A 68,124-nucleotide genomic window follows, 5' to 3' on the forward strand; every position below is an offset into this window, starting at 1 on the left:
CAGATACTACCAGCGACTGACGGAGTCATGCTTTTGGGGGCTCCGTTAGTGCCTGGGTTTGGATGACCGGCCAAACCCCAGCGGGATCAAGCTTTTACGCACAAGCAGCTCATTATCCCATCACAGCAATCTGACAGTCTCCGAAAGCTGTTTGTGCAAGCAGAGGGCATCATGAGTGAACCAGCAGGAACCGGGGCAGCTGGAGCTGGAGCAGATCCAAGCCTGGAAGAAAGGTACAGGGCGTTGGAGGTCCAGCTCGCACTGCAAACGGCGAGGCTGGAGGAGAGGAGGGCTCAAGATGCAGATAAGGGGAAAACCACCCCACTTGCCAGAAGGGTGCCTGGATTGGTGCAGAAATTTGGGGGGAATCCCAGGAACTATCAAGCCTTTAGAACAGAGATGCAATATGCTCTCAATCTACTGTTTGATGACTTCCCCGATGAGAACTCTAGAGTGGCGTACGTGATTGGCCATCTAGAGGGAGGGGCGAGGGACTGGGTTCGCCCCCTGATGGCAGCCAATAATGAAATCTTAAAGGACACAATGAAGTTTTTTCGCGCCATGGACTTGATGTTTTCCAGCGAGATTGAGCAGGGGATGGTGCGCAGGGAGTTGATGGCTTGTAAACAGGGGAGCCGATCTGTACGTGAGTACTGGACTGAGTTCACCATGCTGATTCATAGACTGGGGTGGAACCTTGCTAGTGAACCTATTCAAATGCTATTTGAAGAAGGTCTCTCTCCGGCAGTGAAAGATGAACTTTCCCGGGCGCCTAGGGCAGAGTCTATGGACCAGCTGACTAAATCAGCGCTGTGCATAGGAGCACGCCAGGAGGCTAGAGCTTTGGAAAAGCGGGAAGGAAAGGGGGAACGTTGGAAGGACTTCCGCATTCCAGAGATTCCAGAGCAGCCTTTCCCGCCAGCAGAGCCGATGGAACTTGGAGCAGCGCGCGCGCGCACAGTTTCAAACACCAGTGAAGGGCGGAAGAAGGAGGGAAAGAGCGGCAAGAGATGCTATCTCTGCCAACAGCCAGGTCACTTTGCCAGAGTCTGTCCGCAAAGGAAGGAATGGCAAGGGATGGCAGGAACTGTTGGGGGGAAGGAGGAGGATGAAATGAAGGAGCAAGTAAAAGCCAACGCCTGGTTGCCAACATCAGGGCACAGCAGCCAGGCCAGGGAGTAGTGAACGTGCCCACGCCGGAACCCCCAAGACCAGCACTTGTGATAGAGGTGTTGCTGGAACTGGCAAACGGACACCCACTAAAGATAAGAGCGCTATTGGACTCAGGTAGCTCATGTAATTTCATGAGTAAGGAGTTTGCAGCTGAGCACCAGATACAGACTATCCCATTAAGTAAGCCTTTGCAGGTTACCACGATTGATGGGAGGGAGCTGTTGGGAGGAGAAGTGAGCCAACAGACTGTACCAATGATAATGAGGGTGGCACGGCACACAGAACTGATAGCGTTTAACGTAGCCACCCTGGGAGGAGCCCCTATTATCTTGGGAATGAGCTGGCTGGCACTACATGATCCGCTAGTAGGCTGGCATCAGCGCGTGGTTTCCTTTGGATCAGCACATTGCCTAGAACACTGCAAGGAGGGAGAGGCCCAGGCAGGCAGCAGGGCCACTCTAGCAGGGGTGGAAGTGATGGACAAGGGGAAGGTGCCACCACAATACGCTGACTTGATTGACGTATTCAGCGAAAAGGAAGCGGATAAATTGCCCCCGCACAGACCCTTTGACTGTCAAATTACCTTACTCCCAGGAGCACAATTGCCAGTGGGGAAGCTGTATGCAATGTCAGACAGTGAGATGCAGGAGTTAAGGGAGTTCATTGACAAGAATCTCAAGAGAGGTTTCATCAGAGAGTCACGAGCGGTGGGGGGCAGTCCAGTGTTCTTTGTGGACAAAAAAAACACGGGCAAGCCCAGACTTGTGTGTGATTTCAGGTCCCTGAATGCAGTGTCAGAACCAGTGACTTTCCCTATGCCTAGAATTGATGACATTCTGACACAGGTGAGAAAAGGGAAGATTTTTACCAAGCTGGACCTTAGGGGGGCATATAACTTGATACGTGTGAGGAAGGGGGATGAGTGGAAGACCACTATGTTCACCCCCTTGGGGGCGTTTGAGTACCTCGTTATGCCTTTCGGATTACAAGGAGGCTCCGCCTGTTTTCAATCATTCATGAATCACGTCCTGGGGCCATTGCTCTACAAGAACTGCGTAGCGTTCTTAGATGACGTCCTGGTGTACTCAGAGAATGAGGAGCAGCATGTGCGAGATGTAAGAGAGGTACTGAGCAAACTGCGAGAAAACCGGCTGTGGGTGAAACTGGAGAAGTGTCAGTTTCATACTAGGGAGGTGGAATTCCTGGGGTACCGGTTGTCTGACAAGGGATTGGCCATGGATCCCAGCAAGGTTCAAGCGGTACTGGAATGGAAAACACCAAAGACCAAGAAGGACGTGCAAAGGTTCCTGGGGTTCGGAAACTTCTATAGGAAGTTCATCAAAAACTTTGCCCATTTGACCGCGCCCATCACAGATTGTCTTAGTAGCAAAAAGAAATTTGTTTGGACGGAAGAAGCGCAGCGGGCGTTCGAACGCCTAAAGCAGGCGTTTGCGTCGGAAGAACAGCTTCTGCACGTGGATCTACAACAACCAATGAGAGTGGAGACTGACGCGTCAGACCGAGCAGTGGGGGCCGTGCTTCTCCAGCCGGGAAAGGATACGTCGGAATGGAGACCGTGTGCATTCTTTTCGCGGAAATTGAACAAATCCGAGAGGAACTACACAGTGTACGACAGAGAACTGCTCGCCATTCATGAAGCATTCCGGAAATGGCGGCACTTGCTGATTGGGGCGCAACACAAGGTTCAAGTCCGAACTGACCACAAAAATCTGGAATATTGGAGAACAGCCCGTGTCCTGAACCAGAGACAAGTGCGATGGGCCCAGGAGTTCTCCAAATTCCACTTTGAGATTCGTTACGTGCCAGGTTCAGAGAACGTGAGAGCGGATGCCCTTTCCAGGAAACCTGAGTACTTAGAGGGGGAGGGAGCGCCTGAGGCAAGGCATGTAATCTCCGAAGACCGCTGGGTGTGTGGGGCGGCATTGGTGGGGCAAAGGGAACTGATGGAAGGTACGGAGAACGATGAATACGCCCAAGAGAAACTCAGAGAACTCAGGAGGACAGAAGAGAACACAGGGGGATTTGAAGAAAAGAACGGGGCGTTGTATTACAAAGGGGCACTGTACATACCAGATGGGGAACTGAGGGGCAGAGTACTCAAGCAGTTGCATGACAGCCCCACAGCGGGACATTTGGACAGCACAAAACCATGTGGTTGGTTACCAGGGAGTTTTGGTGGCCCAAGGTGAGGGAGGACGTGCGGGAATATGTTAGGGGTTGCGACAGGTGTCAGCGAGCAAAAGGAGAGAGGGTGGCGCCAGCGGGGCTATTACAACCCTTACCCACGCCAGAAAGGCCTTGGGAGGCAGTATCCATAGATTTTATGACGGACCTGCCAAAATCCAAAGGCAAAACAGCTGTCATGGTGGTGGTAGATCTATTAACCAAAATGTGTCATTTTATAGCCTGTTCACATGCGGTTACAGCGGAGGAGACCGCCAAGTTGTTTGTAGAGCATATTTTCAGGTTGCATGGCGCCCCCTTGAGGGTGGTCAGTGACAGAGGCAAACAATTTACTTCCAGGTTCTGGAGGAAACTTATGAGCTTACTGCAAGTAGAACTCAATTTCTCCACTGCCCGACACCCAGAAACTAATGGGCAAGCGGAAAGGGCAAACGGCATTTTGCAACAATACCTGAGGTGTTATGTAAAGGACAGAGAAAATGATTGGGTAGATAAGCTACCGCTGGCCGAATTTGCCTACAACAACGCGGAGAATGTGTCCACAGGGATGAGTCCTTTCCTGGCAAACTATGGGTGCCATCCCCGGGCATTCCCAGGAGAGGGGGGGGGAGAGGTGGAGCGTGCCGGCAGCGGAACATTTTTTTGAAGAGATGGAAGCGATCCACCGTCAGCTTCAACTTAACTTAGAGAGAGCCAAGGAAGAATATAAGAAGCAAGCAGACAGAAATAGGAGGGAAGGTGAAATCATAAGGGTGGGAGACCGAGTGTGGTTGTCCACCCAAGGACTACCGTTCAAGGGTGGGAGTAAGAAATTGAGACCCAAGAAATTGGGACCCTTTGAGGTCATACAGCAGGTCAACCCAGTAGCATTCAAACTCAGACTGCCCAGTCACATGAAATTACACCCAGTATTTCACAGGTCATTACTGTCGCCGTACCGAGAGGGACGTGAGTGGGGGGAGCGTGAGAGAGAGGCCACCCAAACGCTCGTGATAGAAGAGAGAGAGCGCGACATGAACGTGGCAGGAATCATTGATTCCAGGTGGAAGGGGAATCAGGTGGAATATCTGGTAGAATGGGAGGGGGAAGTAGAGTCGGAAAACACTTGGGTGCCAGCAGAGGTAGTGAATGACGAGATCTTAATAGAAACATTTCATCAGCGTTTCCCAAGAAAACCGCAACCCGTGGCACGATTTAGAAGGGAACACTTTGGGACCACCGATGAGGAGGGAGAGTTTGAAGGGTTCCCAGAGTCAGGGGTGGGTGAGGAAGCTGCCTCCGACGAAGAAGAAGAAGACGGGGAGAGAGACGGGACGCCGTGGCTAGAAGTGTTTGAATCCTCTGATGACGAGGATTGCTCTTTCAGGGGCTTTCCGCCCTCACCGCCAGTGGGAGAGGAGGCGGGAGGGGGTGAAGGGGGGCCTGGGGGGGAGGTGGATGTCAGGGAACTGCCATCGGAGTTAGAGGTGCTGGACAGGCTCCAGCAGAGTAGGAGAGACTCTGCAGCAGAAGCAGGAACCAGCAGGGGGAGTGCAGGAGTTACAGCGGAGGGGAGGCTCTCAGACGCTTCTAGTGAGAATAGTGAAGAGGTAACTAGACCCCCTTTAGGAATTCCCTCCCTTCGCCGGAAACTGTCACGCAGAGAGTCACGAAAGCGCATGTCCGTCAAACAGCTTTTATGTTGGCGTAAGTTCCGTAGACGCCCACTGTCAGATACTACCAGCGACTGACGGAGTCATGCTTTTGGGGGCTCCGTTAGTGCCTGGGTTTGGATGACCGGCCAAACCCCAGCGGGATCAAGCTTTTACGCACAAGCAGCTCATTATCCCATCACACAAACATATCAACTTTCTCTCCTCCTAAACCTGCCCTAAGGTATGTCCCTGTCTAGGAATCCACCGTTCAGTAATAATTTACTCAGACACTTCTACCTGTAAATCATTACTGACAGGGATAATTTAGTGATATACAGCAATCTATGGAGGTTTGAATAGAGAAGCTTTCGGTCAGTGTGTGAATGCTTCAGGTTCTGTGTTACGTCCAAGAGCTGCCTAAGCAGCTTAATATCCCTAGGCTAGGACTGATCCTATGCTATGGTTGTTCTTGTATCCTTTTGTTGCCATTCAGCGAATATGTCTTACTTACTCTTCAGTCCTGCTCCCAAGATATGCCTGGGCCCTAAATGCCATTTATGGTCCTGACTTCTAGCTTGCTCCCCAGCCTTGACTCCTGGTTTTCCCTTAGGTTCCATTAACACCCAAGGCTTCAACATAACGCCGGTCCTAAAAGATGTACATTGGCTCCCAGGATGTTTCTGAGCACAATTCAAAGTATTGCTGTTGACCTTTGGAGCCCTAAAAGGCTATCATCCTGTATATCTGAAGGAGCATCTCCATCATCATCATCCAGCCTGGAAACTGAGGTCCACTTCCGAGGGCCTTCTGGTAGTTCCCTCACTGCAAGAAGTGAAATTACAATGAACCAGGCAGAAGGCCCTTTTGGGCGTTGAACCCAAACTGTGGAGCACCCTCCTGGCAGATGTTAAAGATTTAAAGAACTATATAGCTTTTTGTAGACATCTGAAGGTAGCCCTCTTTCGGGAAGCTTTTAATGCTCAATGTGTTTTTCCTTTTCCTTTTCCTCTGTATTTTTGTTGGAAGCCATTCAGTTGGGGCAACCTAGTGATATGTGGAGATGATGATATTATTATTATTATTATTATTATTATTATTATTATTATTACTGCTACTATTACTTCCCCGTCTACTATGGCTGACCTCACATGCCTGCCCATGATGCAGCCCCAACAGCATCTCACAAGTGCAAGTTCAAAATATCAGAAGTTGGGAGGTTACTTATGTTGAAACAGAATTACCAAGAGTTCAAGCACTGTTAAATTTAAACCCACAACAAAAACCCTACCCCAAACTGGTTGGTCACTGAAGTCTCAGTACCTGAACAACATGTCACCTGGTTCTCTCATTAGTAACTGAACTCTACTGAGATTTGCATTTTTTCCACATCATGATTTCATCATTTTAAAAAGCCCAAGTCTCCAGAGTTTCCACTGCTGGACATCCAAAAGAGACTAGGAGAATTACCTGCTGATACTTCTTCCACTGAGGCATTTTTGGCAGAAATTAACAACAATGGGCATAACTACTCCACTTACTATCATTTTCCAGACCATTTTAGCAATTGAGTCTGCTGCAGCCTTTTTAGCAAATGGATTTATCATAGTTGTGAATGGGCACCGATGGCTCCAAAACTGGAAGATGGCCCCTTGCGACTTCCTCTTGACCAGTTTGAGCACCTCCAGAATTATGCTGCAGCTGACCATCCTGACAATTAACATTCTGTTCTACAACTCTGAAGAAAGTGATATGCGTACATATGGACATGATATTGGCACATTTTTCTGGTTATTTTTCAGCAGTGTTAGCCTCTGGTGTGCCACATGGCTCAATGTCTTCTACTGTGTGAAGGTCACCAACTTCCCCCACCACCTGTTCCTCTGGCTGAAGCTAAGGATCGATGTACTTGCACCCAGACTGCTCGGAATGGTGATAATAGCTCTCATGCTCTTCTCTGTTCATCCAACCATTCTTTATTTTGAAAACAAGAAGCTCTGCAACCTCTCAGGAACTCTGTCACAGAATGCCAGTCTCAGCAAGGTTTGCCACAACCCATTCTTTGTTTTTAGAATTCTACAGTTCTTTTCTATATGCATGAGTTTCATCCTCAGCGTAATGGCATCCATTGTTTTGCTCATCTCTCTTTGGAGGCACAGAAAGAATATGAAAAAGAGTGGCTCTGTCATTAAGGACCTCAGCACTCAGGTCTATCTCAATGTCATGAAGTCTTTGTTGTTCTCTCTGCTCGTTGACATGGCGTACTTTGCTACTTTAATCATTCCTGTAAGCGGTTATTTCAGGTATGTAGCACATGACAATTTCAGTTTGGTGATAGTGCTGTCTGCAATCCCTTCAGCACACACAATGATCTTAATCTTGTCCAATCCCAAACTGAAAGAAATCTTATTGCGCATACTAAACATCAGAAATGTGGCTTCATAAAGTGAAGAGGGCTGTGAACACGCATTTCTTGTATCCAAGAAAAACCTCCCCCCCCACCCTTTAATACTTGTCTGTTCCTCCTAAACCTGCCCTGAGTTTTATTCCTGCCTACAAATCCAACCTTTGATCATTATTTACACAGATCCTTCCACTCATTACTAACAGCAATATTGGTAATGAGTAAGGGGGAAATAAAATATTTATTCATTCTTCCATTTTTAATTATAAATTCATTCATTTAGTATAGATCTTCAGAAGATTTCCTTAGAGCAGTTTAAGTCAATGCCTGGAGTCAGCACTTGCCCTGAATATATATTCATTTGCTGGTGAGGAACATCAACAAACAGGGAAAAACCTACTTATAGATCAGAAGTTGGTTGACGATTTCTATGATACATGATCGGTCATCGTTTGGGATTGTCATGATGACTTACATGACTTAGTAAGCTATTATCTCTACATTCTAATTCAGATCTAGATATATGTATGTTTATTCATTTGCTCTTATGCAAATAAGGGGACCATGCACAGCTGCCCTCTTTCACCCTTATTATTTATCATGGTACTTGAACGCCTAGTGATTGTAATAAGAAAAGACACAAAGATAAAAGGCGTAACAGTTGAGAAAAAAGTCACATAAAATAAAAGCCTTCACAGATGAACTGATATTAACAACCGAAAACCCAGAAGAAAGTGTGCCACAAATAATAGAAAAAAATCTTGAATTCGGGAAGAAGAAGAAGAAGAAGAAGAAGGAGGAGGAGGAGGAGGAGGAGGAGGAGGAGGAGAGTTTGGATTTGATATCCCACCTTTCACTCCCCTTCAGGAGTCTCAAAGTGGCTAACATTCTCCTTTCCCTTCCTCCTCCACAACAAACACTCTGTGAGGTGAGTGGGGCTGAGAGACTTCAGAGAAGTGTGACTGGCCCAAGGTCACCCAGCAGCTGCATGTGGAGGAGTGGAGACGCGAACCCGGATCCCCAGATTACGAGACTACCGCTCTTAACCACTACACCACACTGGGAAAGTAGCAGGACTCAAGTTAAACAAAAACAAGACCAATATGTTAGCAAAAAATATGACTATGCAGGAAAAAGAAGAATTACAAAGATATCAGGATTGGCAATAGTAAACAAAACTGGGAATCTGGCTGACATACCAAAATAGTACAGTGGACCTCAGGTTACAAACACCTCAGGTTACAGACACTTTGGGTTACAGACTCCGCTAACCTGGAAGAAGTACCTCAGGTTAAGAACTTTGCCCCAGGATGAGAACAGAAATCACGCGGCAGCGGTGCAGCAGCAGCAGCGGGAGGCCCCATTAGCTGAAGTGGTACCTCAGGTTAAGAACGGTTTCAGGTTAAGAACGGACCTCCGGAACAAATTACATTCTTAACCCGAGGTACCACTGTAACCTATTTAAAGACAACTATACAAAAATTTGGAAAGAAGTCCCAAGAGATTTAGAAATCGGGAATAAGTTAAGACTTTCACTTTGTGGCAGTAGGACAAATGAATGTGTTGCCTAAAACGATGTTTTTATTTCAAATGATACTAATCATTGGAGGGGAAGGCTGTTTCAAATTATGGCAAATAGACCAATCAAAATTTATTTGGCAGCAAGAATTAAATATAAACTTTTAATAGATATAATATACAGAGGTAGATTGGCATTATCTGACCTAAAGTTGTATTACGATTCGGTTTGTTTAAATTGGTTAAAAGTGGATATTGTTACAGGATGGAGATTTACTGGACCTAGAAGGCTTTAATAACCGCTATGCGTGGCATGCGTATTTAGGATACAAAAAGGTGAAAGTTCACAGGGGATCATATCATAAGAAAATTGATATGGGTAAATACAAAGAACTACTAGATTATGGGTAAATACAAAGAACTACTAGAACCAAAGACACCCTGGTGGATTTCGCACTTTGAAGCAATAATGGTAAAAAAGAAAAATATGGAACTAAATTGGTCTACAAATAAGGATTTATTAAAATAAAAAAAAAAAAAGCTGATATTAAAAGACTATGAGGAAATAAGACATCATCTAAAAGGGTGGATTCAGTATCACCAACTAAATGAAGTGTTCAAGGCAGACAAGAAAAGAGGCTTTAGAGAGTCTCATTACTAGATAAAGAGTTATTACAAAATAACGCCCAGATAATTTCTAAAATTTATGAAACATTGCTGGAGTGGGAGGTGAACAGGTAAAAGAGGTGATGATTAGATGGGATATAGATATAGGTAAAACTATTGAATTATAATCATGGAAGGAATTATGGAAAGAGAGTTGAAAATTTACAGCTTGTGAAGCGATAAGGGAAAATTTAATAAAGATGTTTTACAGACGGTATTTAACACCAACCAAAATATGTAAAATGTATAAAACAAAATCAAATCTGTGTTGCAGGTAGGGGACACTCATACATATGTGGTGGAGATGTGATAAAATCAAAGGCTTCTGGGATATAGTGTATGAAGGGTTAAAGAAAATGTTTAAACAAAACTTTGTTATGAAAACAGAAGCTTTTTTATTGGGGATACTAGACACAGATATTGCCAGAGTAAATAAGAATATATTGCTGTAAGCCGCAGGAGCGGCAAGAACACTAATTGCCAAAATTTTTAAAAAAGAAATAATCCCAACAACAACAACAACAACAACAACAACAAAAGAATGGCAAGACAAATTATTTGATCATATTGAATTGGCTAGAATGACAGAGGCAATTAGGGGTCAAACCAAGCAAAAATTCCAAAAAGAATGGGTAAAATATAGAGAATATCTTAAAAAGCAGTGTTCTCAAATTAATACTTGGACTTGTTTCGATTAACCTCTGCAGAATAATTTATGGTACTTAAGTTAAAAACAGAAAGAAAAAGGGGCAATAATAAACTAAAAAGGAGACAATTTACCAAAAATAAGTCAATTAGAAGAAAAGAAAAACTGAAATATGGTGTGTGTCTATATATACAAAACAAATAATATAAAGTTGTCATACTTTATCATGTTTTATTTGTATTTTTGGTTTTGTGTTTTGTTGTTGTTTTTCTTTTGATTCTGTACTATTATTTTCATGTTTAGTTTGACAAGTGTGTGTTGTAAATAAACAAACAAAACAAATCATTTGCTCTTATGTAGCTGTATTATTTATTGTATGACAAAAATATTGATAGCTCAGTTGGTAGAGCAAGAAACTCTTAATCTCACGATTGTGGGTTCAAGCCCAACTTTGGGCAAAAAGATTCCTGAATTGCAGGGGTTGGACTAGATAACCCTCGTGGTCCCTTCCAACTCTGGTTCTATGAGATATTGCAAGTCCATGGGGAGTGCAGGGATGATTGTGCCCTCCCTGGATCTCTAACCCACACCCCAGCTTATGCACCCCAGGGGGTCACTTCGGTGCTGCTAACATAGCGTTTTGACTTCACCTCGCCCCCCACATTCTCTCTCTCAAGACAGACAGATGCCAGCCACAATCTTTTTATGAACAATCTTCTCTATTTTAGGTGGTTTGCCTTGGAATGGAAAAAAAAAACCTGCACATACCCTCTACTGGAATGCCCAATCCAGATTCATGCCTTTAATAGGATGCCCTGCTTTGTCAGTGACAGCCTAGATGCTGGAAAGTGATGTGAGGCACTAGCAGGGGAACCTGCAAGGGAACCCCAAAGGGAAGACAGCTCCCCTCCCCTCTGGTCTCCCAGAACCCAGGGAGGTATGAAGAGCGTGGAGCAGAGAAGAACAAGGCAGAGGATTCTGAGGTTCTTTGGGAAAGACTATGGGAAGGAGGAGATTGGAGAGCTGAGGGAAGGCAGGGACCCCCCCCCCCACAACTGCTTCATTTGGGCATTGGGGAAGAGTTGCTGGGCTCACTAGGCCTGAGCTGTTCTGTTTTCTTGAATAAAGAGTTAACTTCACTGGCACCGGCTGTTTTATTTCTGACTTCCCCCTGGCTCCTGCCTTCACATGCTGCTACCACCACTTCAGACAGTGGCTATGGCAATCCCACCACATAAAGCAGCAGTGGGGCAACAGCTCCCTCCTCCTCTTCCTCATCTGTGCCATTTCTCTCAGGTGCCACCCAAAGCAGCTGCTTCATCCCATGTCATTCTTGGGCAGGTTCTTTTTTCCCTAATGGATGAGGCCAACCCAAGGAGCTGTCTTGAGAATTGTGAGACTGTGATGGCCTGGGAATCCGATTCAGAGGCTGAACCGGAGGAATCCCAGCCTGCACAGGAGTCCCTGCCTCCAGGGCCAGCTGAACTGGGGCAGGGCCTTGATTCTGAAGCGCCTGCACCTGTGCCGGATCCTCAGGAGCAGGCACCAGATGATTCCACTCTGGCTCCAGAGGTGGTTGAGGACTCAGTGCCTACAGGTGAGTCTCCCCCTGGGCCCAGTAACCCTTCAGCCTCTCCTGAACTGCAGAGGCTCAGGGCAGAGAGGCGAAGGGAACTGGTTTCTCCCAGGAGGAGGGCTCACCTTAAGGCCAGGAGAGGCGGGTCTCCTGGGGGCCGGGACCGCCCCTGGCCTCAGAGAAGATAAAGGCCAGTCAGCCCGGTCCCAGGTTGCGGGAGCAACGTCGTTGATGAGCTGTTTCGGCCAGCATCCAGTCCTGTTTCTCCCAGAGTTCCTGTCCTTGCCCGGCTTCCTGCTGTGGACCCCGCTTCGCCCAAGGAGGACTGTCTGCCGACCCTCAACTCAGGTCCTGGACCTCGCCCCACGGTAACATCCCCCCTGGACCAGCACAGAGACAGTACATATACAGAATATGTATATATTCATATATTCACTCAGTGGGACACGGGTGGTGCTGTGGGTAAAACCTCAGTGCCTAGGACTTGCCGATCACATGGTCGGCGGTTCGAATCCCCGCGGCGGGGTGCGCTCCCATCGTTCGGTGCCAGCGCCTGCCAACCTAGTAGTTCGAAAGCACCTCCAGGTGCAAGTAGATAAATAGGGACCGCTAACCAGCGGGAAGGTAAACGGCGTTCCGTGTGCTGCGCTGGCCCGCTAGATGCAGCTTTTCATACTGGCCATGTGACCCGGAAGTGTCTGCGGACAGCGCTGGCTCCCGGCCTATAGAGTGAGATGAGCGCACAACCCTAGAGTCTGTCAAGATTGGCCCGTACGGGCAGGGGTACCTTTACCTTTACATATACAGAAACCTATGGAGGTTTGAACAGAGAAGCTTTGGGTAGGTGTGTGAATGCTCCAGGTTCTGTGTTAGTTCCAAGAGCTGCCTAAGAAGCTTAATATCCCCAGGCCTGGGACTGACCTGTGAACCTGACATTCCTGTATTCTTTTGTTGCCGTTCAGCCCTGACATCTGGCTTACTCTTCAGTCCTGCTTCCTAGATATCCCTTGGCTCTAAATGGCTTTTTTTTTTTTTTTTTTTTTTTGGTCCTAACTTCTTACTTGCTCTCAGTCCTGGTTCCCCCTTTGGTTCCCTTGACTCCCAAGGCTTCAATCCATGGCTCACCTCAGATTTGTCCCCATGACGCAGCCCCAAAGCATCTCACCAATAACTCATTGATTTAGTTGCTCTTCTACTGTAGTTCAGTAGATTATCCTATCCATGAGGTTTAACATTTCACATTATCACAAGTTGGGAGGTGACTTATGGTGAAACAGAATTACCTAGAGTCCAAGCATTGAAAAATTGATACCCCTGCAAAAAAAAAATGTATACCCACCCAAACTGACAGAGATTGGTTGATCATTGAAATCTCAGCATATGTCGAAATCCAATTACATGTGAATAACATGATACCTGGTTCTTTCATTAGTAACAGAATCCTTCTGAGATTTGCATTTCTTTCCACACCATGATCTCATCATTTTAAAAGCCCAAGTCTCCAGAGTTTCCACTGCTGGACATTCAAAAGAAACCAAGAGAATTACACTCTGATACTTCTTCCATTCAGGCTTTTCTCGGGGAGAATAACAACAATGGGCATAACTACTCCAATTGCTATCATTTTCCAGACCATTTTAGCAATTGAGTCTGCTGTAGCCTTTTTAGGAAATGGATTTATCATAGCTGTGAAAGGACAGAAATGGATCCAAAACAGGAAGATGGCCCCTTGCGATGTCCTCTTGACCAGTTTGAGCACCTCCAGAATTATGCTGCAGCTGACCGTCATGATAACTAATATTCTGTACAACAGCCTTCCAGAGAACTATACGCGTACTTTTACAAGAGAGATTGGCGGATTTTTCTGGTTTTTTCTCAGTAATGTTAGCCTCTGGAGTGCCACATGGCTCGATATTTTCTACTGTGTGAAGGTCACCAACTTCCCCCATCACCTGTTCCTCTGGCTGAAGCTAAGGATCGATGTACTTGCACCCAGACTGCTTGGAATGGTGATAATAGCTCTCATGCTCTTCTCTGTTCCTCCAACCATTCTTTATTTTGAAAATAAGAAGCTCTGTAATCTCTCAGGAACTCTGACACAGAATGCCAGCCTCAGCAAGGGTTGCAAAGACCCATTATTTGCTTTTAGAATTCTACAGTACTGTTCTATGTGCATGAGTTTCATCCTGAGCGTAACGGCATCCGTGCTTTTCTTCATCTCTCTTTGGAGGCACATGAGGAATCTAAGAAAGAGTGGCTCTGCCATTAAGGACCTCAGCACTCAGGTCTATCTCAACGTCATGAAGTCTTTGTTGCTCTCTCTGTTTTTTGGCATTACGTATTTTGCTGCTTTACTCATTCGTATGGCTAATTTCTACATGTCTGCCACAAATATGGTATTAGTTTTTGATTTAGTGCTGTCTGCACTCCTTTCAGCACACTCCGTAATCTTGATATTGTCCAATGCAAAACTCAAAGTAATCTTAGTGCACATTCTGAAGCTCAGATAAAGAAAAGAGGGCTTGTGACGTGCATCCCTTGTGCAAAAGAAAATCCCCAAAGATTTTCCCAGCAGCCATTCTCCCTCTCGCTCTATCTCTGTGTGTGTGTGTGTGTGTGTGTGTGTGATACTTGCCTCAGGTGTATTGGCTTGTATTTCTCCCTTCCCATCCCAAACGGACAAAATCCTACCATTTATCAAGTTCTGGGGTTTAGGAGGGTTCCCATAACAAATCTCTAACACCATCAAGAAACTACTTCATTTTAGCTTCAAATGTGGTTTGCCTTTAAATGGAGAAGACTACACATACCCCTCTGCCGGACTGCTCAATCCAGATTCATGCCTTTAATAGGATATTTTTATTCACAGTTTGCACGAACAGATGCGGATGTTGTGGTGTGGGGAGTGAATCCTTGGGATGCAGAGCTGTGTGGCCCAGAATCTGCTCTTCATCCCCCAACCTAGACTGCTACTCTCAGATAGGCTGAAAGGGGCACCCACTGTTAGAGTAAGGGTATTTTCACATTGTCACCTTAGTGTGCAATATTCTCTATTCCCTTCAACTAAACTCAGGTGTAAATTATGTTGACCATTATGGCAAATAACAACATGTAATCTACTCCTTGCCAAAGAATTGATGCTTTTGGATTCTGGTGCTGGAGGAGACTCTTGAGAGTCCCATGGACTGCAAGAAGATCAAACCTATCCATTCTTAAGGAAATCAGCCCTAAGTGCTCACTGGAAGGACAGATCCTGAAGCTGAGACTCCGAAACTTTGGCCACCTCATGAGAAGAGAATACTCCCTGGAAAAGACCCTGATGCTGGGAAAGAAGGAGGGCACAGGGAGAAGGGGACAACAGAGGATGAGATGGTTGGGGAGTGTTCTCGAAGGTACAAACATGAGTCTGACCAAACTGCGGGAGGCAGTGGAAGACAGGAGTGCCTGGTGTGCTCTGGTCCATGGGGTCATGAAGAGTCGGACACGACCAAAGGACTAAACGACAACAATCTACTCCTTGCCCTGAGATTTCAAACTCTTCCTTTACAATATTGTAAAGTTCATTCATTTACGACTTCTATAAATCTCTTTCCTTCTTAAAATCATTGTTAATTTAACTGGCCCATAATCTCTACTGTTTCTAGATGGTGATGATATTGACTTTTTTTTGGTTTTAATGTTATTCTATTTTTGGTATTTTAACTGCTGTAAACTGCTCTGGTAAACCTTGGGATGAAAGACAGTATAGAAATGATTTTATCAATAAAGTAGTAATGCAATGGTATTTTTTGCTTGGTTTCAGTGATTTTCCATATTTCATGGCAAGAGGTACAGCCAGACTCTTCCTCAGTCTGCCTCCATCCCATCTCAACAGGCTTTATCCCTAACCTGCTCTCACTTTGCTGCCTAGGTAGGCCTGACCTTCCTACAGGGAGTGAGCTATTGATACAGTGCATGGAAATTCATCAATCTGTTTACAGCGACCATAGAGCATGCCAGGTATCCAAAGTCAATTATGCAAAGGGAAAATGGAAATGCTGTAAAAGAATCTCTCAGGACTTTGCATTTCCATTTGTCTGAAATCAGAGGAAAGCAACCCGCAGTTTGGTCCCACTTCCCCCATGATATATAGTTTAAAACATAGGTGGCACTGGCAGATTGTATCTGAGCACTGTTAGGAGTTTCCTGGAGTTTCTTCTGTCTCTTCCTGGCTGGACCTTGCATGTCGTGGTGTCAGAAGTCAAGTTTAAAACACAAGGATCCCCAGGGAGGGAGGGCGGTTTGGGCTAGCAGCATCCCAAAACCTTAAAACTCCCAAAGCCAGAAGAACCCAGTCTGTGTCTATGGCCCCCTACAAACATATCCATTGGAGGAGTTTTGTTCTGTTTTGACTTATTAAGTCCTTTGGAAGAGATTTCTGCATAGGTCAAATAGATTGCCTTGTGTTTCAGCCCGCTAACCACAACACACTCTGCCCATCTCCTGCACCCATATTAATCAAGTTGCTCTCTCTGTGTGTAGTCGATTTTCATTCTGCCCCAAGTAATTGCTGTATGACCAACTTGCAAATTATGCACATTTAATTTACGCAAATTCAGCTTTAGGTGTTTGGCCACAAAGGAGGAGGTGGATCTTGCAAAAGAAAAAAACTTCCCACTTGCCATTGCACCCACCTTGGGAGAGCGTTCGAAGTTGCAGGGTGAGAGTGTTTTGACTATTTTGGCTTTATGTTCCTATTTTGGCTTTATGTTCAGTTCCTGGAATGTAACCCTCACATAAACAGAGTCAACTGTAGCCTGTCAGGTCGTAAACCTCTCTGCACCAAGGGAAAACCATTTAATCCCCAGGCAATTATTTCCCTCACAGAGAAAGTATACAACCTACTCACCCTATAACCTCATATGAACACGATCAAACTATTAATCTATTTGCCAATCTGTTGAATGACCTCACGTCATTCTTTACTGTCCCAACCCACCAGGTAAATCGGGCCCACTCCAAGACAGGTGCACTGTGGTTTAACCGTAATTGCAAACAAGCCAAACAACATCTTTGTGCTATTTATAATGATTACAAATCCTCAGGGGCGACTATGCTTCCCAAGGAGTACTATCAGGCAAAATCAGCTTACAAATATGTGCAAAAAAAGGCCAAACAGGAATGGCAACTGAACCGCTGGCATGCACTTATAGCTGCCTCAAATACCCGTAATTCCCGAAAATTCTGGCTGTTGGTTAACAGAAAATCTAAAAGTTACCCACTAACCGTTATTCCTGCCCCAGTTTGGGAATCATTTCTAAGGAACTATTTTGCCTTACCAGACCTTAATATTAATAAAATCGATGGATTCTATGAGCAGCTCCCTCTTTGGCCACCCACTGACCCGGAAGAAATCCACGGACTCATTTCCAATCTCAAAGTTGGAAAAGCCCCCGGTCCTGACCTAGTCCCGGCGGAAGCTATAAAACTTCATGCACACTGGTGGGCGAAAATCCTGGCCGTTACTTTTGATGCCATAAACAACAGTGGGAAGGTTCCAAGAATATGGAAGGATGCGATTATTATTCCAATTCATAAAAAGGGCTCGACAGATGACCCGGGAAATTACAGGAATATCAGTTTATTGTCAATAATTGGGAAAATATATGCACGGTTCTTGTTAACTAAGCTTACTAAGTGGGCCGAAGAGAACAACCTGATTGGGCCTGAACAGGCTGGTTTTAGACCGAATCAGTCAGCGGTTGATCATGTCTTAGTTTTATACCACCTTGCCCGGAAATATTCCGCCCCAAATAGAGGCCAACTTTGTGCAGCCTTTATTGATTTAAAGGCCGCTTTTGACAGCATCCCCAGGGGATTACTTTGGGGAAAATTAGCACGATGGGGAATAGACAAAAGACTTTTGTGGCTAATAACTAAATTGCATGACGGATCAGCCGCAAGGGTGAGAATCACTCCGGCCGGCGACCTCTCAAATTCAGTAACCATCAATAGAGGTGTCCGTCAAGGATGTATCCTTGCTCCGACCCTTTTTAATCTATTTAGAAGTGATATGAGGGCGCCTCTGATAGATTCTCAAGAAACGATCCATGCCCCCCGCCTTGCCCAATATCGTTGTCCCCTTCTACTCTACGCAGACGACGCAGTGATCCTATCTTTCTCAAGAGTAGGCCTTAGGAGGGCACTGAAAATCTTTTATGCTTACTGCAAATCAAATTTTCTTACAATTAATCATGCCAAGTCCAAAGTTCTAATTTTCACCAAGAGTCGAAAAACCTATAATTGGAGAATAGACGGAAAAGCCATTGACCAAGTCTTTAAATTTCAATACTTGGGAGTCCTTCTCCAACACAGCATGGGCTGGAAGGTCCATCTGGCATATGTATTAAATAGAGCTAAAGCCCTTTCCTTTGCGCTACTGCGTTTTTTCTTTTCAGATGGGGCTTTCCATATTCCATCAGTGTTAAAAGTTTTCAAGGCAAAGGTGATTGCAACAATAGCATATGCAATCCCAGTATGGGGGTCCTTTGTTAATCTAACCCAATTGGAGGTAATCCAAAACCAGCTGCTAAGAAGGTTGCTAAAATTACCCAGGTGTGTAGGCAATACTGCTATACGTCTCGAACTAAATGTTACATCTCTAGAAACCACATTATGGAAATGCATCCTCTGTTACTGGTTGGCACTATGGCATAAACTTCCAAATCTCCACTTGATACAGTGTCTCTGGAGAGACGACTTCCCTAGCCCTTGGGCAAAAATAATACATGGGAAACTTGTGTCCTTAGGACTATCTCCATCTGAACTACTAAAATTGGATTTAATTTCTGCCAAGAGAATTATAACTCACAAATTAGAGGAGATGGATTTACAATTTAATATTGCGACAGGTGGTGGCACCTGTTCGCCGATAAACCTTGGCTTAACACCACCAACAAAGCTTCCATCTTATTTAACTACCTTATCTGTGGTGATGCACAGGTACGCCTTCATAAAGGCTAGATTCAATGTTTTCCCATCAAATGTGTTGGGTAACAGACTCTCCAACGGACAGATCTCACTCCTCTGTGACTGTAAAAGTGGATCTACAGAATCGTTATATCATATAATCTTCTGTTGTCCTATACATTCGGCTTCACGGTCCAAGTTTCTGGCCCCATATTTATCAAGAATAGCTGACAGACCTCAGGAAGCCCAAATAATATACTTATTAAACGACGAAGACTCAAGTAGATCCCTTGCAGTCGCTAGATACCTGATTAATGTCTTATTTCATAAGAGGAGAAATGGATCACTGTATGACTCCGACAGCTTAGCCAAACTTAAGAACCATCAATAAGTGCCAGAACTAAGACGCATATCCCCCAAAATCTGAGGGATTTGAATTGCGGTTGACATAGAGGGAGCTTATTGTGTATAGTTTACTTAATTGAAGTAAAATTGGTTTTATAGGGGTGTTTTAACTTGGAACTGTTTAAATTGTATTGTTTATGGATAAATTTTGATGTATTGTTTTTAGATATGGGCCAATGGCCGTAATAAACCAATCAATCAAAAACCTACTCACCCAAACTGACAGAAATTGGTTGATCATTGAAGTCTCAGTATATGTCGAAATCCAAGTATATGTGAATAACACGATACCTGGTTCTGTCATTAGTAACAGAATCCTTAGAGATTTGCATTTCTTTCCACACCATGATCTCATCATTTTAAAAGCCCAAGTCTCCAGAGTTTCCACTGCTGGACATCCAAAAGAGACCAGGAGAATTACACATTGATACTTCTTCCATTCAGGCTTTTCTCGTGGAGAGTAACAACAATGGGCATAACTACTCCATTTGGTATCTTTTTCCGGACCTTTTTAGCAATTGAGTCTGCTGTAGCCTTTTTAGGAAATGGATTTATCCTACTTGTGTATGGGCACCGATGGCTCCAAAACAGGAAGATGGCCCCTTGCGACGTCCTCTTGACCGGTTTGAGCACCTCCAGAATTATGCTGCAGCTGACCGTCATGATAAATAATATTCTGTACAACAGCCTTCCAGAGAACTATACGCGTACTTTTACAAGAGAGATTGGCACATATTTTTGGTTGTTTATAAGCAGTGTTAGCCTCTGGTGTGCCACATGGCTTGACATTTTCTACTGTGCGAAGGTCACCAACTTCCCCCATCACCTGTTCCTCTGGCTGAAGCGAAGGATCGATCTACTTGCACCCAGACTGCTTGGAATGGTGATAATAGCTCTCATGCTCTTCTCTGTTCCTCCAACCATTCTTTATTTTGAAAATAAGAAGCTCTGTAATCTCTCAGGAACTCTGACACGGAATGCCAGCCTCAGCAAGGGTTGCAAAGACCCATTATTTGCTTTTAGAATTCTACAGTTCTGTTCTATGTGCATGAGTTTCATCCTGAGCGTAACGGCATCCGTGCTTTTCCTCATCTCTCTTTGGAGGCACATAAGCAATCTAAGAAAGAGTGGCTCTGCCATTAAGGACCTCAGCACTCAGGTCTATCTCAACGTCATGAAGTCTTTGTTGCTCTCTCTGTTTTTTGGCATTACGTATTTTGCTGCTTTACTCATTCGTATGGCTAATTTCTACATGTCTGCCACAAATATGGTATTAGTTTTTGATTTAGTGCTGTCTGCCCTCCTTTCAGCACACTCCGTAATCTTGATATTGTCCAATGCAAAACTCAAAGTAATCTTAGTGCACATTCTGAAGCTCAGATAAAGAAAAGAGGGCTTGTGACGTGCATCCCTTGTGCAAAAGAAAATCCCCAAAGATTTTCCCAGCAGCCATTCTCCCTCTCGCTCTATCTGTGTGTGTGTGTGTGTGTGTGTGTGTGTGTGTGTGTGTGATACTTGCCTCAGGTGTATTGGCTTGTATTTCTCCCTTCCCATCCCAAATGGACAAAATCCTACCATTTATTAAGTTCTGGGGTTTAGGAGGTGTGATGGGATAATGAGCTGCTTGTGCGTAAAAGCTTGATCCCTCTGGGGTTTGGCTGGTCACCCAAACCTAGGCATTAACGGAGCCCCCAAAGCATGACTCCGTCAGTCGCTGGTAGAATCCGACAGTGGGCGTCTACGGAACTTACTCCAACATAAAAGTTGTTTGACGGACATGCGCCTCCTGGACTCTCTGCGTGACAGCTTCCGGCGAGGGGTGGGGGTTGCTAAAGGGGGTCTTGTTACCTCCTCACTGTTCTCACTAGAAGTATCCCAGAGCCTCTCCCCCGATTCCCTTTCCGCTGGAACTCCTGCTCTCCCCCTACTGGTTCCTTCTTCTGCTGTAGAGTCTCTCCTATTCTCCTGGAGCCTCTCCACCACCTGTCCCTCCGATGGCAGTTCCCTGACAGGAGGGTTCCCATAACAAATCTCTAACACCATCAAGAAACTACTTCATTTTAGCTTCAAATGTGGTTTGCCTTTAAATGGAGAAGACTACACATACCCCTCTGCTGGACTGCTCAATCCAGATTCATGCCTTTAATAGGATATTTTTATTCACAGTTTGCACGAACAGATGCGGATGTTGTGGTGTGGGGAGTGAATCCTTGGGATGCAGAGCTGTGTGGCCCAGAATCTCCCCTTTATCCCCAAACCTAGACTGCTACCCTCAGATAGGCTGAAAGGGGCACCCACTGTTAGAGTAAGGGTATTTTCACATTGCCACCTTAGTGTGCAATATTCTGTATTCCCTTCAACTAACCTCAGGTGTAAATATGTGTAAATACTGGAAATACTTGTCCTAATCATTTAGTTCATTGGAACTTTTTCTAATCAGTTGGCCATTATGACAAATAACAACATGTAATCTACTCCTTGCCCTGAGATTTCAAACTCTTCCTTTACAATATTGTAAAGTTCATTCATTTACGACTTCTATAAATCTCTTTCCTTCTTAAAAGCATTGTTATTTTAACTGGCCCATAATCTCTAGTGTTTCTAGATGGTGATGATATTGACTTTTTTGGTTTTAATGTTATCCTATTTTTAGTATTTTAACTGCTGTAAACTGCTGTGGTAAACCTTGAAATGAAAGACAGTATAGAAATGATTTTATCAATAAAGTAGTAATACAATGGTATTTTTTGCTTGGTTTCAGTGATTTTCCTTATTTCATGGCAAGAGGTACAGCCAGACTCTTCCTCAGACTGCCTCCATCCCATCTCAACAGGCTTTATCCCTAACCTGCTCTCACTTTGCTGCCTAGGTAGGCCTGACCTTCCTACAGGGAGTGAGCTATTGATACAGTGCATGGAAATTCAGCAATCTGTTTACAGCGAGCATAGAGCATGCCGGGTATCCAAAGTCAATTATGCAAAGGAAAAATGGAGATGCTGTAAAAGAATCTCTCGGGACTTTGCATTTCCATTTGTCTGAAATCAGAGGAAAGTATCCCGCAGTTTGGTCCCACTTCCCCCATGATATATAGTTTAAAACATAGGTGGCACTGGCAGATTGTATCTGAGCACTGTTAGGAGTTTCCTGGAGTTTCTTCTGTCTCTTCCTGGCTGGACCTTGCATGTCATGGTGTCAGAAGTCAAGTTTAAAACACAAAGATCCCCAGGGAGGGAGGGCAGTTTGGGCTAGCAAGCATCCCAAAACCTTAAAACTCCCAAAGCCAGAAGAACCCAGTCTCTGTCTCTGGTCCCCTACAAACATATCCATTGGAGGTGTTTTGTTTTGTTTCTGGGGTTTTCACATTGCATGGCCCATGTATTGTTTTTTCTTCACCCTACTAAGATTTTTGCACGTCCTGTGCTTCCTAAGCTGTGGACAAAGTTTGCTTGAAATACATGGCACATTCATTCATTCATGCTAAGGCACCTGAGCTGTTTTACAATTCTAAAATACTAGAATAAATTGATGTTTATGTCAGAAGCTAATGGTATATGTGCTCCCTGGTCTGGGCTCCCTCACTCCTGTCTTCCCTCGGGGAAGGTTGGGGAAGAGCTGCCCCATCATCTTTCTCAGGTCATTGATGCTTCTGTCCAACAAACTCACCTCAAGAAATTAAGCTAAGCGGTGCTGTTTTTCTAGAAAAAGAGGTGCCGGAACTCACCATGGATGCTTCCCTTGTTCTCTTACAATTGCAATGGCGCCGACCTGAGAGGTGCCGGAACTGAGCCCTGAAGCTAAGGAATGTAACATGCCGCAATGCTTCTAAAAGAGGGAAATGTAAAACATCACAGATACGCATCACCAACATGGAAGTGGGCCCTTATGATGTTGTGGCAATGTGCTCAGGGAAGCCATTTTGAGAGTTAAAATGTTAAGCAAGGAAGCCATTTTTGTTGCTCTAAGGCCAGGCCCCCATATGCAGTAAATACACTCAGACACCCACTACCCTGAGAAACACAGAGATAGGCTGATAAGGATTACCAAATAGGGACACGGAAGGGTAATGTCCAACTCCTCATGCCCTGTCTCTAGGAAGAACCTAATGTATCTGTCTGGAACACAATCTCCAGGAAAAACAGTTCTTGTCTCTAAGCAGAATCTATTGCATCTGTCAGAGTATGTGTAATGCTGTAACTTTTGATTGGATAAAGACCTGATTCAAGAATGTCTAAAGGGAAGCCTCCCTTGTTGGGAGGGTTCTGGACTTTGGAACTTATTCCTCCATGCCATTGCTTGCTGCCAGCAAACAATTAAAACTTTCTTGCTTTATTTCTCTGTTGCTCCGTGGTCATTTGACTGGCCTGACCAATTGCTACAGTGTCTTTATTGCTAAAGAAAGCAGGTTCTTGGTCACTTTCCCCGTGACTAAAACATTGCTTGTTCACTGCTGTGACTGCTTTGCAGATTGAAAGGGAGATATCATATATACTCATCCTATTAAAAACTACTACTTTCTGTGGTTCTTCTATATATAATAAACACCAGAGAGAAAAAGAATGTCTGTAAAATAATACGTCTGTAAAATAAATCTGACATTCTTTTGAAAGCTCAGCATTAAATCTGTCTTCAGGACTGTTAACAGCACAAGATAAAAAGGTAAAGGTACCCCTGCCCGTACGGGCCAGTCTTGACAGACTCTGGGGTTGTGCGCCCATCTCACTTAAGAGGCCAGGGGCCAGCGCTGTCCGGAGACACTTCCGGGTCACGTGGCCAGCGTGACAAAGCTGCATCTGGCGAGCCAGAGCCGCACACGGATACTGAGAGGTAAAAAATTAACCACTCCAACAAATCAAAGTATAGTAGCAGTTGTTGCTGTTACTAAATTTCTGCAATATAACAACTACAGCATTCTGTGTGTAAGAAGGAAGCGGGAGAGCATTTATTGACAAAACCCTGTGGCAGGGCAGTCTCACCCAGCAGGCAAGGTGAGGTCAGGGAAACTGCCTCAGGTGGAGGTGGCAGGATCCACAGGGGCAGCAGGTCCCAATGTAGAAATTAATTCCACCCTCCCTTAATTAATTCCACCCTTTTTTCCCTGATGGGGAAGGTGAGGATACGGCATTTGGATTTACAAGGATGAGATCCAGAATTGCTGGCTGGTTGTTAAAGTATAGGTAAAAGTAAAGGGACCCCAGACCATTTAGGTCCAGTCATGGCCGACTCTGGGGTTGCGGCGCTCATCTTGCTTTATTGGCCGAGGGAGCCGGTGTACAGCTTCCGGGTCATGTGGCCGGCATGACTAAGCCACTTCTGACGAACCAGAGCAGCGCACGGAAACACCGTTTACCTTCCCGCCGGAGCATTACCTATTTATCTTTGACGTGCTTTCGAACTGCTAGGTTGGCAGGAGCAGGGACTGAGCAACAAGAGTTCACCCCGTTTTGGGGATTGGAACCGCCGACCTTCTGATCCTGTAGCCAAATCAGAAGCCATGCTTTGGTTTTTGAATGTTTTGGAAGTTGAACAGACTTGCAGAACGGATTCCATTCGACTTCCAAGGTATGACTGTACTGATTTACATACCTATATTGTAAATAGTGTGGGAAATTTTAGCAGTCAAGCCTAACAAAGACTCTCCTCCCTGAAAGAGAGGGGAGTGGTTGTGGGCGGGAGCCCGAGCACCGCCCAGCAGGGGGCATTGCCCCCTGCCTCCAGCTCACCTGGCTGGCACTCACACCCCCCCGGTGGCCACCCAACCAGGTGCCATGGTGGGGGCGTGTTCAGCAGCCTTTTGCTGCAGTGCCAGCCTTTCCCTGGCCTCATTCCTCATCGTTGTCCCGTCACGAGTCACCCACCCTCCACTCCCTTTTAGTTAGGGCTTAGGTCATTGGCCTTGCTATGGACCTTAGGTTGGTCACCCTGGTTGCCCGGGGGGCCTGGTAGGAGTTTTTCCATTTGGCAATAGGCTTTTTGGTTTTTCGCCTACCTCATAGCAATCGTCACAACTTTTGTGGTATTGGTGGGTAGGTTAGGCATTGGAATAATGTGTTGTGGTGTGTCGAAGTGCTAGGTGTGGCCATCGCCTATGCCTTCAATTTTTAGGGGTATTCCGTTAAAGGAATCTGGCGGTCGTGTATTCTGTCTGATGCCTGCTTGGCGGGAGGCCATGGCATGACCCTCGGTGACATCAGGGGTGAGCCTATAGTTGGATTAGCATCAACAGGTGATGAACCCCTGGTGAATAAACCCACTTGTTTCGATCCAATGCCTAAGCCAATACCTTTTCATTGCTGTAATCAATAAAGTTGTGGCCTTTTCTAGCCCATTAACCTTATATCACGTGTCCTTGTGTCTTCATTTCACTTCGCGGGGGTCGGGCCCTTGAACCACAATACATATTTGCAATGCTACTTTTCTAGAAAAAGAGGTGCCAGAACTCACCGTCAGCACCACCCTTGTTCTCTTAAAATGGCAATGAGGTGCCAGAACTCACCATGGATGCTTCCCTTGTTCTCTCACAATGGCAATGGTGCCAGAACTGAGGTGCCAGAACTGAGTTCTGGTGATTTCCAGCTGAATAAAAACCCTGCATGTTTGCTAGTTTGTATATGAAAGGGTTAAGGAACAAAGAGTTCCAATTACTAGAGTAGGCTCAGTGAGGTTATGCCCCCTCTTCTCTTGAGAGGGAGGAAGTAAAGCCTGTTTCCTGTCCCCATCCCCCCCCCATTTCTCTTTCTCCCTCTCCATGATGCAGTCATGGAAGCAGGATGTGTCTCTCAAGACCTCCCTGCTTCAGACAACAGCCTGAAGCTAACTGCTGAATTTCAACCCGGAGTATTTCACTTGCATTATTCCATTGCAACTACATAAGAAAAATGCATGTCTGAGATCTAGAAATTGTAAATAAAACATTTTAAACTTACTTTGTGGTCTTTGGTCTGTTCCATTGGAAAAAGTGGAAAAAGGGAGTCACCGGCTTCACACAGAATAAATAAGGTTTCATAGCCTTTTCCTGTTCATTAACTTCCTAACTATGGGACTTAGAACTCCTCTGCTGGGGCTCTCTGCGTGCTAGCCTCATGTTTTAAAATCATCCAGCTGTTTTGTTAACTTGCACATGTGGGTCTCTAGAGGATTAAATATAATGCATATATCTTCTTACCAATTCCCATCAGATACATAGATATTCATACACACACACAATGTTCTAGGGGATGACTCTCAGAATATTTGATGGCATTTCTTTTTAGCTATACAGTGGTACCTCGGGTTAAATACTTAATTCGTTCTGGAGGTCCATTCTTAACCTGAAACTGTTCTTAACTTCAAGCACCACTTTAGCTAATGGGGTCTCCCGCTGCCACCATGCCGGTGGAGCACAATTTCTGTTCTCATCCTGAAGCAAAGTTCTTAACCCGAGGTACTATTTCTGGGTTAGCGGAGTCTGTAACCTGAAGTGTATGTAACCTGAAGCGTATGTAACCCAAGGTACCACTGTATATGTTTTCACTGTACACATAAAAACAAAGTGTAACACACATATTATATAACATATATTATACAGGTGCAGTCATCGGGCAGCCAGGATGTCTGTGACTCTTGGTCTACTGCTGGTTGTGTTAAATCCAGGCTAGGTGTTGCATGATCCCTGAAACAGACCTTTGTTGACTTAAATTATGCAACACGTTGGAGACGGGGGAACGCTTTCCCCATTGCAGGTTGCCATCGTTCCTACGGGAATAAAAAACAGCCATTATTAGGGTCAGCTGCTTTAGGAGGACCATTTTTAAAAGCTGTGTGGCTATGAAGCACAACCTACTTACTGTATTTTTTGCTCTATAAGACTCACTTTTTCCCTCCTAAAAAGTAAGAGGAAATGTGTGTGTGTCTTATGGAGCGAATGCAGGCTGCACAGCTATCCCAGAAGCCAGAACAGCAAGAGGGATCGCTGCTTTCACTGCACAGCAATCCCTATTGTTGTTCTGGATTCTGAGATTCAGAATATTTTTTTTCTTGTTTTCCTCTTCGAAAAACTAGGTGCGTCTCATGGTCTTGTGCGTCTTATAGAGCGAAAAATACGGTAATTTCTGCATAGCTGTCAACCTTCCCCCTTTTTTTTTGCAGGAAATTCCCTTATTCCAGCGCCGTTTCCCGCTGCTTCCCACTGCTATCCCGGATTGTTAGATATCCCATAGACTGTCCCCGGGACAGGTGAGGCTGCTGATCCCTTATTTTCAAATCTGAAAGTTGACAGCTATGATAAGAGATTGCTTTGAGATTGCAGGAGCAGGGGCAGGAAAGGGGCAGCTCTTGCTGAGTGGGGGATATCTTTGGCAGGTGGGTTTTGATGTTGAACAAAATATTTTGTTGCCCAGTGAAGTATATTAGGTGTATGAAACTGGGGCATATGAAAATCAATTCAGGACTGAAGAGGGCTGGGAGTGAACTAGTAGTTCATGTTTAACACCTAAACAAAATTATGCTCTTGCTCTGTTGCTATGCTAATTAAGCTGCCTCAGGTAGGATGCCTTGATATCCACATATCCACCAAGTGTCCCAGAAAAAAGGGACACCCCGTTTTTTCCACGTGAGATTGCAGCACGGGTTGTATGACTCGCCTGGGAGAGCGTCTTGTTTTTTCCCCCTAAAAAAAGTTGGGTGGTATGTATCTAGTTACTTAGTTTTATCCAGCATCCAGTAATAAGCACACAAGAATTTTAGATGGGGTTTGTATAAAACAGGAGCTGGAAAGAAATGGAGGAAATTAGCCTTTTCAGATACATTTTAAATGGAATTTGTTTTCTAACCTCTACTGGCAGCCATTTTCTCTTCTTCTTTCTTTTGTTTTTCCTCTAAAGCTTTCATTTTCTCGTCATACTCATCTGCCAGGGCTTTCCACTCTTTTCTGTTGTTCAGTAGTCTGTCATACATTGGCTGAATTTCTGAATGGAACCGTGTAAATTCCTGATGCAAACAAAAAAAGTCAGTAGCAGCAGAAACCCAAAACATTTCCAGTTTTCTGGCTGTCTTGTCTCTTTAAACCAATCACTAAAAATGTATGTGATGTTTAAATATTTATTGTTGCACTTTTGTTTCTTCTTGCAGATTAAAAATGAATTACCCATAATAATAAGATCTGTAATACATCCATTTTCTAAAACGTTTCTCAGTTTCAGTGGTAAGTCTGTAGCTAAGAAATGTCTGAGGGAAAGATCATATTTAACATTTCAAATACAATTCACAACATTTGTCAGGGAACTGCCATCGGAGAAGCAGGAGGTGGAGGGGCTCTCAGAAGTTAGGAGAGACTCAGCAGCAAAGGAAGGCACCAGCAGGGGGAGTGTGGGAGAACAGAAAGAGAGAGAGACGAAAGAGTGGCTCAGGGAGTCTTCCAGCGATAACAGCGGAGAAGTCTCAGGTCCTCCCATAGCTACTCCCACTCCTCGCCGGAAACTGTTGCGCCGAGAGTCCAGACGACGCGTTTCCGTCAAGGAGCTTCTATGCTGGAGTAGATTCCGTAAACGCCCACTGTCGGATTCTGCCAGCGACTGAGGGAGCCATGCTTAAGGGCTCCGCTAAAGACAGAGCGTTGCTAAGTTGAGCAAACTCTGAGGGACTATTCTTTTACGCACAAGCAGCTCATCATCCCATCACAGCAATCCGACAGTCTCTGAAAGCAGCTTGTGCAAGGAGAGGCATCATGAGCAACCCAGCAGGAGCTGGAGAAGCAGGAGGAGCTGGAGGAGTTCCAAGCCTGGAAGAAAGGTACAGGATGTTGGAGGTCCAGCTAGCGCTGCAAACGGCTAGGCTCGAGGAGAGGAGGGCTCAGGATGCAGAAAAGGGGAAAGCCACCCCACTCACGAAGAAGGTGCCAGGATTGGTGCAGAAGTTTGGGGGGGATCCCAGGAACTATCAAGCCTTTAGAACAGAGATGCAATATGCCCTCAATCTACAGTTTGATGACTTTCCCGATGAGGAATTGAGGGTAGCGTTTGTGATTGGCCATCTCGAAGGGGGGGCGAAGGACTGGGTGAGGCCCCTGATGGCAGCTAATAATGACGCCCTAAAGGACTCGAGGAAGTTTTTGCGCCATGGACCTGATGTTTTCCAGCGAGATTGAACAGGGAGTGGTGCGCAGACAGTTAATGGGGTGTAAACAGGGGAGCCGATCTGTCCGTGAGTACTGGACTGAGTTCATCATGTTGATCCATAAATTGGGGTGGGATCTGTCGGCGGACCCCATTCAAATGCTCTTTGAAGAAGGGCTATCATCGGCGGTGAAGGACGAACTTTCCCGGGCACCCAGGGCGGAGTCTATGGACCAGCTGACTAAATCAGCGCTGGCCATAGGAGCACGCCAGGAGGCGAGAGCCTTGGAGAAGCGGGAAGGGAAGGGGGAACGTTGGAGGGATTTCCGCATTCCAGAGATTCCCGAGCAGCATTTACCGCCAGTAGAGCCGATGGAAATTGGAACTGCGCACGCGCGGGCAGTTTCAAACCCCAGTGAAGGGCGGAAAAAGGAGGGAAAGAGCTCCAAGAAATGTTTTCTCTGCCAACAGCCAGGTCACTTTGCCAGAGTCTGTCCACAAAGAAAGGAATGGCAAGGGATGGCGGGAGCTGTTGGGGGGGAGGAGGAAGGAGTTACGGCTCAGGTAAAAGCCAACGCCTGGCTGCCACCATTGGGGCACAGCGGCCAGGCCAAAGAGCAGTGAATGTGCCCACGCCGGAACCACCAAGACCAGCGCTTGTAATAGAGGTGTTGCTAGAGCTGCCAAACGGACACCCACTAAAGATAAAGGCGCTATTGGACTCAGGCAGCTCCTGTAATTTTATGAGTAAGGAGTTTGCAGCCGAACACCAGATACAGACTATCCCTTTAAGTAACCCTTTGCAGGTGACCACGATTGATGGGAGGGCGCTGTTGGGAGGAGAAGTTAACCAGCAGACTGTCCCAATGATAATGAGGGTGGCAAGACACACAGAACTGATAGCGTTTAATGTGGCCACCTTGGGAGGAGCGCCCATTATTTTGGGAATGAGCTGGCTAGCGCTGCATGACCCGCTAGTGGGATGGCACCAGAGAATAGTCTCCTTTGGGTCAGCGCATTGCCTGGCACACTGCAAGGAAGGGGAAGCCCAAGTAAGAACCCAGGCCACGCTAGCAGGGATGGAAGTAACAGATAAAGGGAAGGTACCACGACAATACGCCGACCTGATTGACGTCTTCAGCGAAAGAGAAGCAGATAAACTGCCCCCGCACAGACCTTTTGACTGTCAAATTAACTTACTCCCAGGAGCACAATTGCCAGTGGGCAAGCTGTACGCAATGTCAGACAGTGAGATGCAGGACAAGAATCTCAAGCGAGGTTTCATCAGAGAGTCACGAGCGGTGGGGGGCAGCCCAGTGTTCTTTGTGGACAAAAAAAATACTAATAAACCCAGATTGGTCGTGGACTTTCGGGCCCTAAATGCAGTATCAGAACCAGTGACTTTCCCCATGCCCAGAATCGATGACATTTTGACCCGGGTGAGGAAAGGGAAAATTTTGACCAAGCTGGACCTAAGGGGGGCCTATAATCTGATACGTATGAGAAAGGGAGATGAGTGGAAAACCACTATGTTCACCCCCTTGGGGGCCTTTGAGTACCTCGTTATGCCCTTCGGTCTACAGGCAGGCTCGGCCTGTTTTCAATCGTTCATGAATCACGTACTGGGACCATTGCTTTACAAGAACTGTGTAGCGTTCTTAGATGACGTCCTGGTGTACTCAGAGAATGAGGAGCAGCATGTGCGAGATGTAAGGGAGGTACTGAGCAGACTGCAAGAAAACCAGCTGTGGGTGAAACTGGAGAAGTGTCAGTTTCATACCAGGGAGGTGGAATTCCTGGGGTACTGGTTGTCAGACAAGGGATTGGCCATGGATCCCAGCAAGGTTCAAGCGGTACTGGAATGGAAGACACCGAAAACTAAGAAGGACGTGCAAAGGTTCCTGGGCTTCGGAAACTTCTATCAGAAGTTCATCAAAAACTTTGCCCACTTAACCGCGCCCATCACTGATTGTCTTAGCAGCAAGAAGAAATTTGTCTGGACGGAGGAGGCGCAGCGAGCGTTCGAAAGATTAAAGAAGGCGTTTGCGTCGGAAGAGCAACTTTTGCATGTGGATCTACAGCAACCGATGAGAGTGGAGACAGACGCTTCAGACCGAGCGGTGGGGGCTGTGCTTCTACAGCCGGGAAAAGATACGTCGGAATGGAGACCGTGCGCTTTCTTCTCGCGGAAGTTGAACAAATCCGAGAGGAACTACACCATATACGACCGAGAACTGCTCGCCATTCATGAAGCGTTCCGGAGATGGCGACACTTGTTGATTGGGGCACAGCACAAGGTCCAAGTGCGGACCGACCACAAAAATCTGGAATATTGGAGAACTGCCCGAGTACTGAACCAGAGACAAGTGAGATGGGCCCAGGAGTTCTCCAAATTCCATTTTGAAATTCGTTACGTGCCAGGTCCGGAGAACGTAAGGGCGGACGCTCTTTCCAGAAAACCTGAGTATTTAGAGGGGGAGGGAGCGCCTGAGGAAAGGCATATCATCCCTGAGGACCACTGGGTGTGTGGGGCGGCATTGGTAGGGCAAAGAGAACTGGTAGAGGGTACCGAGAACGATGAATACGCCCAAGAGAAACTCAGAGAACTCAGGGGGACAGGGAAGAGCACAGGGGGGTTTGAAGAAAAGAACGGGGCGTTGTATTACAAAGGGGCACTGTACATACCCGATGGGGAACTGAGGGGCAGAGTACTCAAGCAGTTACACGACAACCCCACAGCGGAGCACTTCGGGCAGCACAAAACCATGTGGTTGGTTACCAGGGAGTTTTGGTGGCCCAAGGTGAGGGAAGACGTACGGGAATATGTCAGGGGGTGCGACAGGTGCCAGCGAGCAAAAGGGGAGAGGCTGGCACCAGCGGGGCTATTGGAGCCCTTACCCACACCAGAAAGGCCATGGGAGGCAGTATCCATAGATTTTATGACGGACCTGCCAAAATCCAAAGGGAAGACAGCTGTCATGGTGGTGGTAGACCTATTAACTAAGATGTGCCATTTTATAGCCTGTTCACACGCGGTCACAGCAGAAGAAACCGCCAAGTTGTTTGTAGAGCATATTTTCAGGTTGCATGGCGCCCCCTTGAGGGTGGTCAGTGACAGAGGGAAACAATTTACTTCCAGGTTCTGGAGGAAGCTCATGAGCTTACTGCACGTGGAAGTCAATTTTTCAACTGCCCGGCACCCAGAAACCAATGGGCAGGCGGAAAGGGCAAACGGGATTTTACAACAATACCTGAGGTGTTATGTAAGTGACAGAGAAAATGATTGGGTAGATAAGTTGGCCCTGGCAGAATTTGCCTACAACAACGCGGAGAATGTGTCCACAGGGATAAGTCCCTTCCTGGCTAATTATGGGTGTCATCCCAGGGCATTTCCAGGAGAAGGAGGGGAGAGATGGAGTGTCCCGGCTGCGGAACACTTTGTTGAAGAGATGGAAGAGATCCACTGGCAACTCCGACTTAACTTAGAGAGGGCCAAGGAAGAATACAAGAAGCAAGCAGACAGAAGCAGAAGGGAAGGTGAAACCATAAGGGTGGGGGACAGGGTGTGGCTATCCACCCAAGGACTGCCGTTCAAGGGAGGGTGTACGAAATTGAGACCCAAACGGCTGGGACCCTTTGAGGTCATACAACAGGTCAACCCAGTGGCATTCAAACTCAGATTGCCCAACCACATGAAACTGCACCTAGTATTTCACAGGTCTCTAGTCGCCATACCAAGAGGGGCGAGATTGGGGGGAACGTGAGAGGGAGGTTACTCAAACGCCAGTCATAGAAGAAAGGGAACGCAACATACATGTGGCAGAAATCATTGATTCCAGGTGGAAAGGGAATCAGGTGGAGTATTTGGTAGAATGGGAAGGGGAAGCGGAGTCGGAAAACACAAGGGTACCGGCAGAGGAGGTCAATGACGAGGTTTTAATAGAAACGTTTCATCAACGGTTTCCAAGGAAACCTCAGCCCGTGGGACGGCTCAGGAGGGAATACTTCGGTACCACCGATGAGGAAGAGGAGTTTGAAGGGTTTCCAGAATCAGGGCTGGAAGAGGGAATAGACTCCGACGAGGAGGAGGACACAGGGAGAAGAGACGGGAGGCTGTGGAGAGAAGTGTTTGAATCCTCTGATGATGAGGAGTGTTCTTTCCGGGGTTTTCCATCCTCACCGCCAGCAGGGGAGGGGGCGGGAGGGGGTGAAGGGGGCCCTGGAGGGGAGGTGGATGTCAGGGAACTGCCATCGGAGAAGCAGGAGGTGGAGGGGCTCTCAGAAGTTAGGAGAGACTCAGCAGCAAAGGAAGGCACCAGCAGGGGGAGTGTGGGAGAACAGAAAGAGAGAGAGACGAAAGAGTGGCTCAGGGAGTCTTCCAGCGATAACAGCGGAGAAGTCTCAGGTCCTCCCATAGCTACTCCCACTCCTCGCCGGAAACTGTTGCGCCGAGAGTCCAGACGACGCGTTTCCGTCAAGGAGCTTCTATGCTGGAGTAGATTCCGTAAACGCCCACTGTCGGATTCTGCCAGCGACTGAGGGAGCCATGCTTAAGGGCTCCGCTAAAGACAGAGCGTTGCTAAGTTGAGCAAACTCTGAGGGACTATTCTTTTACGCACAAGCAGCTCAACATCCCATCACAACATCAATCCAACTTTCTTCTTAAACCAAGTGGTAGATTGTTTTCAAGAAAATTAACAGCATAGGTGTGTTCCTTACTGATCTCATCCAGAGTAAGCTGAGAGGGACAGTTGAGAGGTAAGAAGTTATGTAGCCATTGCTCAGTTCCTAAGTATGTTCATAGCTCAGTTAGTAGAGCATGAGATTCTTAATCTCAGGGTAGCCTTTAAGAATCCCTTAAGAGCATCAATAGCAAATTGCCTATCCATAGTACACATGGTAGTTCTATAACTGGGACATGGGTGGCACTGTGGTCTAAACCACTGAGCCTCTTGGCCTTGCCGATTGGAAGGTTGGCAGTTCAAATCCCCATGACGGGGTGAGCTCCCATTGCTCTGTCCCAACTCCTGCCAACCCAGCAGTTTGAAAGCATGCCAGTGCAAGTAGATAAATAGGTACAGCTGTGGCGAGAAGGTAAACGGGGTTTCCATGCGCTCTGGTTTCTGTTACTGTGTCCCGTTGCACCAGAAGCAGTTTAGTCCTGCTGGCCACATGACCCGGAAAAAGCTGTCTGTGGATAAATGCCGGCTCCCTCGGTCTGAAAGTAAGATGAGTGCCACAACCCCATAGTTGCCTTTGACTGGATTTAACCATCCAGTGGTAAAAAAAATTTACCTAGAACTGGGTTGCGTTGCAAAAATTTGCCACAAATCAGGCCTGAAAAAAACGGGGAGGACAACACAGAAAGTACAAGAATGCAACAATAATATGTGAGCAAACAAAGTATTGTTGAGGAAACATCTAGTGCAGAAGCAATCCTAGTTTCCTAAATTGTGTCATTATTTATTTGAAAATGTTAGCTCTAATTAAAAATTATTTACCTTAACTACCAGTAGCTAGAGTTTAAGGGCCTAGTAGGTACTAACTTCTTACCTTATAAACAAAGGTGCATACAAAGTCAATGAAACCAACTTGAAGTTTTGGAAGCTCAGCAGCTTTCCTTCTGTCCATCATAGGCTAGGAAAAAAACCAGCAATAACTTTAAAAATCATTATAATCATTTGTTTTGGTCTCTGTTGCGCTCTAGTAATAATGTCCTGGCCAAGAAACTGAAGCCAGGACTGTGTTCTACAGATAAAAGTGCACACTATTCTTAGTGGCTTCCTTTAACTTTTGTGGGTCAAAATAAATGGGCTGTAATCAGCAAGACTGTTGGTAAGGGGGCAAGATCAGCACTCAGTTATTCACTGCCAAAAAGGAGGATTTGCATCATCAAAAAAAAAGGGGAGGCACCAATTTGCATATGGTGGTTTATATGCATTAGGTGGAAATTTAGAAATAATTATTGTAATTTAAATAGAAATACATCTCACCGCAGTACAGAAGGGCACCGGGTGACTTGAATACCTGTTCACCTGCTTCCTAGGGGCTACAAAATGCTGATAGGCACTTTCAGGGCGGCGGCTGTCCTTTTTATGGTTTCTTATCTTTAAACCAGACTTAGACTGGGCAGCTTCAAATGCAGGACACCTTCAAATAGAGATCTGTCCTCTGCAAAGGAGGATTCTGTACAATATCAATGAAGTGATGTCTCTTAATGTAAAGGTAAAGGGTAAAGAGACCCCTGACCATTAGGTCCAGTCGTGACCGACTCTGGGGTTGCGGCGCTCATCTAGCTTTATTGGCCGAGGGATACAGCTTCCGAGTCATGTGCATACAGCTTCCGGGTCATGTGGCCAGCATGACTAAGCCGCTTCTGGCGAACCAGAGCAGCGCATGGAAACACTGTTTACCTTCCCGCCTGAGTGGTACCCTTGCACTTTGACGTGCTTTCGAACTGCCAGGTTGGCAGGAGCAGGGACCGAGCAATGGGAGCTCACCCCGTCGCGGGGATTCGAACCGCCAACCTTCTGATCGGCAAGTCCTAGGCTCTGTGGTTTAGCCCACAGCGCCACCCGCGCCCCTGTCTCTTAATGTACTCCTTTACTATTTCATATATAATTTGGTGGCTACTGTTTCCTGCTCTGGTATTGCACTGGGAGGATTATCATGCAGTGGGAACTTAATTTTTGTGATTTGGCTCCCACTAAAACAGGGGTGGGGATCCTCCACCCCTCATTTTCCTCATCTTCTTATGGTTAAGTGTGCGGGGGGGGGGAGGACAGCTACCCCATGTGGAAGGACTCAAATCATGATTCTGGTGTGATGTTCATGTTCGACAAGGCTACCCCCGGCTGTACCATTGCCTGTTCCCTGCTGAAAATGAATAGAGACAATGCACTGTTTTTTCTACTAAGGTTGGAACAGGTTTTAAGAAATATCCACACACACACACTCCCAAAATGATTTGGGGTTACAGAATATGTGTAGAGTCCATTTTCTATAAATATACTTGAAAGAATCTCCAAAAGGCAAAGAGAAATTATTGCTTCATTTGGTTGCACTACTTTATGTCAAGTATTTATTATTTATTATTATTATTATTATTATTATTATTATTATTATTATTATTATTATTATTGTTATTATTAGGGAAGAGGAGAAGGAAATGGCATAGCTATGTGAGTGGCTTGTTATCCTTTATTAGGCATAACAAACCACACATTATCAAACAGACACCGGATACAAATTGTGCAAAATATGAGCTCAGCATAACAAGGTTTTTCCCAGTCAGATCTTTAACTCCAGAGAAAATCAATTTGCATAAATAATACAGTACAACATACCACATCGCCAATCAATTAAGAACCACTAAATCTCTTTATAATGGCCCAATCGTTCTACATGGACAGCACTCAAAAATTCAGGAGTGTCTTGTTAAATTGTGGGATTCGGCCATTTTAAGCAAGATCTCATGGATCTTATGAGTAAATCATGGATCTTATGAGTAAATCATAAATCATAAAGGGTACAATGAGTTTTAACAAGAATGCCCCCCCCCCTTTAAAATATGCTGGAATACGAAACAAGGAGAGACATGGGTTTCCATCTTACTGATTTGGTTTTGGTTTTACATTGTTAGTTTGTAATTATATGGTGTTTTTTTATCCTTGATAGCATTGTTTTCCACTTCACCTTTATTAGATTATTCCATATATAGTCACTCTGATTTCTTTTCTTTTTTTACATCAACTTTGAAAATACTGTAATAAAAAGTGTGGGGAGGGAACTTACAATAGGTTGTTGCTGAAGTACATTTCTTTCCATATCTCCTTGTTCCCAGAATTCAGCTGCTACAAGTAGTGCCACCTGTATCCAAGAAAAACAAATGCCTAAGCTTTGGGGCATTTGCAGTTTAGCAGCTTTCATAAAAAGATAAAGGACTCCTGACAGTGAAGTCCAGTCGCGAACAACTCTGGGGTTGCAGCGCTCATCTCGCTTTACTGGCTGAGGGAGCTGACATTTGTCTGCAGACAGTTTTTCCAGGTCATGTGGCCAGCATGACAGCTTGCATACTGGATAATAAATTCCCTTACTGCTATCAGTGCTCACTTTTAGAATAATTAGGGTGGGGAACATGTTTCTGTCAGTATATGGAAACATCACCGCTGCAGACAGCCAGATTGTTGACATCACATGATGCGCCTATCTGTGGGAAAGAAGAGTTTCCCAGGACGTTCACAGGCTGGATAAGTCTTTGTGAAGAGTGTAATTTGAAACCTTCCGTTTGCGTATGTTCAGGAAGTTTGTCAGACGTGCTAGAAGAACTGAACTGAAAGGACGTGTTTTTCTCTAGTGCTGTAATGTCAGAAATAAACATCATGTAAATAGATTTCTGACTTATTTTCTTTCTCCTGCGGAAGCAGGAGGGAGGGGTTGTGCATTTTACCCACGCTTGGAAAAATGTCGCCTATCAAAATCTCCCTGGTCTGTCTGGATATCAGCCAGAGGAGGTTACCGGTAAGCAAGCTCCGAGGACAGTGAGAGGGGCCAGCCTCTATGGAGGGGGCTTGCAAAACCAACAGTTTCAATGGTTACTTCTTTCCCCAAACTTTTTTATTTCCAGCTTTTGTTGAAGTTAATCATATTTTTTAAAATCCAATCTCTACTGATGCATGGAAAGAATTCCTTACATCTTCTGTGTTCTGCTACTAGACCCGGAACACTTTTTCACACACTGTCAAATTAAATATATATGCTCATTAAATCTTATATGCTGCCTCCCCTTTGAATTGTGCATGGAAATGCCATTTACCTTCCCACCACAGCGGTACCTATTTATCTACTTGCACTTTGATGAGCTTTCGAACTCCTAGGTTGGCAGGAGCAGGGACTGAGCAACGGGAGCTCACCCCATCGCAGGGATTCAAACCGCCAAACCTCTGATCGGCAAGTCCTAGGCTCTGTGGTTTAACCCACAGCACCACCCGCGTCCCAGTAATGTGCTCTTAGTCTATGCATTAAAGAATGGGCACTCTGCACTGGGCACCTGACCTTACTCTGTACTTCCCAGGGTTTTGTGATAGCAGATAAGTCACAGGCAGTCATCATCATAGCCCTATAGAAAAAGAGGGTGGGGCAGAAGAGAAACAGAGAATCAGTGTAGTTAAGACAGGTAATGGAAGTTCCGTTCCCCCTGTCCTGGGCAGCAATTTGCTGCTGTATTTTGCACATGTTAAACTTATGAGCAATCTTAAAAGCAGTCCCACTTACAACACTTAGAAGGCATCAAGGAGGTTTGGCAGAGTGGAATCAGTCTGAGAAATGTGAGATTTGGCATGGAGAAAGAATTGAGACTTGAGTGTAGAAGTCTGTTTCTCCTGGCTGCAGAATCTACTTTGTCCTGGTGTTGTTTTACACCAACAGGATCAGCCCTAACTGAGAGCCGATGTTAGTGGGCAGCGGCAGCAGCGCCCTGGCCAGTTCTCTGAAGCTCCCCAGCCTTTCCTCTCCATCGGAGGACCTATGATAATGGCCCGGCCTGCCCTCATTTCCCAAACAAGACTGCTGCCTCAGCTGCTGTGAAGGAAACTATCCCATGACCAGTGTTGAAATGATAATACAGTGGTACCTCGGGTTACATACACTTCAGGTTACATACACTTCAGGTTACACACTCCACTAAGCCAGAAATAGTGCTTCAGGTTAAGAACTTTGCTTCAGGATAAGAACAGAAATCGGGCTCTGGTGGCGCAGCGGCAGCAGGAGGCCCCATTAGCTAAAGTGGTGCTTCAGGTTAAGAACAATTTCAGGTTAAGTACGGACCTCCAGAACGAACTAAGTACTTAACCCAAGGTACCACTGTACTCAACTGCCAGTCCAGTTGGTTTCTGTGCATGAAATAGAGAGGGGAAGCCATCTTGTCCTTTGCCTCAGGCGGCAAAAATCCTTGATTCAGCCCTATACCCCAGAATTCTACCAAGATAGAATTTTCATTTTATCCTGAAAACATATTTATTAAATTTAGTTGGGATGGTACAGTTGGCTGTGGCAAGCCTGTCATATGTCTAGATAACACGATTGCCTCTTTTGACCTTGTAGTCAAATCTCCTTAATCCTGGGTTTATAGTTCCTATAAAAGACTTAGTAGCAAAGACGGGGTGAGCTTCTATGCCTATGCATCTAATGTATATGATGCACTGCGGAACACTGGCACAGTTATTTCCTTTCATGCCTCAAAACCCACCCTATGTGTGTGTGTGTGTGTGTGTGTGTGTGTGCAGTATAGTTGCTAATGTAGCAGCTAGCCACATTGCCCATGTCTTTAAAGCCTCCATTTTTAATCCCCAGTCCTAAAGGGCTCCTGGTTCCTTAGCTGCTGCTAAAATGACTCATCTAATCCAATCAGTTTCAATTACTGAGAAGCACACTCTGCTCTGAGCATGGGCCCTAGTGGCAGGGAACCGTTAAAAGCTTTGAAGAGTAGATTTAGACACCTTGTGGAGTATCCTCAGTCTGTTTTTTTTTCAGATTCAAGGCCTGGAACAGCTGAATCAGCACAGATGGATCATGGCTGAAGATGAAACTGCAAATGCCCTGTTCTCTTTAAGCAGATGTAAATAATAATGCCGACAAACCCAATGAACAAAATTGCGTTTAAGTTGTGCTTTAGTTCCTGAAAAACCAGAGGTCCTTACCACAGGGATTGAATACTGATGCTTCTTTGTCTGTTGGGGGGTTGTGGTCCAAAGCATAAAAATGCATTTTCCTGGGATTCTGCCCCCCCCCCCATGATCTATTGCTGTAGCTGCACCAAGTATGTGATTTCAAGAGCATCATCTGACCTCTCAGGATGTTACTGAACAGCTTGCCTCAATATAAATATTTGACATATGAAACAGATATCATGGTTGCTCATTGTCACTCATTTGTTCAGGCAAACCATTTTTGTTTCGTAAAAAAATCACTTACATGATAATCTCTTTTTTTGTTGTTTCCAAGGACAAATATTCAACCCACTCTCTCTCACTGTTGTAGGTTTTGGATTCATCAACAATCTTCTGAAACATTGTCCTCTTTCTTAAAAAATAACAACAAGGTTGCAGATAGGAAATGAAAGAAGGTTAAACCCTTTCTATGCCTTGATATGAATTCATATCATCTTTGGATAGCCCAATACTAAGAGCAAAAGCTCTTCAAGGTGTGTTTTTTTTAATCACTCAAGTTACTTTTTTAGGTTTTTTTGCTGTCTAGGGGAGCCATTTTGTGCTGGTGGCACTTTTATCAGTATACAAATATTGGCACCTCATTTTTATGGGTGGTGGGGTATAGCCATAGTTAGCTCATATACCACATTTTCTCCTTATCTCTCACCTTTCTTCCAAGATAAACTCACAAAGATCAGAAGAATGAGAAAGAACCTACGAGATAAAACTCCCTTCACTGTATTAGATAAGGTTTTGCCCCTGGGACTGTCCTAGCATTGGACAGAGACCTTATCTGGACACTATTCGGCCGCCGAGACCACATAACACTGGTCTTGAAAGCCAATCTACATTGGTTCCCAGTACGTTTCCGAGCACAATTCAAAGTGTTGGTGCTGACCTTTAAAGCCCTAAACGGCCTCAGTCCTGTATATCAGAAGGAGTGTCTCCACCCCCATCGTTCAGCCCGGACACCAAGGTCCAACTCTGAGGGTCTTCTGGCGGTTCCTTCACTGCGAGAAGTGAGGTTACAGGGAACCAGGCAGAGGGCCTTCTCGGTAGTGGCACCCGCCCTGTGGAACGCCCTCCCACCAGATGTCAAAGAGAAGAACAACTACCAGACTTTTAGAAGACATCTGAAGGCAGCCCTGTTAAGGGAAGCTTTTAATGTTTAACAGACCACTGTATTTTAATACTTTGTTGGAAGACGCCCAGAGTGGCTGGGGAAACCCAGCCAGATGGGTGGGGTATAAATAATAAATTATTATTATTACTCAAAGGCAGTAAATGGCAGAGTTTTACTGCTGTTGTTGTTTTTTATATGCTTTGTTGCTGTAGATTAGACCAGATTGTCTCTAAAATGGAAAGACAACGGGATATTTTCTGCAGGCTAACTGCATGCACATAGGAAGTTTTTAAGAGTTGACTTCCTATCCTTGGCTTTAACTTGAACCAAAACAAATAAGCCACTTTCCATACAAAGAACTGTGTGGCTCTTCTGCTTTGCCTCAGCAATCACTCTTCCACCCCTCCCATTCCCTTTTTGTGTTGTGTGTGTTGTTTTGCCAGCAACAGCCGGGGGACAATTGTCCCTGAAAGAAAAAGAACTATAGTATATCTCCTAAATAGACTGCGTGGGCACTTGAGATACGATACCAGGGAGAATGCCAATCCTATATCCCATCCTCAGCTTGTTCTGCTTCCTTCTCCATAAGAATATAAATGAATGCTTTGAAGGAAAACATCCACCATCTTGAATTTCCATAGCAAATCTATTGATAACTTACTTGAAGTACAATGCTAAGTCCGTAGCTATAATGGCAATATCCATCAATTGATTCACATGCTCAAATTGCCTCCGGTTAAGGTTCTGGTAAATGTTCAGAGACTAAAGAGGGGGAAATGTATAGATCAGAGTGGAAGACTAGAATTCGTCTGTCATGCATCATTTTGGATACAGTGGTGCCCCGCAAGACGAACGTCTCGCAAGACGGAAAACCCACTAGACGAAAGGGTTTTCCGTTTTGGAGGCACTTCGCAAAACAAATTTCCCTATGCGCTTGCTTCGCAAGACGAAATGTCTTGCGAGTTCCTATGGGTCCCCCCCCCCTTTTCCTAAGCCCTAAGCCGCTTATCAGCTGATCCGCTAAAAGCCGCTAAACCGCTAATAGCGCTAATCCGCTAAACTGTCAATGGGCTTGCTTCGCAAGACGAAAAAACCGCTATACGAAGAGCCTCACGGAACAGATTAATTTCGTCTTGCGAGGCACCACTGTATCTACATCTTTCCCCCTAATACTTTGTCTCGCATAGAGAGAAATCTGTCAGTTTTGGTTTCTCTTGGTTTCTCATTTCCCCACTGTTAAGTTCAGCTCTCCTGATTTCCACATCAGTCTGTAGTTTAAAAAACAAAAAAACCTATGTGAAATCTAATCAGCATTTCTCCTAATATGCGGTATGAAAAGTATGGACCACAAACCTCTTCTGAGAGTAGAAACTTGCCAAATTCCAAGTGGTGTCTCTCTAGAATTGATGAACCATGAAGTTTGGCTAACGCGTGTTGTGATCTGTTAGGAAATATTTCCGAAGGACAAAATTGAAAGGGGATAGTTAGAAACAAAAAGCAAAGCTTAGTATGCGAAATGTTACTTTTGGACTGGAGAAACAAAACAAAAATAGCAACCAGATCTTTTCGTTTCTTAAACTGTGAGTTTAAGCTCTTTTCAATAAGAGCTTGACAGTGAAAGTTATGTGCCACGAGCCAAAATACTGTCAGTGGAAGCCCGTGCAGGGACGTCTGCTTGAGCAATGGGGTTTCCCTCCCAAATTGGCTCAGTGAGCAGAACCCACAGAACAGCAGCTGAACAATCTCCCCACGCCTCCTGTTATGTATTCAGTGGTCTGTGTCTGCCTGAGCTTGAGTCTGGACTAAGGATTCTGAGCTCCTGTGTTCTGATTTGATACATGGTATCCAATCACAGAGGGATGCGGGTGGCGCTGTGGGTTAAACCACAGAGACAGGGGCTTGCCAATCAGAAGGTTGGTAGTTTGAATCCCCGCAACGGGGTGAGCTCTCGTTGCTCGGTCCCAGCTCCTGCCAACCTAGCAGTTCGAAAGCACGTCAAAGTGCAAGTAGATAAATAGGTAACGGCATTTTTCTGTGTGCTGCTCTGGTTCGCCAGAAGTGGCTTAGTCATGCTGGCCACATGACCCGGAAACTGTACGCCGGCTCCCTCAGCCAATAAAGCGAGATGAGCGCCGCAACCCCAGGGTTGGTCACGACTGGACCTAATGATCATGGGTCCCTTTATCTTTACCTTATCCAATCACAGAACATTTCAGGATTTGGGCCTTTGCCATTGGCCCTTAAACTCTGAGTCATGATTTGCAGCTTGGAAGTTTAGACAGCCAATCACTTTGGGAGTGGGAGTGGCCAAGGCCTTCAGAAATGTATATAAACAGTTGCTTTGCCCCTGTTGTCCAGTTCTGTTAGTTCAATAAAGGTTCTTTGCTGTTATCACTGATGGGAACCCAACTACACTTCACCTCCTTCCATCTGGCCAGCTGAAACTGTGCCCTTGAGCTATGATAGATGTATTCTTCTCAACACACTTTCATACTATGCTTCATTGTTAATTCCAGAGAGGTTTACAACAATTTACAACAACAACAATCAACAGAAAGGTATATCAATTAGGAACAATAAAATCATATCTAAAACTGCAGACAGTAAAGAATTAACACAAATATTTGAAATTCTTTGAAAGCTAGCTAGACTTTGCATACTTTAAAAACCTCACACACATCAAACACCAGCACAATAGAACCTACTTCATCTGATAAAGATTGTTGGTCCCTCGATGGTCAATATCATGACACAAAGCAGCAGTCACCATTGCAAGTGCTTCAAGATCTGTGTAGTACTGTTTCAGATTGCCTGTCTACACCGTGTAAGGATCACAGATTTTGATTAGTGCTTCTAGTAGAAAATTCACTTGGCATTGCTACTTACTAGTACAGTGGTACCTCGGGCTACGTACTTAATTCGTTCCGGAGGTCTGTTCTTAACCTGAAACTGTTCTTAACCTGAAGCACCACTTTAGCTAATGGGGCCTCCCACTGCCGCTGCGCCACCGGAGCACAATTCTGTTCTCATCCTGAAGCAAAGTTCTTAACCCGAGGTACTATTTCTGGGTTAGCGGAGTCTGTAACCTGAAGCGTATGTAACCTGAAGCGTATGTAACCCAAGGTACCACTGTAGTCAAAAACCTATTCTACTAGGCAGATACAGAACTAAAATTTGAACTTCTGGGGCTGAAGAGTGGGATTAAAATTCTGCAAAAACAGACAAACAGTCTCTTATGCAAACCATCAGAAAAGGCTGATAACTCTTCCTGCAGTAAGACTTCTTCTTTGTTCATTTAAGGACAAAGGCAGTCTAAGTCAAGGCGATGGGAGGATAAAAGTCATGTAAAGAGAGGGCAGTTGATCTCAGCTGAAACAGCATCTTGGGAAGGAAAAACATCAGTAAAGACCGACATACCATGAGAAGTGTGAACATGGTTTGCGCAACATTGAAGCCATGGCGCCAGTTGTGATAGGTGATCCTTCTATAACCCTTGCTGACGGAATATATGAACCTCACCAGGACCTGGGAAAACAGAACTTTAGTAAGCGCAGGTTTTGAAAACTCTGCAGCCAGAAACAGATGAGATAGTTGTCATAAAATGGGGATGGGGGCTCACAAACAAACAAACAAACCACTGGCTCACTTTCTGGAGTATTTTTGGAATCTGCCTGCTAAGCAAAGTTTTCATTGCAATAAATTAAATGAACAGTATATACAAGTTTTCCCTAGACCTCAGATGTTCTAATTGCAAAAATTTTGGGGCACATCAGGTCTCAGAGGAAAGAATCGCAGCCCCCAAATGGCTGCAAGTCTCTACCCAAGTGTGGGTTCCTTGTGCAGGTTGCTGCTGCTGCTGCTGTCTGATGGATTTTCTGCAGCTTGGGAGAAGTGGGTAGATGCCAGTCAATCAATCAGGATTTAATAGTTAAGGGACCAAAATATGTTACAGACAAACAACAGGTCAAAGGAAAATATATGCAGTATACAATATCCTAATAATAATAATAATACTCTGGGCAGCTTCCAAAAAAATATTAAAATACTCTAATACATCAAACATCAAAAGCTTTCCTAAACAGGGCTGCCTTCAGATGTCTTCTAAAAGTCTGGTAGTTGTTGTTCTCTTTGACATCTGGTGGGAGGGCGTTCCACAGGGCAGGTGCCACTACCGAGAAGGCCCTCTGCCTGGTTCCCTGTAACCTGGCTTCTTGCAGTGAGGGAACCGCCAGAAGGCCCTCGGAGCTGGATTCAGTGTCTGGGTAGAACGATGGGGGTGGAGACGCTCCTTCAGGTATACTGGACGGAGGCCGTTTAGGGCTTTAAAGGTCAGCACCAACACTTTGAATTGTGCTCGGAAATGTCATGTGGACAACTGAGAGAATTAGCTGACAGATTAAAGTTGTCACTTACCTCCTGTGGAATTTGGAATTTTTTCACCACTCCAAGTTCATAATACATCTGAATGCCACATTTCACAAGGTCGAGTTCAGTCCATTCCAAATCAGAAAAGTGGAAATCGTAGATCTCAAATTGTGCAGGATCTGGAAGTTGTTCTTTCTGGAGCAGGGGGAGAGTTGCAGCATTGGTTGAAATAGTGCAAGTCCCACTGACCAAGTACCAAGCATTTCTCAAAAATCTCCCAAACTGCGGCTGCTGAGCTAATTATTTTTATGCGCCCATATTTTATGCGCCCATATTTTTATGCGCCCATATGTGATCAGCACAATAATATTTGTGTTGGCGCTGCTTACTGCTGTGGAGGGCAAATTTTGCTTATACAAAGGAGCTAAATCAATTGCCAAAGATTATCTTCTCTTTCGGCCAATGGCTATTTCTCGTAGGCTGCTTAGAGAACTTTGTTATGGGGTTGCGCAAATAACATTTGTTGCACAAATTTCATTAATAAATATATACAATACTAAGATAGCCTGAGATTAATACAATACTAATAGCCTGAGTCAAACTGGTCTTGGGATCTAAGCAATATCACTCATTCCGCTTTCCTGTTTTAAGATTTTGTGTGAATACCACTTTTGGTTTATTCAGAGATTCCAGCAACTGAAGTAGCTACTGAAAGTTTAGTTACCCTGTATTCTTAGGAGCCCAAAGTGTGTGATTTTCTACACAACACAACCTCCAAGTGAGTGAAAAAGATTGATAATAAAACCAACACTTAACCAAGAAGTAACATTAAAGTAAGGAACAGCTCTCCCTCCCTTCTATTCTTTTTTTACAGGTGGAATTCAGTGTTGCGTTCTTCCAATCGTTCCATCTGCACAAGCATTCAATCTTGCAAGACAGAACAACACACCCTCCCCTCTCCCCCCACAGTGTTTTGGGGATTCTTCCAGATCCCCCAAGCCAATTTTTGAGGGTTTTTTGAGGGGAGGAAGCAAGCAGAAGTCCTTCTGCTGACAGAGCTGGTTGGGGAAATCCCACACTAAAAATCAAATTTGCTTTTTTATATGTAAAAGCTGCACCATAAAAATTGACCAGCTGCCAGGAGCTGGGCTGGAAGACAACACCACTTTTGCCATTTATTGTCCATCCCAATAGTATTAATCATATTCTTTGATATTGGACTCTGCTGATACACCCTGCACACCCAGCTGTGCTGGGGGAGATGTTTCCCTTGATTATATTATAATCTCCGTTGTATGACTTTGGCAGGGGAGAAAGTTTAACTGTGAAATTTCAAAAGAAGGGTATTAACCCAGAACAAGTCATGTGGACACTCACTAGAACTGCAGTCAACTCTTCCTCATCACACTCAGCAACCTCTTTCCCAAGTTTCTGTCGTGTCGGCTGTGGAGACATATACAAGTTGAATTATGGCTGACAACACTCAGAGATGGGCCAAGACGTTTTGGTGCCGAAGGCAGATCTAATGCTACAAGGATGCTACTGGTGACAGAGTGTGTGAGGCTGCTGAGCAAATGTCATTCTGGCACCTACTGACAAGTGTCTGAAATACCACTCATGCAAAGGCTAATGTACACATTAGTTTTCCCTGTGCCTGTAAGACTCCCTGAACTCCTACTCAGGAAGTAGCTCACTGAGCATAAGCAGCAGCTGTCTCAAATGTACACACCTCAGCTGAACTGTGAAGTGAATGTGGCTTACATTTTCAAATCAGAAGGTTTGAGGGAAAACGCATAAGACAGGAGCCATTCTCAAGCAACAACAGGATAAATATGGATTGTGGCTAACATCATGTGTCCACAGCTTCAAACTTAATGTGTCCACAGCAGTGGGAGGGCAGTGGAGCTGGAGTAAATGGAAATGCGTACACAGTCACAGAGACCAACTTTCTCTGTGCACAGACATATTTGGGTTTTAAAGTATATATATTTAAAGGTGCTTACTGTACTTTAAAATGGGATGCGGGTGGCGCTGTGGGTTAAACCACAGAGCCTAGGACTTGCCGATCAGAAGCTCGGTGGTTCGAATCCCCTCGACGGGGTGAGCTCCCGCTGCTCGGTCCCTGCTCCTGCCAACCTAGCAGTTCAAAAGCACATCAAAGTGCAAGTAGATAAATAGGTACTGCTCTGATGGGAAGGTAAACGGTGTTTCCGTGCGCTGCTCTGGTTCACCAGAAGCAGCTTAGTCATGCTGGCCACATGACCCGGAAGCTGTACGCCAGCTCCCTCAGCCAATAAAGCGAGTTGAGCGCTGCAACCCCAGAGTCTGCCACGACTGGACCTAATGGTCAGGGTTCCCTTTACCTTTACCTTTAAAGAGTGAGACTTGACAACTCTTCCTCATGCAAACTTATGTAACCCTTTAAAAGCAATTTAAACATCCAAATTATTACAAAGGTGCCCTCTCTCCCTCTCCATGTCTTCCTCATCTCTACTTGGGAAGTATATTCAATCCTTCCATCTGCAACATTGAAGCAAATAATCTTTTCAAGGGGTAAATTACACATAATTGAAAAGCAGCCTCATAAGCCTGAACACTTTGAATGGAGGAGTGGCGGGGAGGAGGGCTTGTTGTTTATCCCTTTCTCCACCAAACATTTTCTCACTCAAAATTGGCCACCCAAGATGCCTTCCCCATGTCAGGGTTCTAGGGAAAGGTAGACATGCTTCTACAACATAGCGGTCAACTTACAGATTTGAGAATAAGGGACCAGCAGCCTCAAAAATAAGGGATCAACAGCCAAAATAAGGGATTTTGGCTTAGCTTAAACAGAAATCCGGCACTGATGGAGCCATGCTGCTTTGGCTGCCACTGACTGTGTTTTGCAGGGGGTTGGACTAGATGATCCTAAGGATCTACAACTCCCACCAAAGAAGAGGGGCAGACAAAACTGATGAACGACATCGAGATGGCAAAGCTTACAGGCAGAATTCGAAACCAGGAAGAGGACCTCTTTAATAAAAAATGGGGGAAGTTTATAATTTAGTTGAAGAGCTATTGTAAAGAGTTACATACATTGGTAGGATTGACAGAAAACTTGTAGTAAAAATTTGAACTATGGATGGACAAGTGATTTATAAAAACAGAGTTATGAAAGGGGTGCAGAGGGGGAAATCACTACATTAAGATGCTGCACTGGCTGGAGGGGATGCTAAGCAGCACGTCGGGGCTGCCATAGTCTTGGAGCGAGGAGTTCCATCAGCCCTTCCCCACCTGAGAGGGAGGGAGAGAGCCTCTTGCCCATGCCACCTGGCATGAGGCGGTTGTCGCTGGCAGCGTGGCAGAAGTCTTGCAAGAGAGGGGCTGCCTGGCCGCCTGCCCGCCGCCACCCGTCTCCTCACAACGCACCCCTGAGGGGGAAAAGGGAGACACGGGGAAGCGGCAGCTCATGCACATTCTCTTGCGGTGGGGGACCCCGAGCCGCTCCTTCCCTCCTGAGCAGGGCAAGCATGAAACCCGGGAAATTTAAGGGACATCATCAGTAAGGGACAGCAGTGGGACACGGCGCTGGGATAAGGGAGTTTCCCGCCAAATAAGGGACGGTTGACAGCTATGATCTAGAACCCAGGTGGCTGGGGGGCAAAGCAGTTTGTGGGGAGAGCGGCAAACATGAAAGGCGCAGCCATTTCCACTTCCCCCTACTCTGCTCAAAACCGCAGGCTTCTGATGCTGCTTTCCAGTGAAAAAACCAAAACAAAAATCTGTTGGGCCTTTATTACACATATTTGTGTGTTACTTGGCTATTTGGCATGTGGTTGCAAGATATCAGGGCTCATGGTTGTGTGAGTCCTAGAACACTAATTTCAACTGATTGGCAACAGTCGAAATGGGGAGAAGCCTGGATTTGAATGTTTAAAATATTAACAAGTGGTTTTGGAGTGAGGGGGGGGGGAAACCAAGGGCTTTAAAAACCATACCAGTATTGCTTGCATTTCATTCTTGTCGCATTGCACATGGTAGAGCACCATGTCCTGTGCGATATCCTTTCGATTCTCCAGCTTGTTCATCTTATCGTAGGTATCAGTATTGAGCACAGACCAGCCAAGGAACTGTGTCAAAGACTTGGAAAATAAAACAAAAGTTACTATTACAGCTGCACAGGAGTTGGCCCTTCTTCCTCTCCCATATCTCAGTGATGTCTCTTAAAGAACAGTACTAATACGGTGGTGATATGTATATGTTTATTAACTATTACTAGGATTTTTATTCCGCCTTCCTACAGTCAAGGAAATGGTCAAGGTGGCTAACACCACAGGTTAAAAACAGACTAGCAGTATCATAATTTTAAAAACAAAAATGCTGTAAAAAAATTAAATTAAATTACAAACCCATTACTGGAGGGAATGATACCGAGGTGGACCTTGGTAATATGGTGCCGGCCAAAATTTGATGCTCCCCCCCACCAACCCAAAGTTGCTTTCTCACAGCCTGGTGAGGGAGGCGCTGGGCTTTGGGAGGGAGGCGCAGGGTCCTAGAGCCCTCTTGCTTCCTTCCCAAAGCTAGGCAAGCGCTACCTAGGCGTTGGGAAGGAGACAAGAGGACCCGAGGACCCTGTCAGAGCCCTCAGGCCTTCTTCCCAAAGCCCAACATTTACTAGCCTTTGGGAAGAAGGCAGGAAGATGCCCCCTTGGCTCCTGCACCCATAGCTGTCAACGTTTCCCCTTTTTTAAGGGAAATTCCCTTATTCCGAATAGGATTTTCTCACAAGGGAAAAGTTGCCTGCACCCTGTGTGGGGGAACTGGTTGTGCAGCCCTAAATCCGCCTCTGAATGATACAGTCTAAGAAGAAAGAGATAAGGCTTTAGAGCATCTTTTGCCAACCCAGTGCTCTCCAGATGTTGTTCGGCAACTCAGTCCAAACACATACTAGTTGGTGAAGGCTATTTTGATGACTTTTTGAAGGCGATATGCAGAAGAAGCTAAGGGGAATGCACATAAAACCATGGATTTAGAACAAAGTTTAATTGTAGACAATCAAAGAGAAGAGGAGCCAGAAAAAGCAAAAGATAATACAATAGCTGGGGAGAATCAGTAACTATCTCAAGTCAAGGGGGAGGTTTAAATGAGCACAGTAGGGTACAGGAAGCCATTTCAAGAGTGGCCTAAAGGTGTGTGAGAGACATACAACTTGTAGGTAAAATGGATTTGTAGCAGAGCTGGGTACTGGTGGAAGTAGCATAAAAATAAGAAGTGGAGACCAACCATTTAAGAAATGGAGGCTAGCTCCATACATCAGGTAGCTATTTATTTGCATACTGCATAGAGTAGGAACCTAAGGCTAGTACAAGATTAACTCTGTTGGTTTATAGCAGAATTGTGTTAGTATTTTGCAATCACCTGTCTATTATTATTATTATTATTATTGTTATTTATTTCATTTCTACACCAGTTTATATTTTTAAGAAAAATCTCAAAGCGGTTTACAGCATACTAAAACACCAATAAAATATCAATAAACCAATCTGTCAAAGCAACATAATTAACGGAAAACTAAAATATTATCTTAAATATTTCAAAAGAAAACATTACAAAGGAGGTCAACTGCAGAATACATATTTAACACAAACAAAGTTAACAAAAACTTTTTTAAAAAACCCACAAAAAATTGCTAAGTGAAGTCAAATATAAAATGCACATTTGAAACAGCATAATTAACAAGAGAATAAAATATTATCATAAGCGTGGCACAGCTGTTTGGCAGGCACAAAAAGATGGGGCAAAAGAACATCTGTTTTCAATTCCAGCTCCAATAAAGAAACCCACCTCCATCAGTGTTTCATCCTGTTCATCAAAGGGCTTCCCATCTTTTCTGTTGTAAAAGGTGGCTACACCAACAATCTCTTCCTTTTTGTTGACTATTGGCATGGAGAGAACATTTTTGATGATCCACCCTGACTCATCAACAGGACTTTCCTTAAAGCAACATACGAAGTATGTGTCACTATAAATTGCACATTGTCCCAATATAATAGTGATATTATTATTCACCCAAGGTAAAGGAGGATGTCGTATGGACAGTACCATATTTAAGCTAGGGGTATAGCTCTGCACTACAAACTTAAATGGATTTAGCATTCATTCCTTCTTCCCAAGATACACCAATGGGGGACCCCTCATGAACAGCTGCAATCACACACGTTATTGTTGTTGTTTAGTCATTTAGTCGTGTCCGACTCTTCGTGACCCCATGGACCAGAGCACTAAAACGAAGCAGGGAAAGGCTAATAGAGTTCTGCCAAGAGAACAAGCTGGTCATCACAAACACTCTTTTCCAACAACACAAGAGACGACTCTACACATCGACATCACCAGATGGGCAGCATCGAAATCAGATTGATTATATTCTCTGCAGCCAAAGATGGAGAAGCTCTATACAGTCAGCAAAAACAAGACCTGGAGCTGACCGTGGCTCAGATCATCAGCTTCTTATAGCAAAATTCAAGCTTAAACTGAAGAAAGTAGGAAAACCCACTGGGCCGGTAAGATACAATCTAAATCAAATCCCTTATGAATACACAGTGGAAGTGAGGAACAGGTTTAAGGGTTTAGATTTGGTGGACAGAGTGCCTGAAGAACTATGGATAGAGGATTGCAACATTATACAGGAGGCAGCAACGAAAACCATCACACACACTTACAGTACCTGAAATGTAAACATCTCATCCGAAGCTGCATCCATAATGTTGCAAATCTTTAAAAAATGTAGAAATGTTTAGTTTCCATCTGTATTTTTTACATGCTGTTAATTAAATCTAAAGTATAATTATTTAAGCCATCTGATCCCAAGCCCTCCCCACCAAGACCACCCGAGGTCTTGCACAACCTCCAGCTCATAGCACAAACTACTTTTGAAACTATCCTTCATTTCAAGATGGCTACTTGCTATGTGGCACAGGGCTGTTTGAGAAGAACCAGTCCAAAGCTCTCTTGGTCATATGGAAGTCTCTTGGTCCCATGGTTCTTTAGCTCTTGGCCAACGTTGTCTTGATGAATCATGGAAATATGCTAATGTAAATACTTACGAAACCAGTTTCTGCAACGTATGTTGGAAGGCCACTAACCAATGCCCAGTGATCTGGCTTAGGATTTCTAAATGGAAAGGAAAATAAACAAAAATATTGATCAAATTAGGATTAGCTACAAACAGAACACACTTAAATTACTCGTGCTGAAATTCTTAAAGAACTTCACTGCAATTCCAGCCTCCTGGTGCTTTCACTTCTAACATTTCATACCCTCCAACACATCCAGTCCCAAAACTGGGTTGCATGTTTTCTGGGCAACGTTCACAGGTGAGTGACACGACCCACGAGATCGCAGCCCCCCCCCCCCCGGTGTTCTTTTCTCAGAGAGATTGCAGAACCCAAAATGACTGCTGTTCTCTTGTGTGGAAAAAATGGTGTGTCCCACTATTCCTGGGACAGTTGTGGGGTGGCCAGATAAAAAAGAGAACAAGGCTCCTGTACTTTTAATAGTTTTGCACTGCCCATGAGGTCATTTCTTTTTTACTTACGGGATGACTTTGATTTCCTCCTTTCCATGTAAGATATAATCAATGACTTTATAAAAGATGATCTCCTACAAATAGAACAGAAATGGGAATTCATAGCAAGTAACCAAGTGGTGAAATGAGACATTTATTGTCAGTTTCAAGACCTACTCTGCCATCTGGAGTCCGAGGTCCTGAGTAAGGGGGAATTTCACCCATTAGAACTGGCCACAAATCAAAGAATTCCTGGAAAGGGAGATAAATATTATTACAGAAGGTCAGTTTTGGCCATATGAAGACAAAAAACAAAACAAAAAGTGAATGCCTCCCATGATTTAAATATGTCCAGGTGTGACATTATTACAAAGAAGGAGGAGGAGGAGGAGGAGGAGGAGGAGGAGGAGGTATATACACTGAATACAATTTTGGAGATGCCAAGGACTGGACTAGGTTCCTTTTCCATGCAAAGCATGCTCTCTACCACTCTTACTAAAAAATCTTAGAAACTTAGCTTACCTTTTCTTTGCTCATATCCAGAAGGCCTACAGAATACCTGTCACAATTCAAATATGCTCTCACTGTGTAAAACGATTTGTGGAATTGCCTTTCAATGTCAGTCAGTTCCTCAAATACCTTATTGGCTGACCACAGCAAAACCTGCAGAACAGCAAATCGACATGTTAGTTGATTTGACAACATAGCAGATTCCAGGAGCACTAATTAAAATTTCAAGCTGTGTATGTGTGCAGGAAATAAATATGTCAGCTTTTGACTTTAAAAAATATTGGCCCTCATCCTCAGACAAGCAGGAATAGGAGAAGAAAACCGGGTAAATTAGGGGCAGAAACAGTAGTTGCTATTTATCTAAAGAAGGTTTAGGCTGAGTGGGGGAAAGACACCTTGCGTTCAGAAATATTTTTTTCCTTACCTGACCTCTTCGAGTTTCACAGTTGTGAAGGTAGCTCAGATGATAAATTTTCAGGTTCAAAGAGGCAAAACTGAGGTACTTCAGGAAAATCTGGGAACATTAAGAAAGCTTCAATCAGTTCAACAAGGTGTGGCGATGCTATAATGCTTATAGGCAGTGTTAATGGGCAAGGAGATTCTCCCTAACAAGTTGTATTCACACTTACACTTTCATCTGCGCTGCTGAAGAATGGACCTCCGACTTTATTCACTGCCATGATCACAGCAACCACGTCTTTACCATTCATGATTGGGGTTGCAAGGATGTTCCTTGTGGTGTAGTCGGTGAGTTCATCAACAAAAGTACTAAAATGGTCACACTGTTAATTTTAATTAAAAATTACAATTATTTTTTTTACAAACATTTATATTTCAGGTTTTTCAAAATGAGTAAGAGAGAAATGACATGATGCACAAATACCTTAAAAGTAGCAGAAAAACACACAGCAAAATGAACAATTCTAACTTGCCCATCACAACAGTTTAGACATCAACTTGTTTTCTGAAAGCTTACAAAGTCTTAGAAATGAGCTCCAGTAATACTGGATTTTCACTTATTTCAAAAACCTTCAATTATATCCGACAGTGTCGCTTAGCTGATAGTAAGGCTCTCATCAACAGAAGAGTAGGTAAGCAATTTTGAGTGATTCCCCCTCCCTCTTGCAGCCCCCACCTCCTAAATCCACTCCAGAAGGTTGAGGGACAGATGTGTGGTAAATACAAAATTACAAAATTAAGCAGACTATAACTTTGAACTAACCCAACTGGCTGTAGAGATGTCTGTGATAGGCTAGCCTTTCTACATTCCATTCATCACAGAACATATACAATAAGTAAATTATACTGAAATCATAACAGATCTTTGACCTGGTGCAACCAGACTGTCCTATTTTGAAGCTTCTTTTCTCAAGGCGGACAGCTGATTGACTATTGACGGGATCAATGATTCAGGTCACACCTACCTGCTGGGTGAGGTGGGGGCTCAAACAAATTTTGTCTGAATGCAAACTGCAGGTGAAATAGTTGAACAGTAAAAAGGATTTTTTTAAAAAAAAAGTTAAAGGACCCCTGGATGGTTAAGTCCAGTCAAAGGCGACTATGGGGTTGCAGTGCTCATCTTGCTTCAGGCCAAGGGTGCTGGCATTTGTCCAGGTCATGTGGCCAGCATGACTAAACCGCTTCTGGCACAAGGGGACACCGTGATGGAAAGCAGAGCGCATGGAAACACTGTTTACCTTCCCGCTGCAATGGAACCCTTTTATCTACTTGCACTGGTGTGCTTTCAAACTGCTAGATTCGAAGGAGGAGGAGCTGGGACAGAGCAACAGGAGCTCACTCCGTCATGGAGATTCAAACCCTCAACCTTCCGATCGGCAAGCCCAAGAGGCTCAGTGGTTTAGACCACAGCGCCACCCGTGTCGCTGAAGCTGGAAGGCAGGCTGGCTTAGACGTTTCTGGAAAGAGACAGGGTTTGCAATTCTATGGTGGTTGTAACATACCCTCCAACAGTCCCAATTTTGCCAGGATGGCCCTGGAATGACTAAAACCGTCATGGCTTCTGCCTTGATCCCGGGGCTCCCCAATTTCTCCTACCAGTGGACAGGGGCCGCTGGCTGGGAGAACCACTGGCAGGGCACTGGGAAGGAGGCATGAGGGCTCCTTGTGGGGTGAAAGGAGGGCTGGAGGTGCAATTGCTTCAAAGGAAGAGGGCCAGCGGGAGTCGAGGGTGGCAGTCAACCCTAGGTGCCAGAGCAGAGGGATGCGAAGGACTGTGAGGGGGATGTATTAGACAGAGTAGATAGTCTTATTTCATTCTATGTATTTATTCTTGTTATTATTGCTATATATTTATTTGTATCTCACCTCCCCCCCCCGACAGGGTCTCAAGGTAGCTTACAGATAAATATAAGAACAGCTTAAAAACACAGAGGGCAGACATACCTCCAACAGTCCTCAGATGAAAATGTCCCTATTTTCATCTTAGGGCTATAGGAGGGTACATCGTTATACTAATGCAGCATGCTAGTGCTGCCTTAGTGTGTACTTGTGTCTGTGCCCCTGTAACTCCTCTTCTAACTCTACACTTGTAAATAATGTCTTGCGGACCCTGTAATTCTAGACTGCTCTCTTCTTCAAAGAAGTTTATACAGTAATTTCGGCCCAGAACATTCCACTGATTGGAGAAAAGGGGAACACAAAGATACCATGGTATTATAGGCTTTTGGTTATTTGTGGGATAGACTATTTGGTTATTCTACCTATAGATCTGCGATGAGCAAATGACCGAGTTTTTTTAAAAAAATATATTCTAAAAGTTGCTTAATAGTGATCCTAGATAGCACTGATGGTCTGTTGGGATTTCAGATTAATAACTCTTTTCAAATATAAATAATAGTACACTCTTATCCATTGGCCTACCACCAACGGAGCAACAAATGATACATGATGATGATGGTGATGATTCAGTTTATTACCTGCCTTTCACTAGCAGGACTCACGACGGGACTCGCAACAACTTAAAATTAAATGTTAAAACAGTTAAGATAAATCACAGTTAACAAGAAGAGGGTGGATCCTGAAAACACATATATCAGGTATCAATGGCCAGGGTACAGTGGTCCATCTTCAGCAACTATATCATGAAGGTGCCAGTCATACCTCCGTGGGGAAGGAATTCCATAGCCTAGGAGATGCCAGAGAGAATGCCCTCATCCAGGCACTGCTACCCCTGAGCTTCTGAGGGTGGTAGAAGTAACAAGAGGGCTCCCTCTGCTGAGGGAGAAGGGTCTCTTCTTAACACCCAAGAAGGTCTGTAGGGAAGGAGGTGGTCTTCCAGATATTTGGGGCCAGGTGTTTTACAATGAATGCGGGGACACAATCAATCAATACTACATGTTTGGGACATTGATGCTACAGCGATGGCAGTGGCAGAGGGGTGGCCTCCGCCTTGACCTCAACCGCCCCATTTCCCCTTCCTCCGAGGCTTCTATCTCCTTTCTCCATGAGCCTGGGCAGCCCCTGAGTTGTTGGTTCTTCAGTGGGTGGGGGAGCAGTGCGCAGTGGGTCAGGCATGGAAGGTGGAGAAGGAGGGCCGAGAGCAGCAGTGGCGAGGCCATCGTAGCAGCCCCAATCCCATCCCTACTTGCGTGCAAGCAGGAGGGGGCAGGGATCCCTCAGCTGGGAAGGGAGAGATCCCTGCCCCACCCCTGCTTGCATGCAAGTAGGAGTTGGGAGGCTGCTCCGATAGGCAGCATGAAGCCTCCCTTCGCAGCTGAGTTGCTGGGGTCAGGGAAGGTGGAGGCAGCCCGGAAGCTGCATCTTAGAGCCCCTGCACCAACATCATATGGGGACTTCCGAGCAGCTCCTGAAGCCAGCCAGAGCCAACTGCTCCAGGCTGCTGAGACTGTGTTTCCCGGGGACATTAGATGAAATCCGGGGACATTCCGGGGATGGAATTTGTCCGGGGACTTATTTGCAAATCCGGGGACTGCCCTGGGGAAACGGGGACATCTGGTAACCCTAGCCTAAGGCGTTTAGGGCTTTAAATAGTACTAATGAGAGCACCTTGAACTGGTCCCAGAAACAAACTGGCAAACAAACTGGTAGCCTTACCTCACCAACATCTGGGATGTTCATGGTCTTCTTGGTCTGAGCAACGTGCCCCACGACACCAATGTCTAAAGGGAAGACAATTTCGCAGTCTGGGGCTACCAAGCATTCTTCTAGTGCGCTCTCCTTATGAATGTTGAACAGCCGGGTTGCAAGCTCAGGGGTGCCATTTCGCTGCCTGAACATGAAGAGGCTGCACCGGTCGGCATGGATCAGGGCACTGATTCTCCGTAGGGTCTTGAAGACGACCTTCTCCATGTTGATGCTTTCCTGCATGTCTTGGATCAGCTCAAAAAACGCTTCGCTCTCCTCCTCCTGGCCCAGCCCAGTGAACTCTTCCAAGCGTTGGTGGCTATTTGTCGTGGCAACCGGGGTCCCATTCCCCATTTTCTTCTCAAAATACTGCCTAGCAAAATCTGGATGGGTGTCCAGGAATCTTTCAACTTCACCTGCGTTAATGCTCATGTTACCGTTCCTTTGATTCTGGGTGTTACCCTTTCACAACAATCGTCTCGGTGTAAAACATGGAGACAATGATCTGTGAGGGGTAATTATCCACCGACAAGCTGAGTATGTGGAAGGGCAGATCTTCTCAAGCAAACAGATTAGATGACCTGTCCCAAAGCCGCAAATAATTCCCAGCCCCCTCTTCGCAGATGTAAGATCAGTTATTATATTTTCATATTTGGAAGGAACAGCTTTGTGCAACGCACTGCCCTTATTCTCTTCCTCATTTTCAAAGTTGTGTATGTATGTGATATTTTTTCTCCCCTGGTAGTGGTCCTTAAGAGTCAAATAAGCTCTCCAAAACCTAATTAAACACACACTGCTCCGTTCTAATCCTTAGCTAACCAGGTGAATATCTTATTATTCCTGCTCTCAGAAGGGACATGCTGGAAACCTGAAATCAAATAAGGCATATATATTCCATAAACAGACTGGTACAGATTGTCATCAAGAGGAAATATTTGTTGGACATAATGGGTTGTCTCCAACTAGGTTTTACTCAGAATAGGCTTACTTAAATAGTGAGCAGCCAAGTTCATTATGTCTATTAATCTCAATGGGTCTACTCTGAGTAGGACATGCATTAAAGACAACCTTGTATTTTTCCTATTGGCTAAGCACCCAGCCTTGCCATTAGACAGAGGTGAAGTGGCTCACATCAGGCTAACATATTTGGGGAGCATAAAAATGCTAACTGATAGTTTTTTAGTTTATTATTATATTCTCACCAGCTTCTAGTGGGGGCACTAATTTGGATTTGCTGCCCAAAGCACCAAAATGTTTCAAGTCATTTCTGGCCTAGAGGTTTGATGCACTTTGGATAAGCAACCAAAGAATCATAGCAGAATCATAGCACTATGGATGCATTTTTTGGAAGCCAGATTCCCAGTTCCTTAGGACTTCTTCAAATCCATGCTTGTGGCTTCAGAAAAAAATCAAGCACTTTCCACACAACACTCTCCAGCCCATGCAGGCTCTCACCTGGGTCACTTGGGTGAGCTGCAACTGTTCATTAGGGTGGGAGGTACATCCACGTTCAAAAGGTGAAGTTATGCAATTGCAAAATCTCCATTAGATAGCATGCACAGTCAATTTAAAATCATGCTCCTGTGCAACCCATCCCATATTCATATTCATACATGTGCACAGAAAGAGAGGTTTAAAGGCTCGTAGGTGAAACTTCTTGCTTAGGAATGATGCTCATACATTGCACCCAGAATAAGAACAGTGTCTTGTTCACAGTATTTCATTTCTTGATCTGGCCATTGGATGGCACCATAGTACAATGACTGGTCCAAGAAGCTGCTGTGTCTGTCAAAATGACCTTGTAGCACATTGGGGAGGTTCAGCAATACACTATGTGGGAATTGTGACCTGTGTATTGTAATAATGGCCATAATCTTGGCGACACTGGGGGTGCTTATGAGTGTGTGTGTGTGTGTGTGTGTGTGTGCGCGCGCGTGTGTGTGTGTGTGAGAGAGAGAGAGAGAGAGAAAGAGAGAGAGAGAGAGAGAGAGAGAGAGAGAGAGAGAGAGAGCCTTTCTTGTCCATTCTGAATTACAGCAAATACAGTGTTCGGACCTTTGTTTAAAAAGATAACAGAAAAACATAATTGCTCTATATTATCACTCTACATTTTTCCTGATTTTATGGTTTTGTCTTTTTTGTAAACCACTTTGAGGGCTTAAAACAACAACAACAGCAACCAAGTGGTGTATAAATTTTATGAAACAAATAATCCATAGTTTAAACCTGTGCCCAGTATTTAATATGTTGTACCCTGAAGTGCTGAACAGATTGTAAAGATGGTGCACATTTCTAAATGCATCTCACCAGCTCCAGTATGAAAATTGACAAAATGTGTCATGATGCTGTATTGTACATAGGCGTGTATTCAGCGCTGTCTTTAGCATATGTGCCGCCGGGGTGCAAAGATCCGCCCAGCACCCCCAAATTTAGTTTAGCCCCCCCAATTTTGCATGCATGGCGCGTCTTTGGTAAATGAGCACACAAAGTCGAAAGTCCTTTAGTGAAACAGTAGGTATACATTTCGGTAATAGCTAGGTATATATGTATTTTGTTTTTCTAGCTTGATCAAAATATTTTTTTTTTCCAAAACAGGTAGATAGTTAAGAGCTTAGGCGGCTTCAGTGGTGGGCACTTGGAGTCCCCCAGAATTCGGCACCCAGGTGCCCTGCACCCCTTGCACCCCCAGGTAAAGACGGCCCTGCTTGTATTTACACACACATGAGGTAGAAACAAGATGCATCCCCCCACCCTCGTGGTGGCCCTGGGATTTGGGGGGCTCTGTGGAAGAGAGTCATTGGGGAACCCTTATAGGTATGAAAGCAAGACAGGCATACGATTTGACTTTAATCTGTACAGTGGTACCTCGGGTTATGAACTTAATTCATTCTGGAGGTCTGTTCTTAACCCAAAATCTTTCTTAACCTGAGGCACACTTTCACTAATGGGGCCTCCCGCTGCCACCGCCACGCCACCGCTGCGTAATTTCCATTCTCATCCTGGGGCAAAGTTCTCAACCCGAGGTACTACTTCCGGGTTAGCGGAGTTTGTAACTCGAAGTGTTTGTAATCCAAGGTGTTTGTGACCTGAGGTACCACTGTACATGGAAGTATGGAGAAATATATACAGTGCTTTTTTCTAAAAAAATGTTTAGGGGTACTCTCATTTTCCTACTCATATTGAAATACTGCCCCTCAATGAGGCCAACTTAGATTCACAAAATGTTTAGGGGTATGTGTCCCCCCAGAAAAAAAGCACTGGATATATTGTAACACATTCAGAGTGGTTAGCTTCTATTACAAGTGGAGTGGCAAACATTGCTTAATACGTTATATCAACACCACACTTTAAGTACATGAATGAGAGTCATAAACAAAAAGAATTTGAAAAATTTGAAAACAACCTCTCACTTTCAAGTACAGTGCGAACACTGTGAAGTACTAGTTGTAAATTGGGGTAGATATGTTGATTATTAAACTACCCCAATTTACATGTAGTACTTATTCCCACGGTACCTGTAAATGTTATACCTGAAAGGCTGCCCAAGCTGCACATTTCTCGTGAGGTTGAGTATATAACCTAAAACACCCCACTTGATTTCAGTGAGCAACTCTACTGAATGTTCAGTGGTGGAGGAAGTGGGGTGCAGTGAGTGCTGGCCGCCCTGGGTGTCATCCCTGAGGGGGGGTGACATTGCCGCCCCACCCCCCTAGGATGCTTGTTGTGGGCGGCATCCCCTTGGGGTGCTCGCCCCGCCCCCAGAAGCAGCTAGCCCCGCCCCCGGTTGCACGGCATGTGTGCTGTCCCAGGTGCCAGAGCAGAAAGCTCCGCCTCTGTGCATGTTCAAGGTGCAAAGATGATTTTTGCAACTCTTTGTAAGGCCATCACCTCCTATTTTAGCCATACATCAAATATGAATCCAGGCTTATCCTTAAACTGCTTAAATCTGTCATTTAGGTGAGCAATTGTTTTGTCCACCACAACTTCAAAGAATTCTACGCAAGATTTGTCTTTTGGATCAAGAATGGCGTCTTCTGATGTTTCATCTAGTAAAGTCTGTGTTACTCTCTCTCACACAGCTCTGGGAATGTTTTTTCAATGAGATCTTCTTCAGCTTTTCTCAATGAGATCTTCTTCAGCTTTTCTCAATGAGATCTTCTTCAGCCAGCAGAAAAGACTGAAAGACAACATTTTCTCTGCTCTGCTGATATTTTGTTGTGAAACAATCCCTGTGAAATCGTGAATTTCTTCTCCCTTCACCGTGTAATAAAAGAAAATGGCGGCTTCCTCCTCCTGGTGTGCTGAGAGAACTGGGAAGTTGTGCATGTGCAGGGGAAAAATGCATAAGAACAGGCTGTATGGGGGGCAGACAGGGTTTCATACAAGATTATTGGGCCTCCTAAAGTGTGGAGGCCCTAAAACCACCACCCTAAATGATCGTGGAAAAGGTATATTTGACATTCTACATGCAGACCCTCTAAGTGTCCCTATTTTCCAGGGGCAGTCCTGGATTTACAGAAGCTGTCCTGGTTTCTGATTTGATCCTGGAATGACCCACTTTTCCTTAGGACATCCCTATTTTCACTGGAGAAATGTTGGGGGGGGGCATGGAATAGGACAGCCATGTCACCATTTTCATTGGAGAAAATGGGATGCTACATGTCAGCTTTGGACAATGGCTGCTCCTTAAATCAAACCTTCTGCTTCAAAATACATTTGTCCTGTGGTAGCCCTGTCAGCTTCTCTGGTCTAGACTCTCTGTGAACTGTGTCTGAAGTGGCATTCATTAGCGCAAGTAGACATCTGGCCAAGGGCATCCTCTCTGTGGTGACACGTGCTGGGAATGGAATTCTTTAGCCTTTGACAGTTTCACTCCTTAGCTTTTTAAATCCAGCCTCAATAAAGACAGAAGCAAGCTTAGCTTACCAATAGCAGGCTGACAACTCATGGAGCTCTGTAAAGAACTCAGACACATGGCCCAGAAGGAGCGGTCATGCCATGAGCTTAATCGACTAGCTCAAGAGATGCTTTCTGGGTTGAATGTGTGCAACCCAAAGAGCAACTGTGTTTGTGAAGCTGCGGCTGCTTCTATCTTGGGGTGGGATCCAATGACATACCGCCAGCAAAATCACCTTGTGAAATCGTCGTTGCCTGTGAGATCGTGTGCAATAGGCTTAAGGTAAAGGTAAAGGGATCCCTGACCATTAGGTCCAGTCGTGGCCAACTCTGGGGTTGCGGCGCTCATCTCGCTTTATTGGCCGAGGAAACCGGCGTACAGCTTCCGCGTCATGTGGCCAGCATGACTCAGCCGCTTCTGGTGAACCAGAGCAGTGCACGGAAACGCCGTTTACCTTCCTGTCAGAGTGGTGCCTATTTATCTACTTGCACTTTGACGTGCTTTTGAACTGCTAGGTTGGCAGGAACAGGGACCGAGTAACGGGAGCTCACCCCATTGCGGGGATTCGAACTGCCAACCTTCTGATCAGCAAGTCCTAGGCTCTGGTTTAACCCACAGCGCCACCCACGTCCTGGCTTACTTCCTCAGAATATCAAACTTTCTGCAGTCAGGAACGTGTTGATATGTACCCTTGCATATCGTGACCCATTTGTGTTACCTACACAGGCCTCTCAAAAGCGTGCAGCCATGCTGTGTAGAAAAATATTTACTGCAGGAGCATTTATCATTTTTTCATCATTTTTTATTTGTATGCCGCCGTCCCACAGTTAAAAAAACAATGTTCAGGGTGGCTTACAGCATGACAAGATTTACATAATTACAAAAGTCATGAACAATAAACAAACCGCATCAAAAAAATACACAACCAGACGGGACACAATTTCCACATAAATCAAAATCTAAAACTAAGAATACAGCATTAATATCACAGTTTAAAATGACTTAGGTAAAAAAATAACGGCAATTTAAACAAAAAACACAAACAAAACAAAAGGGAGCCCTCTCTGCCCAGCCGCGGCAGCGGCAGCAGTCCTTTATAGAGCCCATCAGGCCCCACCCTGGGCCAGGTGGTGAGTGGCAGGACTGGGGCCCTTAGGTGCTGAGCAGGGGAGTCCTCCTCTTAGTGGTCTTAGTGACCATACGGCTCTTCTCTGGGCTTTCCAGGCATGGCAAAAGGCGCGAAGCGATGGCTGGGAACGAGCTTTTTGTGAGAAGAATTTCCTTTCTCAGGCAACAATGGAGATTATCACAGGAATGAGAACACAGCTGCTTGGGCAACTCAGAGCATCAGGTTTTGTAAGAGCCAGAGGTGGTGGCGACGTAAGAGATGTTAACACCAACTCTGAGAACTAGGCTGTGGTGAAAGGTGCCTCAGTAGCTGGAATGTGCCCCAATATAGTTCACTTTGACAGAGGGAATATTGTTTTGACTGGGCCAAAAGAGAGAAAAAGTTAGATTTCATCCTACCTCAGTTCTTAGCCAGCCCCAGTATAAAAAGTTTCCTCCAGCAAATGGTCAAGTGGCAGCTATTCATGCACTTCCCACGGACTGGCTCATATGCAATGAGATGACAGCAGCCCACCACATAGCCAATATCAGTGTTATGTACTGAAGTTCTCACCCTGGGCCAGCAGGGGAATACTGTAGATAGTTATGCAAATAAGGGATCGAAAGTGACATTCAGTGATTGGATAGTTTTAGAAAATTGTTACAGTTGCATTGTACTGGAGCTCTATATAAGCAGGCTGACTGAACCCTTCAGTTCAGTTCTGTCCTGGCCTGTGAATAAATAAGAGCTGTTTGAAGAATTGCTGTGTCGCCTGATATGTTCACCCACAACGTAACAATCAGGTGATGAGGAAATGCACTGGAAAGCGTGAACAACTTTTGCTGTGTCACAACATTGGGCATGTCCACGTGCCTCATTCCTAGACACAGTTCCAGGCTTTAAAACTCTGCATCCAAGCGCCAAGCGTGTTTTTGTTTTTGTCCCACCACTTTCCCTGGAAAAACTGCAAATGGCAATCAGATTTTTCACAGTGAAATGTGGGGCTTCCCAGGGAAAGAGCCTGGACAAAAACAAAACAAAACCCACTCCCACATGGAGCTTTAAATCACGGACTTGTGTCTGGAAAGCAAGTCCTTTATCTCCTGTCCCAGCAAACAAATCAGGATGAATGCTCAACAAACAGGTCATCTGAAATTATTGCCCTGTGTTCCCATACCTGTATTTACCCATGAAAACAAAGAAGTGGCAATTATAACAACACAACAAGATGGAAGAAATAAAATATTGATCTCACACGTGGGTGAAGGGGAGTGGGGGGCATGTGAGAATCTATAATATTATTTATAATATAAATTTCCTAACTGCGATGTATTTACATACAGCAAAGGGAAGCCTAGAGCAATCATGTATATTTTAATTTAGGTAATCTATGCAATAGGCTTATGTTAGAAAACGAATATGGATGTTGCATTTGATGTTTGTATTTTGTTTCCTTTTGGTTTTGAAATAATAAAAAAAAAAGAAGTAGCTCCATAAATTATGTCAGCAAATGAGACTTTGTTAAGAGTGCTGGTTCTAGTTTTGAGGGGAAGGGGCATGGGCAAGATATCCTCAGCAGCACCCCTACCCCAAATATCTTTCTTGTTGCTGCCACTCTTTCCTATTCTTTTGCCTCCTTTCTCCTCTGGGCCTGATGCATACAAAAGTCCAGAGGGAGCCTCCAAGGCATGTTCAATATTCTGCTGCAACTCATCCCTCTTGTCACTGTTTGTACACTAAAAAAAGGCAGATGAACAGGCAGAGAGCAAGGGAGAAGAGCAGTAGGGCCCCTGGATAACTGAATTTTGTTGTTGTTTAGTCATTTAGTCGTGTCCGACTCTTCGTCATCCCCTGGACCAGAGCACTCCAGGCACTTCTGTCTTCCACTGCCTCCCGCAGTTTGGTCAAACTCATGCTGGTAGCTTCAAGAACACTGTCCAACCATCTCGTCCTCTGTCGCCCCCTTCTCCTTGTGCCCTCCATCTTTCCCCACATCAGGGTCTTTTCCAGGGAGAACTGAATTTAAGTGTGGGGAAACTGAGAAACCGAGAGGACAGAAATGGACAGATCCTTCCATCCCACCCCCTGACCTTTCAGCCCTTGTTCAACTCCTAATGGGGATCCTTGCTGTAAATATGTTGCCAAATTCGGAGGCTAGGATTGAAGAGGTCATGGTCTGGTCTCATGAAAAGTAACTTGAAGGCTGAATATTGTCACTAAAGGAAAAGCCAAGAGGATCGCCACCATTCAGAGTTGACTGAAGGGTCAAGAAGAGCGAGCGTTCATGAGTGTGGCGAGGCCTTATGTAATGCGCTGTGCTTGAACTAAGAGAGCTTATCTTGATACTGTGTCTGGGATGCATGAGGCAGCGGAGTGCATTTCCACCCAGGGTCACTGCTGATCTCCAAAGTCTGGTACAAGCCATGACCTTTTAATGACAATCTAGTGGCTTGTGGATTAGCCCTCAGAGACAGATGTTCTTGAAGGCCATTTCTCTGCATTCTGGTTGGAAGGGGAAACTTCCAGAAAGGCATTGTTCAATCCCGGAGGGGAATAAGACAGAGTGGTCTACTCTATGGGGCATATCTGCCCGGGGAGCTCTAATTCTGCAAGGGGGCTAGGGAACTTTAATACAATTGTTATAAGAAAAAACTGCATCTACAGTTTCCAGAGTTGTTTGGGTAAACCACAGCAGATAAACTAGTATAAAACAAATGTAAGTTTGTTGTGTGCATATATATTTGTGTGTGGGTATTTAAAAACAGGCCACAACTTTATCGATTAGAGCAAAGTAATCAGGGGTTGGCACAGCACTAAGGGTAAGGATCAGTGCGCATTCAAACAGTCCACCTGCTGCTTGATACCCATCCGAACACAACTGCCAAGGAGGCAGTCAACAGCAAAAAAAAAAACCCCTCCATGACACAGACCACTGATGTGTGTATATATTGAGTACAAAGCATGCAAGCAGATGAGCTCAGCCAAAGAAATGAGGATTGTTGAACTTGGCCAAATATCTTACGCAGAATTCTCATGAACTAGTACTCCACTGCTTAGTTAGACTATTTTGGTCTTAATCTGTATTTCTGTTAATAGGCTTTCAAAATAATTATACTAGAAATAGTAAACTACTGGATTAAACAAGAACATGGTAACCTCCAAGTTTTTGGTGCTTTGCAATGAAGATTTTGTGTTTTTACCTTGCATTTTTATGTTGTGAACCACCCTGAGATCTACGGATGAAGGATGGTACACAAATTAATTGATTGATTGATTGATTGATTGATTGATTGATTGATTGATTAAATAAATAAATAAAGATAGATGATAGATAGATGATAGATAGATGATAGATAGATAGATAGATAGATAGATAGATAGATAGATAGATAGATATAGATAGATAGATAGATAGAGATAGATAGATGATAGATAGATAGATAGATAGATAGATGATAGATAGATAGATAGATAGATAGATAGATAGATAGATAGATAGATAGATAGATGATAGATAGATAGATGATAGATAGATGATAGATGATAGATAGATAGATAGATAGATAGATAGATAGATAGATAGATAGATAGAGATAGATAGATGATAGATAGATAGATATAGATGATAGATGATAGATGATAGATGATAGATAGATAGATAGATAGATAGATAGATAGATAGATAGATGATAGATAGATAGATAGAGATAGATAGATGATAGATAGATAGATAGATAGATAGATAGATAGATGATAGATAGATAGATAGATAGATAGATAGATAGATAGATAGATAGATGATAGATAGATAGATGATAGATGATAGATGATAGATAGATATAGATAGATAGATAGATAGATAGATAGATAGATAGATAGAGATAGATAGATAGATAGATAGATAGATAGATAGATAGATAGAGATAGATAGATGATAGATAGATAGATAGATATAGATGATAGATGATAGATAGATAGATAGATAGATAGATAGATAGATAGATAGATGATAGATAGATAGATAGATAGATAGATAGATAGATAGATGATAGATAGATAGATAGCCCCCTGCTCTGAGGTCCTTAGAATTTAAATTCTGTCACTCGGGGATGGAGCCCTCACTGAGTTGTGTGCATGCAAAATATATGCAAGTTTTAAAATCTTCTTGGTTTCAGGCAGCAAGTTATAAAGAATGATCTAAAGGGAAGCGATTCAGTGTTTCTTTGCTAAAGTTAAGCATGTGAGTTCTGGGTTTGGACAGAAATCAATCTGGAGACTTCAGGTAGGGTAGGGTTGCCACTTGTCCTGTATAATACAGGGTTGTCCCTTATTTCAGTGCAAAATGCTACATCCTGTATTGATACTGTTTTGTCCTCTCTCTCTCTCTCTCTCTCTCTCTCTCTCTCTCCCAAGTTTGGAATGCTCTCCAGATTCATGAGTTTGAAAAGGTGTGTGAAAGGTCATGTATTTAAGCTCTGGGTAGCCAAGCACAGACAGATTTACAAATT

General features: G+C 44.7%; 1 protein-coding gene and 1 long non-coding RNA gene across 2 annotated transcripts; both read right to left on the minus strand.

Moving 5' to 3' along the window:
* Positions 1–24,464: 24,464 nt before the first annotated feature.
* On the minus strand, positions 24,465–26,421 carry LOC310835394. Its single transcript, XR_014559632.1, has 3 exons — positions 25,712–26,421; positions 25,568–25,660; positions 24,465–24,804 (listed from the first exon to the last, which is right to left on the minus strand). It is a non-coding gene; the product is annotated as an uncharacterized lncRNA (long non-coding RNA).
* Positions 26,422–26,754: 333 nt separating this feature from the next.
* Positions 26,755–58,043, minus strand: PDE6B (phosphodiesterase 6B; the record flags this gene model as incomplete). The annotated part of the gene is made up of 22 exons (XM_083720054.1): positions 26,755–26,903; positions 27,980–28,136; positions 34,814–34,897; positions 37,055–37,129; positions 38,315–38,378; positions 40,232–40,339; positions 41,751–41,851; positions 42,443–42,530; positions 43,795–43,904; positions 44,507–44,614; positions 45,503–45,649; positions 46,832–46,897; positions 49,432–49,575; positions 51,278–51,427; positions 52,158–52,205; positions 52,537–52,603; positions 53,028–53,092; positions 53,175–53,249; positions 53,520–53,660; positions 53,932–54,021; positions 54,137–54,289; positions 57,582–58,043. The coding sequence occupies 22 exons, from the start codon at positions 58,041–58,043 to the stop codon at positions 26,842–26,844; spliced, it is 2,565 nt and encodes an 854-aa protein (XP_083576180.1). The 3' UTR covers positions 26,755–26,841.
* Positions 58,044–68,124: the final 10,081 nt, after the last annotated feature.

The sequence above is a fragment of the Podarcis gaigeae genome, assembly GCF_964106915.1.
Source record: "Podarcis gaigeae genome assembly, chromosome: 17".
Lineage (NCBI taxonomy): Eukaryota > Metazoa > Chordata > Lepidosauria > Squamata > Lacertidae > Podarcis > Podarcis gaigeae.